This window comes from Amblyomma mixtum, chromosome 4, assembly GCF_055824585.1.
Source record: "Amblyomma mixtum isolate Tamu chromosome 4, ASM5582458v1, whole genome shotgun sequence".
Classification (NCBI taxonomy): domain Eukaryota; kingdom Metazoa; phylum Arthropoda; class Arachnida; order Ixodida; family Ixodidae; genus Amblyomma; species Amblyomma mixtum.
In genome coordinates this window covers 137,331,026-137,402,602 of record NC_143015.1, presented here as the reverse complement: position 1 = coordinate 137,402,602, position 71,577 = coordinate 137,331,026, and the positions used below count along the sequence as shown (strand labels likewise).

The 71,577-nt window shown below is 47.7% G+C and overlaps 2 protein-coding genes across 2 annotated transcripts; both read right to left on the bottom strand.

Moving 5' to 3' along the window:
• Positions 1-18,553: 18,553 nt before the first annotated feature.
• LOC149348390 (uncharacterized) lies at positions 18,554-26,785 on the bottom strand. Its single transcript, XM_089585810.1, has 5 exons — positions 26,462-26,785; positions 25,754-25,973; positions 24,419-24,723; positions 19,059-19,436; positions 18,554-18,682 (listed from the first exon to the last, which is right to left on the bottom strand). The coding sequence occupies exons 1-5, from the start codon at positions 26,783-26,785 to the stop codon at positions 18,554-18,556; spliced, it is 1,356 nt and encodes a 451-aa protein (XP_089441936.1).
• Positions 26,786-46,628: 19,843 nt separating this feature from the next.
• Positions 46,629-51,608, bottom strand: LOC149348389 (uncharacterized). Its single transcript, XM_089588088.1, has 5 exons — positions 51,285-51,608; positions 50,505-50,730; positions 49,171-49,475; positions 47,139-47,516; positions 46,629-46,757 (listed from the first exon to the last, which is right to left on the bottom strand). Exons 1-5 carry the CDS (start codon positions 51,606-51,608, stop codon positions 46,629-46,631), a joined length of 1,362 nt encoding a protein of 453 aa, XP_089444214.1.
• Between the last annotated feature and the right edge of the window lie 19,969 nt (positions 51,609-71,577).

Here is a 71,577-nt window from a genome sequence, read left to right as displayed (position 1 = left end):
GGGGTTTAACGTCCCAAAGCGACTAAGGCTATGAGAGACGCCGTAGTGAAGGGCTCCGGAAATTTCGACCACCTGGGGTTCTTTAACGTGCACTGACATCGCACAGTACACGGGCCTCTAGAATTTCTCCTGCAAAGATATTCAGCCGCCGCGGCCGGGAAGAGCATGACCTGTCGACTCGCATCAAGTGCGTCACTACCACTGCCGCGCTAGAGGTTGGAGACGTTCAGAGTTTAAGGCTGCAGCTGACACGGTTCTCTGCTTGGCCTTCTGTGAGAGACCGGAAAGCCGATAAAGGAATGCGACACAGTGCTAGCAGGCCTCGCCTCCTACAAGCTTCGTACGCTCTCCAAATGCGTGCCGAACATGGAAGATTCATCGTTACCTTTATCAACGGGCGTGGGTCGAGTCTTCTTCCGAACGCGGCGGGCGGCGACGCAAGGCTTCTCCTGCGCAGCTGCTATGCGGGCACGCGAAAGCAAGAGCGAAACTCTCGCGCAGGAACACCCTGGCTGTTCGCCATCTTCTTCATGCATCTGACCAGTAATCGCCCGAGATGCTGGCAGTGGAGAAAAAAGAAGAATCTTAAGATAGGAATTTTGAGGCAAGGTGATAAAAAAGAATGCAGACGAGGAAAAAATGACAGATAACAAGGGAGGGACAAGTAAAAAAAGATGACACATGCAGGCTCGTAAATAAATAACAAATAAACAAAGAAAGGAGCCATCGTTACCGTGGCGTGGATGATTCCAGCATAACTTATACAAGAGCCTTACCTTGAACCCAACTTGGGCTTCTCAGGTATCCAGGTTTAGACAAGAGACCCGCCTTGAAAAACGTAATATCATTCTCCCCAACAGGTTTGTGAATAAATTCGCTTGTTCTTTCATTCGTGCGACTAGTGCCTGAGCCCTGGGTGTTGGCATGAGAGGCGCACTTTTGAGCCGTAAGGGCAGGAGTAACGCATTGGGAGGCGGCCATTTCCGGATATCTGCTGTTTACGCAACTAGTGCTCTCATTAGAAGCCCCTGAAAACCAGTAGGTGTGTCGCCGTCGATGTCGGCTGTACTGTACGAATTCGTAATAGTACTTAAACGTGTGTTTTAACTTTTTATCTGGGCTTTGCCAACCTCACCGTAGAATCTCGATGTACCGCCCACACGACACACAGAATCCCGCTTCAAAATGTAGGATTGGAAAACCTCAGATTTGTTATCAAATCTTCATCATCATCATCTTAATCATCATCAGCCTGACTACGCCCACTGCAGGGCAAAGGCCTGTCTCACGTCCATCCAATTAACCCTGTCTTTCGCCAGTTGCGGCCGCCGTATCCCCGCAAGCTTCTTAATCTCATCCACCCACCTAACTCTCTGCCGCCGCCTGCGACGCTTGCCTTCTCTTGGAATATTTTAAATAATATTTTGAAATTTTTAATAATCAAGTAATGATTATTACAAACTTCGTAGGCAATCTCACAGCGCTGCCTAACAGGTCTGACACATAAATTATTCGCGGCATCCGGTGCATTAGAACGAACACTCCGCATAGCTTTCCGAGCATTCAAGGTCTGAACTTCCTGCTGGAATTTCTGAAAGGAAGTTCGGGCTCGAAGAAAGGCGCCGCGCAATACGGAGAAGGAATACCGCCCGTAAGCCTCATTTTTGCACGCAGCGTTCTTCGGGAGGTTGTCCGTTTTTGCACGCACGCCTGCTGTTTTGTCTGAGCCATTTATTCATTTTCTTCTTAGGCACCATTACTTTTGCTCAGTCATTCTTAATCCGGCAGCTGCCTCGTTTTTCCCTTACGAGTGGAGGGGGCGAGAGGAGAGGGGGACGATTGGCAGTTGGCAGGTGAAGACAGGAGACTTTCCCCGGACACCACCTGCCACATTCGAGAGTGGTAGGTGTCGCCACTGTTCCAGACAGTTTCGCCATCATAACCCTCCTTACTATCACATTAAAAAGGGCGCACAGTATAGCTGGAACATTGCATAGCAACTAAAGAGAGTAAAAGAGCTATAAAGGAGGTATTTTGTGAAGTGACAGCATATTACCTTAATCCGCTCGCTTAATGCTGCAAAAAAAGCGCGATGAAATCTGTAATGAGGGCTGTAAAGAGGGCTGTAGCTTTAATCTATAGGCGAGAGTAGTCATATCTCCCTATCTTCTTTCCGTTCTATTCCCTTTGATTCCTACTTCTTCTGCCTTTCCTTTCTTCTTTCTCTTCCCTGTCCTTCTCTCTTGGCTTGGCTCTTCTTGCATTTTTCTCTTCCTGTCTTGGCTTGCCGCACGCCAGTTGAGTTCATCATGCCCTTAAATAGGGTAAATAGGTCGCTCTTAAGCGGCTTGCATCTGTGGATGTATACGTGAAGGCCTAACGGCATGAATTGCGAATAAATTGTATGCAACCGTCCCGCTAAAATCAACTTTAGCGGCAGGTTACTCTCATGATCAGTACCCTGGTTTTCGCATAGTAATCTAAATGTCAACTCGGGAGCTAAAGAACATTACCACACGCATTCAATTCGGTGATATGCTTATAACAAAAGTGTCACACAGTTGTTCCGGAAGAATTAAGGCTGTTACCATCTCTTCACCTTCCTCACCCCCCCCCCCCATTCCCAGGCCTTGGTTCTACATTCCCGGTGTCTTCCGATGTGGTTTTCTCTCTTTTCTGCACAAAACTTTAGTCAAGCGAGAAAATGCGTCGAGCTAAGCTAGCGAATGCCGTGCTACGCCACTAAACTGCGGGCCGAAAAACTAATGTTTAAAAATGGCTGAGGCTTAACTTGGTTAAGCCTGGAGAATGCGAAGCATCATCGTGTCGCGTAATTTGGAGGCGCACAACCACAGCGACGGCGCGAGGTGGGCCCCCGTTTCTCCACTGTCGTGACGTCATCGTGTCACTTGGTGTGACGTCATGTATCACGTGATTTGGAGGCGCACAACCACAGCGACGGCGTGAGGTGGGCCCCCGTTTCTCCACTGCCGTGACGTCATCGTGCCACGTGGTGTGGCATCATCGTGTCACGTGATTTGGAGGCGCACAACCACAGCGACTTCGCGAGGTGGGCCCCCGTTTCTCCACTGTCGTGACGTCATCGTGTCACGTGATGTGACGTCATGTATCACGTGATTTGGAAGCGCACAACCACAGCGACGGCGCGAGGTGGGCCCCCGTTTCTCCACTGTCGTGACGTCATCGTGTCACGTGGCGTGACGTCACGCATCACGTGATTTGGAGGCGCACAACCACAGCGACGTCGCGAGGTGGTCCCCGTTTCTCTTCTGTCGTGACGTCATCGTGTCACGTGGTGTGACGTCATGTATCACGTGATCTGGAGGCGCACAACCACGGTGAAGGGCTGAAGTGGTAGCTAAAGTAGTATGCTTCGCATAAAAACTAACTTTGCATTTCATAACGGCCTTGCTTTAATGAGTAGTTAGCGTCACTGCTTCCGAGGCGTGTGTGCAGGACAAGTTTATAGCTGTTCAGTTTATAACAAGGGGAAGCGATGAGTTTTTATTTGTATCGCATTCCGATGACCGATGACAGCCTTCTGCTGGAGTTACACCTGTGATCTATTATCGATATCATGTTCAGGTGGGTAAGAATTGAGACAAAACCTGCCAGTGAAAATGGGCCAGCCTTAAAACATCAGGGAAAGGAGATTTATGAAGATTGCTAACAAGGCCTTTGCAGAAAAGAAAAAAAATCACTGTAACGCGCTCAAGCAGAATACGCAGCAGCCAATGCGTGATATTGATAAATATTTCACAGTCATATTTCTATAAATTGGACTGGCAGAATAAGCACACTGCTGCCACAGTCTGTAGCAGTAGTTGCGAAGAATTAATCAATAGAGATAAAAAGAGCATATTTTTTCGAGCTTAAAAAACAGTAACTAACCGCGACATTCTTAATCGATCATTGCGTACATTGGAAAGCAGTTAACTCGTTCAGGCGGCAGGAAATTGTGTGAGGTATGTAGCACGTAAGCTGACGGAAGACGTGAAGCATATTCCGCGTCTATGGAGCCTACGGGTGCAGTCTCGAAGCGGTTCTTGAGTATGAAGTCCGAATAAAATTAAACAAAAATAAAAAGCTGAATGGTTGGGTGGAGAAAGTAGATGTTCAGAGACATATTCTGGTGTAGGCAGACTACTGGATGCAGCGTGTGCAATAACTATTGGAACGTCATGGCGGCTGGCAATCAATGGGCCAATGGTTCAGGGTTTGAACAGATGGCTTGGCACAGGGATGCTTCTTGCCCACGTGACGTCCGCACGTTGTTTACAAGGTCGAGTGTTCCGCTGAGAAGATGTCGAGCATGTCTGGTACCTGCGCGTAAAGGGTGAGTGAAATTAGTTGGCCTGATTACATTCTAGCAAATGTATTCGAAGACGATAGCACATATAAGCGGTAGTATGACTGTGTGAGTGCGTTCTCTTTGTTGGCGTTGCTAGATGACGAATAGTCTGGAGTACACGATCGCATGTGCCACAGTTCTGCAATGGTATTGCGACAAGCATGCGTCAGCCCTCTACATGCTACAGTAGGAAAAACCATAGCCTTTCCAGCACTACTGGCCGACTATACAACCAAAAACAATCTTGGAGGCATCACAGGGGGCTGGTTTTATCATATTCCCCTTCCCCGCGGAGGTGTATTTTATTAGGCTCATTTGGATGACATGAATCATTATCCATTCCACAGAGGACCCACCATTCTACCAAGTACAAAACGCAGCTCGACATGGAGAAGCCGATAATCGGCGTCAGTGTATTGCAGTGACGACCGGGAAATCTGTGTCATCCAGTGACACTCGTTGACGCAGCGATTGTTCTCCTCTTAGCATAAAAGGGATAAACGTGAACGTTGAAAGGAAGAGGGTACTGGATCACGAAGCAAAAGCTGGATAGAAAAGAAGAGAGAGGTGGAGTTCAGGGTGGATATGGTTCTAGACAAAAAAAAAAAGAAGAGCATGGTACTAGTTTGAAAAAACGAGCAGAACACCGGGTAGAACCAACAGTTCTGGAACTGACTCGCAGTAAGAAAGAACGGGGTATATGAGTGGTTGTGCCTTTTAGGATAGCGGATGATATTGATGATATTCGTCATATCTTATTAAACTTCAAACAGCGCAAGTCGGTTGGAGTAGATGGTGTGTCTGTGGACGTCCTTCGCAGAAATTTCGAGGCCCTGAAGAATGTTCTTTCACCAATTATAAATAACATTATAGCTACACAAGTAATACCGCCTGGCCTCAACGAAGCGCTTGTAGTTCCGCTTTTCAAAAGCGGACACGTGAATGTTGTCACAAACTACAGACAATTTCGATGCTTTCGTGCATTGCTCTCATACTTGAAAAGCATATTTTTCACGCAATGCAGAGCTTCATTGATGCGCACAACATACTGTCGCCTAATCAATACGGATTTACATGCGGGCGTGGCACTAGGTTAGCATTAGTTGAATTAACCGATTTCCTTAATAGTACTCTCGAAAGTAGTGCATTCGCTTGTGCATTATTTCTAGATATATCAAAATTTTGACTCCGTAAACCATGAAATATTACTTCATAATCTTCATAGCTATGGCTTCCGAGGGCCCTTCCTAACTTTCGTTGAGAATTATTTGCACGGTCGAATCCAAGTTGTAGTTTTCGGAAATATTAAAAGCAAACCTAGACATTTGACCGCTGGAGTTCCCCAGGGGTCAATTTTAGCTCCCCTTTTATTCAACTTGTACGTTAATGATCTTAGTCAAGCAATTTTTCACTGTCGGGTGTTTCAATACGCAGATGACACGCTTTTAGTATCCCGTCATACTAATTACCATCAACCCGTGGCTGAATCACAAACTGACACCGTAAATGTTATCAGTTGGTACCGTAACAACTTAATTTCTATAAACCAAAATAAAACCAAATTGGTCTGTTTTCAGGAACAGCTGAAATCTGTTTCTGCCATCACTCCAGTGTTTCTTCAATCTCCTCTGTGTAACAATTGCTCATGATCTCCTATTCCATACCTCTAAAGTGTCAATTATCTCGGTGTGCATTTCGATTCTAACATGTCTTGGAACACTCATTTGGCTAACGTTTGTGAAATGCTGAGCAAAATAGCCTGCCTGCTATATTCGATTAAAGCACTATGCCCAATTTACAAGAGGAAAACAATAGCACATGCATTGGCGTACAGTGTGCTGCGATATGGACTCTGTTCTTTTTATTTCTGCTCAGTGTTTTCGCGCAACAAAGTGAATTCTTTACTAAAATCTATAATTCGGGCTGTGATGTATGGTGTGCACATTACTAATAATTCCAATCTTTTTTCACGCTCGCACATGCCTTCGTTCAGGCTGTTATTCAAAGAAACTGTAATCCTTATGTATATATGGAACAATGAGTTCTGCCTCCCGTATATCAACGCCAGAGCATTACGTCCACGCGACCGCTTTACCTTGCCCAGAGTACGGACAAGATATGGTAAACGTGTCCGTGCCTTTTATGTGGCTGATGTGCTGAACGACCTGCCAGATAATCTTTTATCTTTCAGCACTCGGAAAGAAGTGAGATCTGCTATCTTTGAATTGTATGTGTAATTTTGTTTCTTTTCTTTCTTTTTCCTTTTTTCCCCGTCCTTTCTCACTGCTTTTACTTAGTTTTATTCTAAATTTGTGCGGTATTGATTAACTGTGCCGTTCTCTGGCTTGCCCCATTCTGCCGAGCACTGCCCCACAAGCCCATTGTTGGCTTGGGCAGGCTCGTATTTGTACTATGTAATTTTTCAAATAAATAATTTTTTATTTTTATAAGAATAAGGTCATGGCCACAGCCAATGACTAGTAAAGCGAGAAGACTGGTCAAGAATTCAGATGAATAGCGCGAATTGCAGTGAAAAGTGAGTTTGCAAACACTGACCGCCGTTGCATTGACCGCCATATTTCTAATTAAAAATGAAGAGGTTGGCACCCCTCTCAACATGTATCCATGAGCAGCAGGCTATATAGCCAGTAAGCTACCAAATAAGCTTGGAGTCTAATTGAGGATTATGCAACGAGCTACGAAAAGAAAAATAATATAACGTTAAGAGCTGACCAAAGAGCATAATGGCTTGCGAAAAAAAACGCGAGTTGATAACAGACTAGTTGAAATTAGGCGCAGGAAATGAGCATGGTAAAGCATGAAGTGCGGAGAATCTATAACCAATGGTCTTTTAAAGTAACCAATCCTGAAGAAAGGTAAAAATTATAGCCAGTGGCAGGGAGTAAGGTAGAAGATGAGAAAGTTTTTCGGGATAGGCTGGCGGCAGCTGGTGGCGGACAAGGTTTACCTGGAGATCAGTCGGAGAGGCCTTCGTTATTCAGTGGATGCGAATGGGCTCCGGATGATAATGGTGTCCAGTCAGAGGACAAATACTCACCTGGGCGACATCAACCTTTTCACATTCCTTTGAGGAAGAAGCCTGGGGGACTCGCGAAGCCCGGCGCACGTTGAGCGCCCGCAGCTCTTGCACGACTGAGTCCTCGTCCTCGTGGGACTTGCTCAGCGACGAGGGACCAGCGGCCGAAGTTGGAGCCTCGATTGTAGACGAGGCGGCGAAGCCTGTTGTTTTCGTCGGGGATTCTCTGGAGTTGGTCTCAGGCTTGTCTGCTTCGGCAGAGTTGCCGGCCGAGTGATCAGCCGAGAAGATGTCCAGCTTGGGTGGAAAATGTGCGAGGGCAACAATTAATCTTGGTAAAAGGCAAGAAACTTTAGAAGCGTAACATCTCCCCCTCAACATATCGGAGCGAACAAGGGACAAAGATAGTTCTAAAGAGCTTCAAGCCCCAAGTTCTTGCCAGCGACCACCCCAGCATTCACTTAGGCCAAGTGCAGCTGATTATATACTCGCTTCGGTGGTTCAGTGGCCATAATGCTCAACTGGTGATCCAAGGAGCGAAATCAAATATAGGTCATGGCAGTCGTATTTTGATAAAGAGAAAATCGAACAACGTCTGTGTGCAGTGCGTTGTCAGTTTGCATTAATGAACTCCAGGGGCTGAAATTATTGACAAGCTTCATAATGAAAAATGTAGACCCAAGCAAGGATTCTCTCTAGAGCATGTAACGTTCAGATTTACATATACCATACCATACCATACCATACCATACCATACCATACCATACCATACCATACCATACCATACCATACCATACCATACCATACCATACCATACCATACACCATACCATACCATACACCATATTCTCCTTATGTGTATTGCATAGAGCGCATTCTGAAGAAAGAGCTTCGAAAGTAGGAGATGCGAAAGGAGTGTTGAGCAGCGCTTTGAAAATTTAAATAAGGCACAGCCAATCAAGGACGACCATTGTGAGACTATCGACTATCGATCCTTCCTACATATAAATATCGACAACGGTAACCGTACTACCCCTAAACTGCATATTGTTTGGTTTGGTTTGTATAAAGCTCAACGTCTCAAAGCCACTCAGACTATGACGGAGCCCTCCGTAGTGGAGGGCTCTAGACAATTTCGACCACCTGGGATTCTTTGACGTGCAATGGCATGACACTGTACACGGGTATCTATTAGCAAGTTTGCCTCCATCGAAACTGGACCACCGCGGCCGTGACCGAACCTGCGCCTTTCGGGTGAGGAGCAGATCACCATAACCATTGAGGCGCCGCGGTGGCCAACTGTATATTGTAACATGTGTTGCATATAACACATGTCCGCGTTGACTGTCCAAACTGGTAGTCAAACATGAAGGTTGGAGAGTAAATGCGGCCGGTACTTATCGCTTCATGAATACAGATGCACATACTAATGTTACAACACGTGTGGGCAATGAAGCATGCTGTTGTTTTAAGTTTATCCACCACCCAGACACAACCACCGGGACCTGGAATCGCACCCGATAACTCCTGAACTCCTGCTCAGTAGCAGAACTGTTCAGACAGTGAACTGCCGTGAAGAGTACCAAAATGAATTCACGGAGACTGCTGTGTTCTTGAGCCTTCAAACGCACCACTAAGAATGATCACAGTGCCCAGGACTCGAACGTAGGGCTGCGCAAAGATCATAACATTTTGAATAGCGAATCTACCCAAGCTGCACATGTAATCGGCCCAGTATTGCAAATGAATGGTTTCACTCCGGTCCGTTGCAGGACGGGCCTTAGCCAATACGTTTCCAATATTGGGTCCGATTACTTGTTCTGCTTGGGTAATATGCTCCTATTCGTATATTGAAGACATCGTGAAGTGTATGGCAAGAATTATTCGAAACGAATCAAATATATTGTCAGCTTTTTCAATACGTTTAGATTAAAAGACATGAGGTGCGAGTAAGGCCCGCCGTATTTTTCTTCGACGACTTCCAAACACAGGGCCCACACCGACGTTGCATACCATTCAGCCACGATTATTATGAGCGGAGTAAAAGGTTCAGCGCCCCAACATGGTCCATTCGTGTGGGAGGTGTTCATAATGCTCATACATGACCTCTAAGACTGGGCGATGCGGCATGGCCATGCAAGTTCTGAAAACGCTGGATTCATGCCCGAGCTCAGAGGCCATGACTCATACGTAGCTGTCACCAGTCTCATGGAATTAGGTGTCACAAAAATTTATTCTTTTTAGTAATCAATAGCAGCAGGTAGTTTTCTATTATCTCGAACTAGGAGGTCATAGAGCGAATATACTGATTTCATTTGCGACCTTTAGCGGGTATTAGTGTTGCGTCTTTAAACAGCTCTAGCTATAACTCCGTAAGTTGTAGCGCGGTACCGCAGCTCAACCGCTTCTCTTGCGTGTTTTGGACTTTTGTTCATTTGGTAGAATATTCGCACGAGTAGCAAATATTAGAACACATGTTCGATTCGTATTTGATTAGGTATTACCACTATTTCATTCGGCTCTTCGCTGCATTATTCCTATTAGATATGGCTTGACTAATGTACTATTAACAACACCCCTACTCCTATAGCGCCTAAAAAAAGATTGGAGGTAGAGGGAACGTGCGCCCCGCCGCGGTGGATCAGTTGTTACAGCGTTCGGCTGCTGGCCCGAAAGGCGCGGGAAAGACGGCGCGGCGGCTGAATTTCGTGTACTGTGCGATGTCAGTGCACGTTAAAGAACCCCAGGGGGCGGAAATTTCCGGAGCCCTTCACTACGGCGTGCCTCATAGCATGATTCGCTTCGGGACGTTAAACCCTTGTAAACCAAACCAAACCAAACCGGAACATGCGTACCTGGTGTATGCTGGGTTTGCGGCGTTCGGGTTTCAAGGCGAACTGGGACACCCGCGACGCCCGGCGCATGGCTATGGCAGCTCGGAGCTCCTGCACTTCCGGGTCTTCCGCACCGGAAGGAGAGACAATCTGCGCATGCGTAGCTACCGCGCCGCTCTCTGGTTGAAGCGCTGTTGATGAGCCTGTTTTTGCCTGCGATCCCGGTGGCGGGGAAGTCCCAGGCATTGTCACACGTAGAGCGGTCGGTTTACTGTGCTTGCGCTTTGTCTTCCGCTTGGTGGGACCTGCGGGTAAAGGGGGGTACATGAAAATGCTGCTTTATTTTGAAATGCCTAATGATATCCGGTAAATCTCATTTGATGTCTGGGGACATAATTATTCACGATTCATATAACGCGTTATCTACAATGCCGTCCGACCATGCTTTTAAAGCGACAGCATTAAAGGTCTCGTTTAGAGGAGAAACCGCCGTAATTAGTGTCGGTCGCGACATCACAACCACAAGGCGTCGGGTTGGTGATCCGAACGCCCCACTACAACGATCACAAAGTAGAACAGTGATAACACCACTGCACAATTCCTCATTGGGCTACCGGCTCATGACGTCATTCCGACTATCATTACGTAGTGCCTCCAAAGAAAGAAAAGTAATTGCTCCGGAAAGAAAATCGGTCGAGCCGGGAATCGAGCCGCTGCCTCTTCTGTCATGAGCCACGCGCACCACTGCTTGACCACTAACGAACATTCGGTCGACTTGGTTGAAGAGAGGACTTGTGCGACTTGTAGCAAATAAAAAATAAAATAAATGTAAAAATAAAAATAGGCGGATAAAATAGCAAAAACAAGGAGTAACAGAAAATAAACAGCACTCCAGGCAACTGAAGAGACTCTCCGATGAAGTGCCCCTCGAATTTTGGTTTCTTATCCCACGCTGTCATCAAGTGACTATTGAAAAGGCAAAATTACTGCCTTCACCTGTTATAAGAAAATATGCAATCGAAACGTGTGAATTGTAAAAGACGTTTGCGGCGGTAGCTGTTTAAGAGCCTAGCTCGAGGCTGACAAGCCTCGCCTTTCTCATAGTATATTCCAATCGCAATTCTCTCACCAGGCGGAGCGTGCTACGCTAGTGGGCCAGAGAATCGGCCCTGTCGGGTTAATGTCCTCTGTGCCTACATGACCTGTGAGGGGTTTAAACCAGGAGTTCCCATAGGACGAAGGAAGTGGTGTGTTTCTTAGTCGCACAGGATATAGAAAAGTTCGAGAGTTCGTCCTTCACTCACTCGCTGCCGCGTCAGTGCCATGAGGATCACCGGGGTCCGGCTTCTTGCTCTTGGGCTTGGGCTGATCGCGGCCAGCTTGTGCGTTGTCGGGCGACTCCTTGCGCTTCTTGCCACCGCCACCGGGCCGTTTTGGCTTCTCTTCTGCCTTGTTAGCCGGAAGGCCTTGGTGGGGCGGGGACTGATTGCTCAGGGGAACCTGGAGTGCGGTAACAGGAGACACATTTTATTTGAGAGCAAGTGTACCAGCAGTACAAGTGATTAGGTGAATCGGTGATCGTTTGGCATGAGGTTGCAGCTAAACAGCGTGTGGTCCTTCTTTGCTTACTGTCTTCCCTGCCTACTGCCATACTGGAACATGACGCTGGAAAGCAACCGATTAGCGCTGCGAAGTGTCATTCCGCCAGCTAGCTGAAAAGACAGGCCATGGTCTCACTTTTGCCCCACCGGAAGGACAGTGGACGGATCATGCGAATCTTCACTCCTAACCGGTAATTTCTTCCCTGCGCGTCAGTCCTTTGCACCTAGTCGAAAAAGAAAGCAACGACACATGTTTCAGGCAACATGATTTACTTATTGTTGTTCATGCTGTTCTTGGAAGGACTGTAGTGGTATTAGCGACGCAAAGGAAGCCGTATTGGCGACAAGGAGCGTTAGAGAGTTATTGAAGAGGTCCTCAGTAATGCACTAAAATGTTTCAGTAATTTTTTAGTAGCGAATTAATTTAGGTTGACTCCTTCGGTGCATTTTAGCAGACACTTAGGACTTCTGTACGTCAACTGCAACACAAGAAAATAAACTGAAGTCAAACCACATTCAGCATCTAAAAGACCAAAGATAGGCTTTGAGAAGAAGTGTTTCTATTGGTAGATGGAAATTTGCTCACAATATCTGTCATCCGGAAATAAGAGTAAAATGTCGTCCAGTCATTGTTTTGATAGCTTCGCGGCGTTCATGTAGTGAATTTCTTTTGTGCTGAATGTTGAGCTTATGGTATTTAATATAATGTGTCTGCTTTTCAATGCCCACTGTGGCCGGCTATACCCATATGAATGCTTTACTGGATGGCTTTGTTCACTTGGTCATTTCTTCAAAAAATGGGTGCGCGCTTGGAAAGGAATAACAGTGCCGCTATTAAGACGAAATGCCGACAATTAAAAGCAGAGATAAAGCAATCGTACAATTTTAGTCGTCTGCTATCCTGTCTTGGCCTTTGTTTTATTAACGATGCAAGCAGTGTGACGTCACAGCTATCACCTGGATCGGCGTTTTGACGCGAATGTTGATTGGAAGAGAAAAGGACTGAAGACCATTTTATTCAGGTGCTTTCTGTGACTGCCGTTTTCCCCAGGAAAATAAAAAGAAAATATTCGGGAAGGGCAACTGGCAGCGCATGAAAGCATAATAAAATCTCAGCACACTCATTGCACCCGCCCCCAACCTCTTTAGTATCGAAATCACGAAATGATACAGCTGCTTCTGCTTTGTGCCACTGGCCAACACGTGACCCTACTTGAATAGCTCTTCTCGCACGACGGTCGACAGAATTTTCTCATTGGATAGTGTTTCTGCAGTACAGATCAGCACTCTAGACCACCAGTTACTCACAGTGCCGTCGTTAAGCTTTCGACTATGGAGTTGCACGAGAAAAACTGCTATGACAATTGACGTCTACGCCTTAAATTCTTCGGAAGCCTTCCTCTAGAGCCGCCGCGGTGGCTCAGTGGCTATGGTGCTCGGCTGCTGACCCGAAAGACGCGGGTTCGATCCCGGCCGCGGCGGCTAGAATTTCTTTGGAGGAGAAATTCTAGAGGCCCGTGTACTGTGCGATGTCAGTGCACGTTAAAGAACCCCAGGTGGTCGAAATTACCGGAGCCCTTCACTACGGCGTCTCTCATAGCCTTAGTCGCTTTGGGACGTTAAACCCCACAAAACCAAACCAAACCTTCCTCAAGCAATCAGTTCGAAATAGAGTTGGAAAAGTGTTGTACTTGGTGAAAGGGAAGGTATTGTTTAGGCCACTCAATGTATGTTTAAACCGTGATCCTGTGGAGATAGTGGATTCTGTCAAGATCCTTGGTGTCTTCAAAACACTTGACTTGAAATGATCATGTTGATTATATCAGATCCAAAATATCTTCAGCTGTCGGAGTTATGCCGCGCCTGCGCACCATTCTTCCTGTCAAAATTAGGCTGTTGGTGCATAACTGGTTAGTTCTATCTCTCTTACAATACTTTATTATCGTGTGGGGTACCACTGGTATCACGAACATGAACAAGTTGCACCTTCTCCGAAAGAGAGCTATGAGATGCATTGCTGGTGTTCCTTATTGTTTGCCTACGAGTGACCTCTTTTTAAAATATGAAATCCTGCAGTCTTCGCTTTACACGAATACAGAATTTTAATGAGCCTCAAAAGTGCTTTGCAGAGCAATGAAATTTATGTCGGTAATTTGGCAGAACTTGCAAAAAACACCCATATTCCACAAACCAAAAATAAAGAAATGTGGCTAGCTCCTACACCTAGAGCATATTACTCAGAGCACTCTATCTCGTATACGCTGCCAGTGCTATTAAATAATTTAAACAAAGAAATGTTTGACTCTTTCCAGCATTCAAATACTGTTATTAAGAAATTTTTCATGAACAAGTTTGTGTGATGACGCTGCATGTATATTTGTGTTGGTACTTTTTCCTTTTTTTTCCAAGGTGTGTTATCTTCTTTTGTGCTATAATGTATAGCGCAGAATTTATTGCCGCTTGTCTTATGCAATGCCAACGTGTAAAAAAGGGGGCAGGACCTCTGTCAAGTTTCCGAGCTTTTAGTGCTATCTCCTTCTCTAATATAGAGAAAATAAAAGGCTGATTGATTGATTGAAATGCAGTTGCGGCTGGACACGAGCATGCGAGGTTGTTCGTAATTGCAAGTAGCTCCATTTCGTCAACTTGCCTGTCCAGCATCGCTGGGTGGCGTGGTGATCCAGGACGGTAGCCGCTGAAGAACATCGGACTCGCCACCAGGGGCCCCGAGGACGTCATAAGTATCAGCGAGAGGACGCACTGGGGTCGCTTCGCCGGACGTGGGCAACGTGGGGACGCGCGACGCCGTGCCCTGCATGGCGTAAGCGCTGTGTTCTTGCTTGTATTTGCGCATCAGCAGCCAGATGAACACGAACATCAGCACCGCGCCGACGGCCACGATGACCATGGCCACCGTGTCGTCGAAGAGACCCGTCGGGGTCATGCTGATAGCGGCGACCAGTCCAAGGCAGGGGACGGTGAAGGGCAACCATGGAGGGGTCGCCCAGCTCCACGCTTGCAGCGTCTGTGGAAAAAGCCCTTCCTTGGGTCCTCTGCTGCCTATATTTTGAGCCTGCTTTTGTGCTGAATGCACTGCAGAAAGAAACAGAGGGAGGCAGAAGAAATGGCAGGCAGGATGGTTAATCAGACAATCCCTGGTTGGCAACCCCATGCACAGGAAAAGGGATGAAGGAAGTGAATTTGAAAAGAGAAGGGGATTTGGGTTCTGTGCGTTGTGAGCCCTTATTGTCGTTCGTGATCCATAAAACCAAAGGATGCTTGCACTGCGCCTGGCGCTCAAGCCTGTGGCTCGTATTTGAAGACCTAATAGAAGTGTTGTAGAATCCTACGGGACTGCTCACAATAATCTCTATGAAGCACCGTTCTTCGAATCAAATCTGTCGTAGTTCGTCGTAGCAGTAGGTCTTTGAAGGAAAATTATGTGAACTGCCAAGAGCCTAATTGGCTCCTGTTCACTGTTCCCTGAAATGAGGTCTTACCGTGTTTGTGAGGAGCGGTGCGGAAGAGGTCAGACGGCGAGGAAGCCCTGTTGAAGGCGTCGTGTGGAGACAGGGCGTCCGTAGCTCGGCAGTCTCTTAATCTTCTTCTTCTTCTTCCGTCTATCCACGCACGACGTGGTTATTAGCTTGTAAGCCCGAGGCGTGAAATCAATAAACTACGACAGGGAAATAGAATTCTGTCAGAAAGAGAACAGTACCGGAAAGAACGAAAAACTAGAGGGTGAAAAAAAAAAAACTGCTGGCTATAAGACTTAAACTTTAATGGTTGATTCGAAGTATTGGATGAATATTGAAATGAACGATGCGTCATGCACAACGGCGTGCACTCACACGCGGGAGGTAGCTCTATGCACTACGATGTAGCGCCATCTAGGAAGAGCCTTGTCAAGTAGGTGATTAAGCTCTTTAAACGACTAATTTCTCTCTAAGGCATCTCATAATGCAACCTAAAAGGTAAGGCAGGTCTTTAGGGGAGCGGTAACTGATTTGCATGCTGGCAGTTACTGGATACGGGTGGGAAAAAATAAGGAGAGTGAAAAAATAAATGATTTTTAGGCAATGGTTTAAACAATGATTTGGCTCGAAAGCATCTCAGAATACATCCTAAAAGTGGACGCACCTCCAGTGGTAAATGAACTTGCGTGTTGTTGTTGCTTCGTTGAAAGAATAGAGACAAAAGCGCATTACTAAAAACCGGAAACGAGCCTCTAAAAGGATTTGGACCGCTGTCTCAACGCGTTTGCAAACTAACTGCTAGTGCAATTCTTCACACCAGCTGCTGAAACAGCGAATTTTGGTTTTGCTCCTACCCTTTCTAACAAATATTCTTGTGTTTTCACGCATGCGCAGAACCGAAGATAGTGCGCCGTCGAATGGCGACAAGTTGTGTCGTGCACATAGCAAAAAGCGTTGTTGGCGCTCGTCGTACTGTACAGAGAATTACTCATTTACATATTAGCAGCCATACTTTTGGGCCTATTTAGTGTTGAATAATAACTACGCTGGCTGAGTTGCTTAGTTCGAAAACTGGCGCGAAGCTTCTACGCCCTTGTTGGCAGCGCCCTCAGCAGTTTGCTTTTCACGGACTGGCCACTTTCCTGAAAAAGGCTAGAACTTTTTCATCATTGGAATAAAGAAGGATGACTGCAAGAGAGAGAGAGAGAGAGAGAGGGAGAGAGAGATGAAAGTTTTAATTATCATGGATTAATTCGCAGAAGCTGGGTGGCCGCGGCCCCTAGTCCAGGGCTCCGCTGTGGCAGCTGATTTGCGGACTAGCTGGATGATCTGGGCTTGCTGGTCCAGGTTGTCGCTGATCAGTGCCTACTCCCACTGCTCGTGTTTCGGGCGTGGCACTGTTCACAACCTAGTGCTGTAAATTTTTTTTCACTGCTCAGATATTTTGCTAACGGATACCATGGCTTTTTTTGTTGCAGAAGCTGCTTCGGATGGTGAAGAAAATCACTATTCGCGCTTAAAGCGTTTTTTTTTTAAAGAAAGGAGCTGAAATTCCATGAGCGTGGAAGTGTGCGTCGTTTGTGAATTTTTAATTAGTTGAGCCGTTCATGTTTTTTTTTCATATAATGGATTGAAAATGTACAGATTTTTAAGTATTTCCGAAAAGTAGCACGACGAGTATGCGTGCATTCCAAAAAAAAAATTAGAGGCGTGACTCCTTTTGCTGTCTGTCGTGATCGTTCCACGGCACCAACTCCAAAGTAAGCATCACTAACCCTGATGTCGCTTGAGAACATTTTTTTTTGGTCATTGTGAACAAAGTAACGATTTCGAGAGAGGCATAGAGGGAAAGAGCTAAAAGAGAAAATTTATGAAGATGAACTTTTTGTTCAAAAACTTAGCCAAGGCACAGTAAATGCTCCCACACGGCTCTTGTGGGGTGGTGGATGGGGGGTATTCGATATCCTCAGAACATGTTTTAAAAAGGAGCGGATGACTTCGCTAACCTTCTAGTTATAATTTAGGAAGCTTCTGTTCGCACTTACTAATTTACCCTCATATAACCTGCGATGTGTCAGATTCCTGTTTAGAGAAGAACTTGCACTGGGGCCAATAATAACTTCAATGGTACGAGCAGAAACAAATAATTTATTTGTAATTTCTTTCCATTAATTCAGTTTCATAAAAGAAATGGTGTTATTGGAAGCATTTATATTCATCCGTTTATAAAGACGGATAAAATAGGGCGTTAGAGAAGAGCAATTGGTTATCACGAAAACATGGCCGAGCTGCAAACTTGCAAACACGCAGCTTATTCAGACTTCACACAGAGCTCCTCAAATGTGCGGAAAGTGTTCATCACATGTACAGTGATGGCACTCCTGGCATAAGTGAAGCGAAATAAAAAAGAACCTATCTACATTCTACACTTAACAACAAGCGCCTGTGTTGTCTGCCTAGTCGTTCGTCGTGAGCGCGCTAAACTTTTTTCGTGATCTACATTCCGCTTTGCGAGTCTACTGGAAGGCAGCATAACAACGGTCGCACGAGTTTCGCTCCTCACTTGAGCTCACAGAACAAAGGGAGCTAAGACCAGAGTGGGGAATAGTTCTGCGCAGGCTTATGGTTGTCAGAATAAAGACTGCCACTGAATAGCATGTCTCCTCTGCGTAGACATTCGTGAAGTCTCCACGTACGCTAATATTATATCAGCAGTTGGAAGGGAGTGTCGGATACGAGAAAAACACGAGCGGAGGCAGCTCGTCTCTGATAGACAAAATGGAGAGAACCGCGACTTTGAGCTCTCAAAACCCTGTAACTAACTGGTGCCAGAAGAGACGCTGGCAACACCAGGCAATGTGGGTGCGCTGTAACCTTGTCGTACATCCAGCTCAAAGAAATGTCAACGGCTATCAAAAATACCGTTGAGCAGAAGGCGAGAAACTATCAGGGCCCCATCGATCACTGACATTTGACAGGGAAGATGGCAGCAGAAAACACGAGAAACTATCAGCGGCTCATCGATCGCTTGACAGGGAAGATGGAGTGCGTAGAGTAAACTGATGCGACATGCTTTGCTGCCATTATTTTAGGCGCAGTTTGTGGAAGATTTTGCGTGCGCATGAGAAATGTTTAAGTTGTCCCGTGTTGATTCTAGTTTTGGGCAAATGTTTTTCACAACACGGTAGCCGGGGGGGTCTGAAAAGGCGATGTCGAATGGCGTCGCCAGGGAGGTCACTCCGGCGACGGCTGCTCAGAGAAGATCTTGACCTTTGGCTCGGCCTTCTTTCCACGCAGCGGCGGTTCCTCGTCAGCGCTTTCCGACACATGCTCCTCCGAGAAGATGTCAAGACTAGTCGGCGGCTGTGGGCAAGAAAAAATATGGTAGGATTTGTAGCGTAGTTGAACCGAGAAGACGTGCGAAAGCATGTGTTGAGCCTGATTTGTTCATGGTTTTGCTATGTTGGGTGCACGTCTGGTGACGATATTAGACTCAGGTTATGCTTTGATCGAGGTTAAGCAGTTCTGATCATCTGATTTGATGCTCGTTAGAGACGACAGTACGGACACACCGGGAAACGACTGCTTGAGCTATATGATTGCAGGACAATTCCCTGAAAGGGTGCTGGCGACGTAGGACCGCTTCAGATATCGAGCTGCCAAAGCCAGCTCGTGCCAGCAACGTGTGGAAAAAGGATAAAAAGATGAGACCGGAAGGGAAGACCGTAACCAGGTATACCTTGGGGGCGTGCCGTCCAGACTTGGTGGAGTGCACAGACATGCACGACGCTCGGCGCTTGATGACTATCTCTCGGAGCTCTTTGAGGGTCGGCTCGTCCACGTCGTGGGTCGCTGAGGAAGGGCCCGCGTCATCCGCTGCTCCCTGCGCGGAGGTAGGTGAACGGGCGGCTTCCGGGGAGCCTACAGCAGTTGTGGAGTCTGAGCTCCCCCCAGCTCCGGGCGAGCCCGCCGCCGTCATGTGGGGCGACTCCGCCACCACCACGCTCTTTCCTGTCTTGTGCTTGCGTTTGGCGGGTGCTTTGTCTGGCAGACTCATGGCGTCCGCGATGCTTGCCTCCGAATGTTCCTCCGAGAAGATGTCCAGCTCGACAGGCACCTGAAGTCATAGGAGGAGCGGCACAGGCGAAATGAACACCGAAGAAAGCTTTATTGCATTTAGCTTCTCAATAAATGTCGACTCTTTGGCTCTAGCTGGCTATGTTGACGTCCATCCGGAAGGAAAAAGCGTGTTTATTGCGGAGAGTTTTGAATTATAATTTTCGTGCCTCTCCATTCAGACTTGTAGCGTCAAGAAAAAAAAGGGTCCTTGATCGCAGATAGGCAGTGAATGCAATGTTGCCTACCCTCAGCACCAGCTTTTCTCAAGCACTAATATGAAGAGGAAAGGAAACCTCATTCCTGTGACAAAAGGGTTGATGGCAGTTACCTTCGTTTGGGACACTGTCTTCATTACTACCAGTGACGGTCAGACTTCGCGGAAGGCAGCGGACCAGGTTCGAAACCATGAATAAGAGGATGACAGGGGGGGGGGGGGGGGGGGGGCTTTCTTGCTCGTTCAAGTTCGTGCTTCGAAGCAGCCATATGGCTACAAAGGAAAGCTATACAGCTTCCAAGGAAATTTCGTTGTGAAAGAAAAATTCTTCCTGGTCTCGGGTTTGAAGCCAGGACCAGCGGTTCTCCGGAGCAGTCACTCGACCAACTGAGCTAATCGGAACGGCTAGCAAGTGGTAGTGCGAGAGCGAGTTGATCAATAGCTTGCATTCCTAAGGTGGAGTAAATTTTTAACAAGGGAGTAATTACTAATAATTACTAATTAGTATTAAAGAATTACTATTTAATAAACCAGCTGAAACCCCGGACCAGGATCAATTTTTACAACGAAGTTTGTCAGGAAGCTGAATAGCATTCATTTGTAGCCGTACGTTTGTGCTGGGTGGATGCCAATGAGTAATTACGCCCTTATTAAAAATTTACTGAACCTTCCGAGGATTACCCTAAATATTTCACTAACACCGTTCGCACTTCGAGTTATTGATGAGTTCGCTCTCGCCGTACCCTAAGCTTGCCGCCCGGTCAGCTAAGTTGGTAGGTGAAGCAGGGGTCCCGTGTTCGAACTCCGGACCAGGGGCGCTATGCCGGAAGGCCGAAGTTTGGCGCTCGCCCGAGTTTCATCCGAGTTTGCGATGACGGCAGTCAGTGAACGAAGATAGCGCGGAACGTGCGCAGGCAGCGGACAATAAGATGTAGAGATAAAGCCACGTAAAGGCGATACAAGCGCACCCTGCGCGCCTGTTTCACACTTCAAACAATAAACTTCGCAATACCAGGCCGCAGCGCTACCTGAAGTTATAAGCACCATATCAGCAATCGCGAAATCGTGACTTCCCTGCTATCTATCTGCACACTCGCCGCTAGCTGTTTGACACGCCTTTTCGGGCGCGTCAAAGGCGTGTCTTCTCTTTGAGCTCTATCTGTCTCTCCATTTCCGAAGACGAACAGTGCGCACTAGGTGCACTCTTGTATCAACCCTTTCTCTTCTCTCGAATACGTTAAAAGGCAACAGATAGTATTATGAACATTTTGTTCATTTCCAAATTATTTTAAAATCTGAATCCAATGAAGCGTTGTTGAAAAGCATAGCTTTAGGAAATTAGCAAAGATTTGACACTTTCTGCCGCTAGAGGCGATAGTGAGGCCATTGCTTGCAGCGTGGCTTGCATACGAACTAGAGTGGCAGCCCACCGTGTCGAAAACGAGAGAGCTCCTGCGCTGACACGCCGCCGGTAGCGCTGCCTTCGACTGGAAAGACTGGGCAACTACTACACGCTGAATCTGTCTTATTTTTCGGCCATTGCGATAATATATTTTATTGTGTCGTTTATCAAAATATAACAGTCATGCATCTTCTGGCTTGCACAATAAACAAAAGCAAAAAACTGAACTTCACTGCACCCCCGCGTCACTGCTGCTCTCTGCAGTGACCTCAGGTGGAGCTCTCCGCTGCTACGGCCGCTGCTGCACCCCGCTATGGCCAACCATTGCTTTTAGTACGCTCTTGGCGAATCTCAGCGGTAGAAATTGGCCGTGCGAGCGGCTGACATGCGGCGTGAGAAAAAAAAAATTGCTGTTTGGCTGTATTCAATGATTCATTACGTATGCCTCTTGTGTGTGGCGCCTCTTTAGTGCACTGCGGATGCGAAAAGCGTGCTACCCAGCGACACAACTCATCCTATGTCATCAGACGCTGACTAAAAGCTGTGAAGGGGGTGGCGCGCGTATCTGCGTAGTATTTGTTAACGTCGCGCACTTCAAGGTTTTGCGGACTGGTTTGGTCACTAACGTCGATCGCCTTTGCACACCGCAGGGACATCGCATTAATATCATTCGGGCAGGTGAGGGATCCTGTTTGTAATAATGGAATCGGACTTATAACAGAGAAAGGTGTTACGGTTGTGAAGTACGCAGTGCTTGCGTGCTAGAAATTACAAACACTTTATTGCACTGGGTCTGGAACAGCGATCGTTTGTCGATCCCAGATGTGTTTGACACATTGATGCTGAGCTTTATCACCGATGAAAGGACGGCCAAGCCAAACACCTGTGATGCGATGTTGTTGGAGTAGGACGTACTCTAAGCACCGGTTCGTCGTCGTGCTCCGTGTTTGACGCCTTGCAAGCAGGTGTGACGCGCCTTCAGCGTTGTGGTGTGTCTTACGTGGTTGCAACAGGCTATAGTGTTGTGCAATCTTGGAATGCTAGCGGAGAAATCGGCGGCTTTCGCCACGTTGCGTGTCCTTCGCAGAGGTGCTTAGATTTATCAGCGATGACGTCCGTTTTGCCTGTTATATTTCGATGGTCAACATCGTCGATGTCTGTCAGCAATCACCACAGCCGCGCAGCATACCTGCAGCCGGCAGGGATGTTGGGAGTGGCCCACCCATAGCGCGTACGCCTATAATTTATGTACGGCACGCCGGGGGCGTGACCAATGGTTTTTATTGAAAGGTGAACTCGGAGCTAAACTCGTGAACGGTGAAGTGCCCCGAATTCATCTCGGGACTGTCATGGCGGCAGCAGCAGCAGCCTGGGTAATCGCTTCCTCTGACGGCAAATGTCAGTACGGCCGGCTGGACCCGTTTACTGCCTTGGCCGACGACGAATTCTAGCGACATTTTCGCCTCTCCAAAAAATCGGTACGATGGTTGTGTAAATAGTTAGGCGACGACCCACGCCTGTGGAGAGTGCGTACCGGGCTTCATTCGCTTTCGGTCGAAGAGCAAGTCCTCTGCGCCCTCCGGTTCTTCGCGACCGGGAGCTTCCAGGGAAGCGTCGGCGCAGGCCGCTTTATTGGACGCCAATAAAGCACTGTGAGCAGCTGTGTGAGGGACATCTCCGACGCGCTTATCGACGCGGCTTTGAAGAAGCGGTGGCTCGCATTGCCCACGACTGCGGCCGAGCGTACGTATGTTGAGGAGCGTTTCCTTCTGAGCGGCGGCATCACAGACGTCGTGGGATGCGTCCACGGGACCTACATTGGCGTAAAGGCCCCTTCGAAGTCCAGCCCTGACATGGTGAAGTCCAACTATTTCACGAGGAAGGCACATTATGCAATGAACATTGCAATCAGTAAAAAAAATAATTGTTCTCGCCAAGTCCTTTGGGCTACTCTACAGCACAGTGCCGAAGTCGGTCCCAGACTCTTTTGGCGAAGACTGGATCAGCCGCTAACCGGTTCCACAGAACAATTCATAACATGCCAGGTACCTTAAGAGAGGCCCACAAAAAAAAAGTGGGCTCCTCGGCAACGGCGAAATCGAAAGTTGCAGATGGCCAGTTGTTAATCGGTCCACTGCAGAGCACTCACCACTGTGCTAATTAATTAAATCCGACGAATGAATGTCATCTTTCGCACACACCTCTCACTTGCATCTAAAAAGTATAGTCACAATGCTGCAGAATCGGGAAGATAACCGTCACTGCTGACCAAAAGCCGGTGCGAGCTCATTGACAACGAATTTCGGACAACTCACATTAACGGGGTATGCATGAAATGAACAGATGCATGCAGTTCATTTCAGAACACGGCATAATATTCAAGCGATTCTGAACAAACCGAGTTTTCTCATTCAAGTCACGCGAAATTCATCTTGCGATGAAAAAAAATGCGTGATAAAAAAGTTTCACCATGGGGGATTTGAACCCACGCGCTCCCATTGCCTGACGACTCTCCGGAGCGACGCGTTAGACCACACGGCCACAGAATAGCGCGGAGTGATACACCTCTATTTTTTTTTGCGGACTACTTCCGTAGCGTTGCACATGTACCTCGTCGCCATTGGCGGTCAGCTGATGAGGGCGTTGGTAGCGTTCCCTCGCGGTACAAAGCAACATTTAATAATGCATAAATCACTCGAAAGCGCTTTAAATCCAAATCTTGCACACTATAAAATGCTTATAGAGGTGTATTAAGTGCATTATAAAATTCAACAAACCTCGTTTGTCAATTGCACACGCAGTGCACTTGGTGGAGCGACACACAAATGAAAAGTGCACCGGCGGTTGGCTCACGTGACCCGTTCTTTGTAGACCGCCCAAGAAGCCGATGAGGTGGCGCCGATGTGATGATAAAGCACGGAATATATCCAGATAACCCAATCAAGTTGGAGGCGTGACGAGGGTGGGATTTTGTCTTGCTACCATTAGTTCACTCATCTGAGGGCGTCGCCAGAGCTCGGGAAGATTCCGAGTTTCAGCAAACTCGGGCCTTCCAGCATAGCGCCCCAGGAAGAATTTTTCTTCACCTGTGTAGTGTCTGTGGAAGCTGCACAACTTTCCTTTGTAGTCGTATGGCTGCGCTTCGATGCATGCGAATGAGTAATTACTCCTTTATTACAAATTTGCTCCACATTCCTGACCGAAACAGCGCAGGTAATCCACTCAATACTGGAAACTTACTGGCAAAGGCCGGTTCTAAAAAGGGCCAAATTGAAACCGTCTATTTGCATTATTGGGCCGATAATCTGCGTTGTTTGGTAATTATCAGACTAATAACTTTCCCAAAAAAGAGGCCAAGACGCACCTTGGGCGCAGTTGGAATGTGGCGTTGCGAGTGCATAGATACGTGCGATGCGCGTCGCTTGATGACTATATCTCGGAGTTCCTTCACGAGGTCCGGGTCCACCGATTCGTGAGTCTCCGCGGCCGCCGCCGCCGTCTCGGTGTCGGTTGGAGGCGACGTAGGCTGCTCCGGCAGCGAACGCTCTTGCGATGGGGCCGTGCGGGCTGGTGTGACAGCCTTTGAGGTGGTGTCCGTGGGACCATCTCGAGCAGCTTCCGAGTCGTGGCGCTTGGAATGCTTGCTCTTGGACTTGCGCTTTGATAGGCCTACATCAGAGCGATATATACCTATGACGTCACTACATTTACGACCAATCCACGTTTGCCCCACGCCGCCGGGTTCACAGCTGAACAGGAGGTTCGACACTGTCGCGTTAATGCTTTCTTTTTTTCCGTTTTCTATCAGGCCTCTCAGAAGAAGATGAAAAAAATATAAATGAAAGAAAGAGGGTTCCCAGACCAGCGGAGATTCACCGTACTTAAATAAAATGTAAGGTAAACAAAAAAATGCGTCTTTTAACGCTGTCAGTGAAATTGGTTACGAACACGTTATGAGTATGAGTGAATAAACTCACTGGGCTCGTTATTTCAGCGACAAGCAATCTGCGAGTCTGCCAGTCAGCTACGTGTCAATAGAAATGTAGTTACCCGCAGATCGAAATAATATCTCTAAAGTCCGTTTCCGCATGTAATCGAGATTTGCGTTAAGTCGCTGTCTTCGCAAAGCCTCTTCAACATTGATATGTATTGATAAGATAAAGTGGAATAGGTGGCTGGGAAAGTCGGTAACTATTGTGACTGCAAAAGCGCGAACTCAGACAAAGGAAAGGGGGAGGGGGGGCTTTCGGTGGCATTATAGTCCTTAGTAGCGTTGAGTGGGTCTGATCGCAGTATCAGTGCCAGCCCCACAAGAGCTCTTTCACAATAAACGTTAAAAGAGAAAGTGAAGTGTGTTATGCGCAAGCCAGCGATAAATGTGTATACGGCATAAGTTGAATTACCGCTCGCTCGTGTACTTCCTGGTCTTTTTGAATTATTCCGCCTTGTATCATTCATATTATTTCTTCATTATTGAACTGGATCTTTCTCTTCGGATTGCCATCCCTGCGAAGTAGCGCCCCAGCGCTTCAGTGGCTATGCTCTTCTTCTTTAGAATATAAGGTGCACGTTCAGTGCAGTTAATTCGTAATCTTCATCTTTGCAGCGCTTTGTAGCCTGCAGTGTACCTTTGAGACGTTATTAAGGAATTAAACATTGGACACGTAAAAGGAAAAAGCGCAGACAAACACTAGCGCACCAGAGTCGATGACTGAAGGTGACATCGGGTCGGCCTTCTTGGTCTTGCGTCTCCGGTGCTCGCTCTTGGACTGCTCCTTCGTATGCTCTGCCGAGAAGCCGCCGCTGGGGGAGCTTATCTTGGGCTTCCCGCCTTTGCTGCGGTGCTTGGATTCGTCTGCTTGCTTTGGCGGCGAGAGCGGCTTCTCCGTAGGCGGTCTCGCCTTATCTGCCTTGGCATCCTACGAATGAAAAGCCCAGGGTGGGCCGCTGGCGCTGACACGGCAGATTTGGCACGGCTTGTATGAAGCATCACTGCAGAGTTTCGGCATAAAGTCACCGTATAGAACTAAATGCTCAAAAGAATGCTTTTCAACATCTTGGTACCCACAGCATGTTAGAGCCTCTGACGTTGTCTATCTCTATATATACATAAAGGTTGCGAGATCATGATATAGGTTGCGAGAGCATGAAGTATTTGACTGCTTACAGGAGTATATAGCGAAGTATACGCTTCGTTAAAGGAAACATATTTATTAGACTCGACGTTTCAATCGGAAGACCGATCTATATATGGACACCACTTGTGAGACAAGAAAGGACTGTTTAGTGATTTGGATTGTTATGCGGCTAGTGTTTGATTGGCTAAGGATCTGTCTTCTCAGACGAACGCCACTCATGAGCGAAGAAAAGGCTTTCGCCTTGATACCTCTCAGGCTTAGCTACTCACGGTGGCCTGGGTGACAGGAGGAGGTTCATTCGCTGGCTGAGGTGGCGCGGCTGGAACACTTGGCAGTGTAGGTTCATCGGCTGGCGGCACGACGACAGGAGCGCTTGTGGCATGATGCGAGTCACCCTTTCGAAATGGCCCCATTATGGGAGCCGTAGAATCGGGACTCAGGGTTGGTGGCGTGGCGGCGCGAGGGGTGGCACCCTCCCTGCGATGGTCTCGGTTGTACTTGCGCATCAGTAGCCAGATGAGCACGCCGGTCAGGATGCCGCCGACGAAGACCAGGACCATGGCCAGAGTGTCGCCGAACGCGGCGCTTGACATCTCGGCGCAGGTATTGGCAGCGGCGAAGTAGACGACAAAGACACGACGACGACTCGAGATCGTCGAGGAGAAACACCATGGGAGGAAGGTGGTTCAGGCTCACGCTTCCTGCTGCCTTCTTCGATCGCTGACACTCGCTCGCTGGAGTCTGCATCATGGGTAGACGTTTAGAGAAGCAAAAAAGTTTCTCGCCGAGGTATCTGAACTGTGGCCTTGCATGGTCACCCACCATTAGGGACTCATAGTTGCTACTGTCATTACAGTGCACTTGAGTAAGTCCCCAACCAGTGGCGCAGCTTGCACGACGTGGAAGTATTAGTAAAGTCACGTTAGCGCTATTCTGTAGCTTCAGATCAAACTTTAAAGCTGGATTGGTGAGCTAGTTGGTTCATGATCGTATAATTGAGCAGCAGAAAGTGAACAAGGACGTTGAAGAAACACACAGACGAGGTCGATGCTTTATGTTTATTCAACGACCTTGTACACTTTCTGCTGCTCAGTTATACGCTCAGATCAAAGGCGTGTTATTTCGGAGGTATTCGGATTTCAATCGTTTAGTCTCAGGGGTGCATCGATTACCTGGATTGCTCTGGTTTCTTTACGCGCTTTCTTGGGCTGAAGTAGCAGAGCCTCCAGGTTGCGACCCGTGACACTGTGCGGTGTGGACACCACCTGACAAAGCGCTTCTGCGGCCGTATTTTATAAGCTGTTCATTTTCAATCCTCCATTTCACGTTGATTTCCCCTCTGTCATTCGTCATTCTTTATACCCGCGTCCTTCAAGCGTCCGTGGGAAGCGATGGGACCATTGGACAGATGCGACGGCAACTCAACATTGGCTTCCATTGGCCGCGATATAAGGCCAATAGTGAGGTGCTTCGCGGCGCTGTGTCAACAGCAGGCGACCGGAACGGACCACTGGCTAATAATGGCTGCAATATGCAGTCTAGGTTAAGGCCCGGTGGCCGACGGCCCCTGATGTCGAGATCGGCGCAGTGGACCCTTTAGAATGGTTTATTGGTTTATTGGGGTTTTAACGTCCCAAAGTAACTCAGGCTATGAGGGACGCCGTAGTGAAGGGCTCCGGAAATTTCGACCACCTGGAGTTCTTTAACGCGGACTGACATCGACCTTCTTTAGAATGGTTTATAAGGGGGCACCTCCATGCAGGTGGCAAAGGTCGGAATTTCGAGGGACGGTCTCTTATTTTTTTGCACAAAGGAACAAGCAATTGATTTGGTTTTTTTTATTGGGGTTTAACGTCCCAAAGCAGCTAAGGCTGTGAGTGGCGCCGTAGTGAAGGGCTCCGGAAATTTCGACCACCTGGGGTTCTTTAACGTTCACTGACATCGCAGAGTACACGGACCTCTACAATTTTCCCTCCATTGAAATTCGGCCTCAGCGGCCGGGTTCGAACCCGCGTCTTTCGGGTCAGCAGCCGAGCGCCGTAACCACCGAACCACCGCGGCGGGGCGTATAAGCAACTGAGGTGACGTGTACGCTTGCATGCTTGTTCGTCGACCGCATTATCCGCAATGAATATCTATCCGCAATAACTCCCTAATAAAAGTCTCTGAGGATACAACAGTGTATGGATTTGCGTCGACCAATGTGTGAAACGCTGCATGTTTAATGAGCACAGGTTGTACAGCGCCTTAGGAGAAACTGTGGCGTTTTGAAGGAAGAGTCCTCATTATGTATAATACACTCAGTACCCAGTTTAGAGTTCAACATAACACACAACACGCTTGTAAAGAAGGAAAGTAAAAAAGGGTGGCCTCATACCAAAAAATACTGGACAAACGCGTATTTGAACGGGAAACGAGTGTATGAACGCAATTTGTTCGCAGTTTTTTTCCATATATGGTAAGATTTCTCTATAACAATCAATATATTTCCAAATATCCCGTTAACAGGCTTGCAGTTTTTTGCTATTATTGTCTTTGCAATCGTCAAAAGCGTTTGCCTTTGATTTTCAGTAGAAGTCGTAACTGCTCTTACGGGCTATGGAAAAACTTTTAAAGAAAGATTTCGCTGACAACTTAAGAACAAACCTTTGCCTTCGTTATTTTCATCAGAGTACCTTACATCTTTCCAGTATTCAAACTTTTTCTCCAAGAATATTGTACATGGCTACGGCTCTGTGTGACTAGCCGATGTGGTGCATACGGTTATCATTCATTGACGAGGCTGGCGTCTCCATTCGTAATCAGGATACTGGAAGACTTAATTATAACGTCGGTGGCTATCAAGAGTGGTAGCTAAACGACAGCTAGCTAGTAACGCGCCGATGTCAACGTACCAGGCACTTCGCGAACCAGTTTCCTTAATATCACTGAGTGGCAAAGCCGCATCCAGTGTAAGCTCCTAAGAGCATGCTGTAGTGGGAATTTAGTTGAGATAGTGCCGGACGCGTAGTGTAGACAAGTAGCCTAATAAGAGTCAAACCAGAAGTACCTGGCTCCTAAGAATCTGTGCCGCGCGTTTTCCTGCGTGAATAACTACACATGGAATTGCTATAAAGCACCAACCTCAATGCCGCGTTCTGAAGAATCGCCAGTTTGGTACTATGGAATATTTGAACTTAATTACGCATGGAAGTGGCAGTTACGGAAGCTTACAACAGGTTACTGATGAGTGTGCTCTTAAAAATCATTTAGTTTTTCTCCAGTAACAGTTGCAGTATGTGGCAGTAGGCAAATTAAGAGAAAAAATGGTTTGGTTTGGTTTATGGGGTTTAACGTCCCAAAGCGACTAAGGCTATGAGAGACGCCGTAGTGGAGGGCTCCGGAAATTTCAACCACCTTGGGTTCTTTAACGTGCACTGACATCGCACAGCACAAGGGAATCTAGAATTTCTCCTGCAAAAAAATTCAACCGCCGCGGCCGGGAAGAGCATGACCTGTCGACTCGCATCAAGTGCGTCACTACCACTGCCGCGCTAGAGGTTGGAGACGTTCAGAGTTCAAGGCTGCAGCTGACACGGTTCTCTCTCTGCTTGGCCTTCTGTGAGAGACCGGAAAGCCGATAAAGCGATGCGACATTGTGCGAGCAGGCCTCGCCTCCTACAAGCTTCGTACGCTCTCCAAATGCGTGCCGAACATGGAAGAATCCTCGTTACCTTTATCAACGGGCCTTTGTAGTCTTCTTCCGAACGAGGCGGGCGGCGACGCAAGGCTTCTCCTGCGCAGCTGCTATGCGGGCACGCGAAAGCAAGAGCGAAACTCTCGCGCAAGAACGCCCTGGCTGTTCGCCATCTTCTTCATGCCTCTGACCAGTAATCGCCCGAGAGATTGGCAGTGGAGAAAAAAGAAGAATCTTAAGATAGGAAATTTTGAGGCAAGGTGATAAAAAAGAATGCAAACGAGGAAAAAATGACAGATAACAAGGGAGGGACAAGTAAAAAAAGACGACACATGCAGGCTCGTAAATAAATAACAAATAAACAAAGAAAGGAGCCATCGTTACCGTGGCGTGGATGAGTCCAGGATAACTTATACAAGAGCCTTACCTTGAATCCAACTTGGGCTTCTCAGGTATCCAGGTGGAGACAAGAGACCCGCCTTGAAAAACGTAATATCATTCTCCCCAACACGTTTGTGAATAAATTCGCTTGTTCTTTCATTCGTGCGACTAGGGCCTGAACCCTGGGTGTTGCCATGAGAGGCGCACTTCTGAGCCGTAAGGGCAGGAGTAACGCATTGGGAGGCGGCCATTTCCGGATATCTGCTGTTTACGCAACTAGCGCTCTCATTAGAAGCCCCTGAAAACCAGTAGGTGTGTCGCCGTCGACGTCGGCTGTACTGCACGAATTCGAAATAGTACTTAAACGTGTGTTTTAACTTTTTATCTGGACTTTGCCAACCTCACCGTAGAATCTCGATGTACCGCCCACACAACACACAGAATCCCGCTTCAAAATGTAGGATTGGAAAACCTTAGATTTGTTATCAAGTCTTCATCATCATCATCTTAATCATAAGCCTGACTACGCCCACTGCAGGGCAAAGGCCTGTCTCACGTCCATCCAATTAACCCTGTTTTTCGCCAGTTGCGGCCGCCGTATCCCCGCAAGCTTCTTAATCTCATCCACCCACCTAACTTTCTGCCGCCGCCTGCGACGCTTGCCTTCTCTTGGAATATTTTAAATAGTGTTTTGAAATTTTTAATAATCAAATAATGATTATTACAAACTTCGTAGGCAATCTCACAGCGCTGCCTAACAGGTCTGACACATAAATTATTCGCGGCATCCGGTGCATTAGAACGAACACTCCGCATAGCTTTCCGAGCATTCAAGGTCTGAACTTCCTGCTGGAATTTCTCAAAGGAAGTTCGGGCTCGAAGAAAGGCGGCGCGCAATACGGAGAAGGAATACCGCCCGTAAGCCTCATTTTTGCACGCAGCGTTCTTCGGGAGGTTGTCCGTTTTTGCACGCACGCCTGCTGTTTTGTCTGAGCCATTTAGTTACTTTCTTCTTAGGCTCTGTCACTTTTGCTCATTCGTTCTTAATCAGGCAGCTGCCTCGTTTTTCCCTTACGAGTGGAGGGGGCGAGAGGAGACGGGGACGATTGGCAGTTGGCAGGTGAAAGGAGACTTTCCCCGGACACCACCTGCCACATTCGAGAGTGGTAGGTCTCGCCACTGTTCCAGACAGTTTCGCCATCATAACCCTCCTTACTATCACATTAAAAAGGGCGCACAGTATAGCTGGAACACTGCATAGCAACTAAAGAGAGTAAAAGAGCTATAAAGGAGGTATTTTGTGAAGTGACAGCATATTACCTTAATCCGCTCGCTTACTGCTGCAAAAAAAGCGCGATGAAATCTGTAATGAGGGCTGTAAAGAGGGCTGTAGCTTTAATTTATAGGCGAGAGTAGTCATATCTCCCTATCTTCTTTCCGTTCTATTCCCTTTGATTCCTACTTCTTCTGCCTTTCCTTTCTTCTTTCTCTTCCTTGTCCTTCTCTCTTGGCTTGGCTCTTCTTGCATTTCTCTCTTCCTGTCTTGGCTTGCCGCAAGCCAGTTGAGTTCATCATGCCCTTAAATAGGGTATATAGGTCGCTCTTAAGCGGCTTGCATCTGTGGATGTATACGCGAAGGGGTAAAGGTGTGAATTGCGAATAAATTGTATGCAACCATCCCGCTAAAATCAACTTTAGCGGCAGGTTACTCTCATGATCAGTACCCTGGTTTTCGCATAGTAATCTAAATGTCAACTCGGGAGCTAAAGAACATTACCACACGCATTCAATTTGGTGATATGCTTATAACAAAAGTGTCACACAGTTGTTCCGGAAGAATTAAGGCTGTTAACATATATTCACCTCCCCCCCCCATTCCCAGGCCTTGGTTCTACATTCCCGGTGTCTTCCGATGTGGTTTTCTCTCTTTTCTGCACAAAACATTAGTCAAGCGAGAAAATTCGTCGAGCTATGCTAGCGAATGCAGTGCTACACCACTAAACTGCGGGCCGAAAAACTAATGTTCAAAAATGGCTGAGGCTTAACTTGGTTAGGCCTCGAGAATGCGAAGCATCATCGTGTCGCGTAATTTGGAGGCGCACAACCACAGCGACGGCGCGAGGTGGGCCCCCGTTTCTCCACTGTTGTGACGTCATCGTGTCACTTGGTGTGACGTCATGTATCACGTGATTTAGAGGCGCACAACCACAGCGACGGCGTGAGGTGCGCCCCCCTTTCTCCACTGCCGTGACGTCATCGTGTCACGTGGTGTGGCATCATCGTGTCACGTGATTTGGAGGCGCACAACCACAGCGACGGCGCGAGGTGGGCCTCCGTTTCTCCACTGTTGTGACGTCATCGTGTCACGTGGTGTGACGTCATGTATCACGTGATTTGGAGGCGCACAACCACAGCGACGGCGCGAGGTGGGCCGCCGTTTCTCCACTGTCGTGACGTCATCGTGTCATGTGGGTGACGTCATGTATCACGTGATTTGGAGACGCACAACCACAGCGACGTCGCGAGGTGGGCCCCCGTTTCTCCACTGTCGTGACGTCATCGTGTCACGTGGTGTGACGTCATGTATCACGTGATCTGGAGGCGCATAACCACGGTGAAGGGCTGAAGTGGTAGCTAAAGTAGTATGCTTCGCATAAAAACTAACTTTGCATTTCATGACGGCCTTGCTTTAATGAGTAGTTAGCGTCACTGCTTCCGAGGCGTGCGTGCAGGACAAGTTTATAGCTGTTCAGTTTATAACAAGGGGAAGCGATGAGTTTTTATTTGTATCGCATTCCGATGACCGATGACAGCTTTCTGCGGGAGTTACACCTGTGATATACCATCGATATCATGTTCAGGTGGGTAAGAATTGAGACAAAACCTGCCAGTGAAAATGGGCCAGCCTTAAAACACCAGGGAAAGGAGATTTATGAAGATTGCTAACAAGGCCTTTGCAGAAAAGAAAAAAATCACAGTAACGCGCTCAAGCAGAATACGCAGCAGCCAATGCGCGATATTGATAAAATATTTCACAGTCATATTTCCATAAATTGGACTGGCAGAATAAGCACACTGCTGTCACAGTCTGTAGCAGTAGTTGCGAAGAATTATATCAATAGAGATAAAAAGAGCATTTTTTTCGAGCTTAAAAAACAGTAACTAACCTCGACATTCTTAATCGATCAATGCGTACATTGGTAAGCAGTTAACTCGTTCAGGCTGCAGGGAATTGTGTAAGGTATGTAGCACGTAAGCTGACGGAAGACGTGAAGCATATTCCGCGTCTATGGAGCCTACGGGTGCAGTCTCGAAGCGGTTCTTGAGTATGAAGTCCGAATAAAATTAAACAAAAATAAAAAGCTGAATGGTTGGGTGGAGAAAGTAGATGTTCAGAAACATATTCTGGTGTAGGCAGACTACTGGATGCAGCGTGTGCAATAACTATTGGAACGTCATGGCGGCTGGCAATCAATGGGCCAATGGTTCAGGGTTTGAACAGAAGGCTTGGCATAGGGATGCTTCGTGTCCATGTGACGTCCGCACGTTGTTTACAAGGTCGAGTGTTCCGCTGAGAAGATGTCGAGCATGTCTGGTACCTGCGCGTAAAGGGTGAGTGAAATTAGTTGGCTTGATTACATTCTAGCAAATGTATTCGAAGCCGATAGCACATATAAGCGGTAGTATGACTGTGTGAGTGTGTTCTCTTTGTTGGCATTGCTAGATGACGAATAGTCTGGAGTGCACGATGACATGCGGCAGAGTTCTGCAATGGTATTGCGAAAAGCATGCGTCAGCTCTCTATATGCTATAGTAGGGATAACCATAGCCTTTCGAGCAGTACTGCACGACTATACAACCAAAAACAGCACTACTGAACGACTATACAGACAAACAATCTTGGAGGCATCAGAGGGGGCTGGTTTTATCATATTCCCCTTCCCCGCGGAGGTGTCTTTTCTTAGGCTCATTTTGACGACATGAATTATTATACATTCCACAGAGGATCCGCCATTCTACTAAGTACCGACGCAGCTCGACGTAGAGAAGCCGATAATCGGCGTCAGTGTATTGCAGTGACGACCGGGAAATCTGTGTCATCCAGTGACACTCGTTGATGCAGCGATTGTTCTCCTCTTAGCAAGTATAACGTAGGAGCCTTGTGCGGTAGCTACCATAAAAGGGATAAATGTGAACATTGAAAGGAAGAGGGTACGGGATCACCAAGCAAGAGCTGGATAGAAGAGGAGACAGATAGAGTTCACGGTGGATATGGTTCTAGAAAAAAAAAGTGCATGGTGGCGGTTTGAAAAAACGAGCAGAACACCGGGTAGAACCAACAGTTCTGGAACTGACTCGCAGTAAGAAAGAACGGAGTATATAAGTGGTTGTGCCTGTTAGGATAGCGGATAAGATTAAGGTCGTGGCCGCAGCAAGTGACTATTAAAGCGAGAAGACTGGTCAAGAGTTCAGGTGAATAGCGCAACTTGCAGTGAAAAGAGAGTGTTCAGACACTGACCACCGTTGCATTGACCGGCATATTTCTATTTAATAATGAAGAGGTTGGTACCCGTCTCAACACGTATCGATGAGCAGCAGGCTATATAGCCAGTAGAGATGAGGATCCATAGTGCACACAATTGAGCTTGTGTTGTGTCCCTTCAATTGTGTTCGCTATGGATCCTCATGTTGACTACCCACTAGCCCGAACGCTGAACCTTCTAAGTTATAGCCAGTAGGCTACCAAATAAGCTTGGAGTCTAATTATGCAAGGATTATGCAACGAGCTACGAAAAGAAAAATAATAGGTCTAACGTTAAGAGATGACAAAAGAGCAGAATGGGTTGCGAAACGAACGCGAGTTGGTAATAGACTAGCTGAAATTAGGCTCAGGAAATGAGCATGGTAAAAGCATGAAGTGCGGAGAACCTATAACCAATGGTCTGTTAAAGTAAAAGAGCGGATCCTGAAGACAGGTAAAAATAATAGCCAGTGGCAGAGAGTAAAGTAGAAGATGGGAAAGCTTTTCAGGACAGTCTGGCCGCAGCTGGTGGAGGACAAGGTTTACCTGGAGATCACTCGGAGAGGCCTTCGTTATGCAGTGGATGCGAATGGGCTCCGGATGATAATGGCGTCCAGTCAGAGGACAAATACTCACCTTGGTGAGATCGACCTTCTGATATTCCTTTGAGGAAGAAGCCTGGGGCACTCGCGAGGCCCGGCGCAAGTTGAGCGCCCGCATCTCTTGCACGACTGAGTCCTCGTCCTCGTGGGACTTGCTCTGCGACGAGGGACCAGCGGGCGAAATTGGCGTCTCGGTTGTGGACGAGGCGGCGAAGCCTGTTGTTTTCGCCGGGGATTCCCTGGAGTTGGCCTCAGGCTTGTCTGCTTCGGCAGAGTTGCCGGCCGAGTGATCAGCCGAGAAGATGTCCAGCTTGGGTGGAAAATGTGCGAGGGCAACGATTAAGCTTGATAAAAGGCAGGAAAGTTTAGAAGCGTGACCTCCACCCCTCACCCCATCGGAGCGAACATGGGACAAGGATAGTTCTAAAGTGTTTCACGCCCCAAGTTCTTGCCAGCGACCACCCCAGGGTTCACTGAGGCCAAGTGCAGCCGATTATATACTCGCTTCGGTGGTTCAGTGGCTATAATGCTCTACTGGTGATCCAACGCGTGGAACCACATCTTGGTCATGGTGGTCGCATTTTGATAAACACAAAATCTAGCAATATCTGTGCGCTGTTCATTGTCATTTTACGTTAAGCAACACCAGGGGCCGAAATTAATCACAAGCTTCAGAATGAAAAATGTGGACCCAAGCAAGGTTTCTCTCTAGAGCACGGAACGCTCAGCTGTATATACAACACCATACCATACCATACCATACCATACCATACCATACCATACCATACCATACCATACCATACCATACCATACCATACCATACCATACCATACCATACCATAATGGTACCATACCATACCATACCATACCATACCATACCATACCATAGCATACCATACCATACCACGAATATCCTCCTTATCTGGATTGCATAGAGCGCATTCTGAAGAAAAAACTGCGAAAGTAGGAGATGCGAAGGCAGCGTTGAGCAGCGCTTTGAAAGCTTAAATAAGGCACAGCCAATCAAGGATGAGAGGTACCTCAGACTATCGGTCCGTCCTACATATAATTAGCTACAACGATAACTGTACTACCCATAAACTGCGTATTTTTGGTTTGGTTTTTATAATGTTCATCGTCTGAAAGTCACTCAGGCTATGTCGGACGCCGTAGTGGAGGGCTCTAGATAATTTCGACCACCTGGGATTCTTTGACGTGCAATGGCATGGCACTGCAGACGGGTGCAAGTTTGCCGCCATCGAAATTGGACCACTGTGGCCGTGATCGAACCTGCGCCTTTCGGGTGAGGAGCAGAGCACCATGACCACTGAGCCACCGCGGCGGCCATAATGTATATTGTAACATGTGTTTCATATAACCAATGTCCGCATTGACTGCCCAAACCGGCACTCAAACAAGAAGGTTGGAGCGTAAACGCGGCCGGTACTTATCGCTTGACGAATTCAGATTCACGTATCATTGTTACAACACGTATAGGAAATGAAGCACGCTGTTGTTTTAAGTTTATCCACCACCCAGAAACAACCACCGGGACCTGGAATCGCACCCGATAACTCCTGAACTCCTGCTCAGTAGCAGAACTGTACAGACAATGAGCTGCCGTGAAGAGCACCAAAATGAATTCACGGAGACTGCTGTGTTGTTGAGCCTTCAAACGCACCACTAAGAACGATCAAAGTGTCCAGGACTCGAACGTAGGGCTGCGCAAAGATCATAAAATTTTGAATCGCGAATCTACCAAAGCTGCACATGTAATCGGCCCAGTATTGCAAACGAATGGTTTCACTCCAGTCCGTTGCAGGACGGGCCATTGCCAATACGTTTCCAATATTGGGCCGATTACTTGTTCTGCTTGGGTAATACGCTCCTATTCGTATCTTGAAAAAATCGTGTAGTGTATGGCAAGAATTATTCGAAACGAATCAAATATATTGTCAACTTTTCCAATACGTTTAAATTAAAATACATGAGGTGCGATTAAGGCCCGCCGTATATTTCTTCGACAACTTCCAAACACAGGGCCCACACCGACGTTGCATACCATCCGGCCACGAATAGTACGAGCAGAATGAGAGGTTCAGCGCCTCAACACGGTCCATTCGTTAGGCGGTGCTCATAATGCTCATACATGACCTCTAAGACTGTACGATGCAGGCATGGCCATGCAAGTTCAGCTAACACTGGATTTTCCCGAGCTCAGAGGTCATGACTCATACGTAGCTTCCACCAGTCTCCCGGCCTTAGGTGTCGCTATAATTTATTCTCTTTTGTAATCAATAGTAGATGGTAGTTTTCCAATATCTCTAACTGGGTGGTCATAGAGCGAATATACTAATTTCATTTGCGACCTTTAGCGGATATTATTGTTACATCTTTAAACGAGTAGCAAATATTGGAACACATGTTCGATTCGTATTTGATTAGGTACTATCACTATTTGATTCGGCTCCTAGCTGCATTATTCGTATTAGATTCGGCTTGACTAATTTACTATTAAGCACACCCCTACTCCAATTGCGCCTAAAAAAGATTGGAGGTAGACGGAACGTGCGCCTCGCCGCGGTGGCTCAGTGGTTAGGGCTCTCGGCTGCTGACCCGTAAGAAGCGGATTCGATCTCGGGCGCGGCGGCCGAATTTCGATGGAGGCGAAATTCTAGAGGCCCGTGTACTGTGCGTTGTCAGTGCACGTTAAAGAACCCCAGGGGGTGGAAATTTCCGGAGCCCTTCACTACGGCGTCCCTGATAGCCTGAGTGGCTTCGGGACGTTAAACCCCAATAAACCAAACCAAACCGGAACGTGCGTACCTGGTGTATGCTGGGTTTGCGGCGTTCGGGTTTCAAGGCGAACTGGGACACCCGCGACGCCCGGCGCATGGCTATGGCAGCTCGGAGCTCCTGCACTTCCGGGTCTTCCGCACCGGAAGGAGAGACAATCTGCGCATGCGTAGCTACCGCGCCGCTCTCTGGTTGAAGTGCTGTTGATGAGCCTGTTTTTGCCTGCGATTCCGGTGGCGGAGAAGTCCCAGGCATTGACACACGTAGAGCGGTCGGTTTACTGTGCTTGCGCTTTGTCTTCCGCTTGGTGGGACCTGCGGGTAGAGGGGGGTAAATGAAAATACTGCTTTATTTGGAAGTGCCTAATGATATCCGGTAGACCTCATTTGAAGTCTGGGGACAGAATTATTCACGATTCATATAACGAATTATCTACAGTGCCGTCCGACCATGCTTTTAAAGCGACAGCATTAAAGGACCCGTTTAGAGGAGAAGCCGCCGTAATTAGTGTTGGTCGCGACGTCACAACCACAAGACGTCGGGCTGGTGATTCGAACGCCCCACTACAACGATCACACAGTAGAACACTGATGACGCCGGTGCACAATTCCTCATTGGGCTACAGGGTCGTGATGTCATTCCGACTATCATTACGTAGTGCCTCCCAAGAAAGAAAAGGAATTGCGCTGGAAAGAAAATCGGTCGAGCCGGGAATCGAACCGCTGCCTCTTGGGTCATGAGCCGAGCGCACTACCCCTCGACCACTGAGGAACATTCGTTCGACTGGTACATAAGAGAGGACTTGTGTGACTTGTGGCAAATAAAAAATAAAATAAAAGTAAAAATAGAAATGAGGCACATAAAATAGCAAAAACAAGAAGTAACAGAAAATAAACAGCACTCCAGGTCGCTGAAGGGACTCTCCGTTCAAGTGCCCGTCGAATTTTGATTTCTCATCCCACGCTGTCTCATCAAGTGACTATTGAAGAGGCAAAATTACTGCCTTCACCTGTTATAAGAAAATATGCAATCGGCGGTCATCATTTGCGTTATGCAACAAATTTGGCCGTGTAATCCCAATCTATCATCTTTGTGCTTAAAGTGCCGAACAGCCGTCTCTATCTCCGCCCTTTTACGAAACGTGTGAATTGTAAAAGACGTTTGCGGCGGTAGCTGTCTAATAGTCTTCCGCGAGGCTGACAAGGCTCGCCTTTCTCATAGTGTATTCCAACCGCAATTGTCTCACCGGACGGAGTGTGCTACGCTAGTGGCCGAGAGAATCGGCACTGTCGGGATAATGTCCTCTTTGCCTGCATGACCTGTGAGGGCTTTAAACCAGGAGCTTCCATAGGACGATGGAAATGATGAGTTCCTTAGTCTCACAGGATATAGAAAAGTTCGAGAGTTCGTTCTTCACTCACTCGCGGCCGCGTCAGTGCCGTGAGGATCTCCGTGGTCCGGCTTCTTGCTCTTGGGCTTGGGCTGATCGCGGCCAGCTTGTGCGTTGTCGGGCGACTCCTTGCGCTTCTTGCCACTGCCACCGGGCCGTTTTGGCTTCTCTTCTGCCTTGTCAGCCGGCAGGCCTTCTTGGTGGGGCGGGGACTGATTGCTCAGGGGAACCTGGAGTGCGGTAACAGGAGACGCATTTTATGTGAGAGCAAGCGAACCAAAGTGCAAATGGTTAGGCGAATGGGTGATCGTTTGGCATGAGGTTTCAGCTGAACAGCGTGTGGTCCTTGTTTGCTTACTGTCTTCCCTGCCTACTGCCATACTGGAACATGACGCTGGAAAGCAACCGATTAGCGCTGCGAAGTGGCAGTCCGCCAGCTAGCTGAAAAGACAGGCCAAGGTCTCACTTTTGTCCCACCGGAAGGACAGTGGACGGATCATGCGAATCTTCACTCCTAACCGGTAATATCTTCCCTGCGCGTCAGTCCTTTGCACCTAGTCGAAAAAGAAAGCAACGACATATGTTTCAGGCAACATGATTAACTTATTGTTGTTCATGCTGTTTTTGGAAGGACTGTAGTGGTATTAGCGACGCAAAGGAAGCCGTATTGGCGACAAGGAGCGTTAGAGAGTTATTGCAGATGGCTCAGTAATGCACGAAAATGTTTCAGTAATTTTTTAGTAGCGAATTAATTTCTCCTAGCGCCTTTAGGTTGACTCCTTCAGTGCATTTCAGCAGACACGTAGGACTTCTGTAGGTCAACTGCACCACAAGAAAATAAACTGAAGTCAACCAATACTCAGCATCTAAAAGACCAAAGCACCGAAGTTTAGGCCAGTTGGTATTGATCCATCTTGAAAATGTAGCAGCACGAAAAAACGGGGACAAAATAGACACAGGTACGACAGGACATATTCTGCTATATGTTCTGCTATATGTCCTGTCAGAATATGTCCTGTCGTACCTGTGTCTATTTTGTGCCCGTTTTTTCGTGCTGCTACGTTTTCAAAAAAATAAAAGACCAAAGATCGGCAGAAGAACTGAGGATTGGGCGAGTTGGTGGTGATCCATTGTAGAAAAACCAGCGCTTACGAACACAGACAGAGGGCAAGGGAAACAGACTGGCAGCGCTGTCAGTCTGTTTCCCTTGTCGTCTGTCCGTGTTCGTAAGCGCTGGTTTTTCTACAAAGATCGGCTTTGAGAGCAAGTGTTTCTATTGGTAGATCGAAAATAGCTCACAATATCTATCAGCCGGAAATAAGTGTAAAACATCGTCCAGTCATTGTTTTGATAGCTTCGCGGCGTTAATGTAGTGAAATTCTTTTGTGCTGAATGTTGAACTTATGGTATTCGATATAATCTTTTCAATGCCCACTGTGACCGGCTATACCCATATGAATACTTTATTGGATGGCTTTGTTCACTTACGCATTTCTTCAAGAAATGGGTGCGCGTTTGGAAAGGAATAACACTGCAGCTATTAAGAGGCAAGGCCGACAATTAAAAGCAGAGATAAAGCAATCGTAAAATTTTTGTCCTCTGCTATCCTGTCTTGGCCTTTGTTTCATTAACGATGCAAGCAGTGTAACGTCACAGCTGTCACCCGGATCGGCTTTTTGACGTGAAGGTTGATTGGAACAGGAAAGAACTGAAGAAGCCATTTTATTCAGGTCCTTTATGTGACTGCCGCTTTCCCCAGCAAAATAAAAAGAAAATATTCGGGAAGGGCTACTGGCAGCGCATGAAAGCATAATAAAATCTCAACACACTCATTGCACCCGCCCCATCTCCTCCTCAGTATCGAAATCTCGAAAGGACACAGCTGCTTCTGCTTTGTGCCACTTGCCAACACGTGACCCTACCTGTATAGCTCTTCTCGCACGACGGTCGACAGAATTTTCACATTGGATAGAGTTTATGCAGGACAGATCAGCACTCTAGGCCACCAGTTTCTCACTGCGACGTCATTAAGCTTTCGACGTGAAAAACTGCCATGACAATTGACGTCTACGCCTTAAATTCTTCGAAAGCCTTCCTCAAGCAATGAGTAGGAAATGGAGTTGGAAAAGTGTTGTACTTGGCGAGAGAGCAGGTATTGTTTAGACCCCTCAATGTATGTGTAAACAGTGATCTATTGGAGATAGTGGATTCTGTCAAAATCCTTGGTGTCATGTTTTCAAAACACTTGACTTGGAATGATCATGTTGATTATATAAGATCCAAAATATCTTCAGCTGTCGGAGTTATGTCGCGCCTGCGCACCATTCTTCCTGTCAAAATTTGGCTGTTGGTGTATAACTCTCTAGTTCTATCTCTCTTGCAATACTGTATTATCGTTTGGGGTAGCACTGGTATCACGAACATGACCAATTAAGTTGCATCTTCACCAAAAAAGAGCTATGAGATGCATTGCTGCTATTCCTTATTGTTTCCCTACGAGTGACCTCTTTTTAAAATATGAAATCCTGCAGTCTTTGCTTTACACGAATACAGACTTTTAATGAACTTCAAAAGTGCTTTCCAGAGCAATGAAAATTATGTTGGTAATTTGGCAGAGCTTCCAAAAAACACCCACATTCCACAAACCAGAAATAAAGAAATGTGGCTAGTTCCTACACCTAGAGCATATTACTCAGAACAATCTATCTCGTATACGCTGCCAGTGCTATTAAATAAATTAAACAAAGAAATGTCTGACTCTTTGCAACATTCATATACTGTTAAGAAACTTTTTCTGAACAAGTTTGTGTGCTCAAATCAAAGTATTGCTGGAATGTGTTATCTTCTTTTGTGCTCTAATGAATAACGCTGAATTTATTGCCGCTTGTCTGATGCAATGCCAGCGTCAAAAAAAGGGGCAGGACCTCTGTCAAGCTTCCGAGCTTTTAGACCCGTCTCCTTCTCTAATATAGAGAAAGTAAAAGGCTTATTGATTGAAATGCAGTTGCGGCTAGACACGAGCATGCGAGGTTGTTCTAATTGCACGTAGCTCCATTTCGTCAACTTGCCTGTCCAGCATCGCTGGGTGGCGTGGTGATCCAGGACGGTAGCCGCTGAAGAACATCGGACTCGCCACCAGGGGCCCCGACGACGTCATAAGTATCAGCGAGAGGGCGCACTGGGGTCGCTTCGCCGGAGGTGGGCAACGTGGGGACGCGCGAGGCCGTGCCCTGCATGGCGTAAGCGCTGTGTTCTTGCTTGTATTTGCGCATCAGCAGCCAGATGAACACGAACATCAGCACCGCGCCGACGGCCACGATGACCATGGCCACCGTGTCGTCGAACAGGCCCGTCGTGGTCATGCTGATAGCGGCGACCAGTCGACGGCAGAGGACGGTGAAGGGCAACCATGGAGGGGTCGCCCTGCTCCACGCTTGCAGCGTGTGGAAAAAGCCCTTCCTTCGGTCCCCTGCTGGCTATTTTTTGAGCCTGCTTTTGTGCTGAATGCCCTGCAGAAAGAAACAGAGGGAGACAGAAGAAATGGTAGGCAGGATGGTTAATCAGACAATCCCTGTTTGCCAACCCCATGCACAGGAAAAGGGATGAAGGAAGTGAAATTGAAAAGAGGAGGGAATTTGGGTTCAGTGGGTTGTGCGCCCTTACTGTCGTTCGTGGTCCACAAAAACAAAGGATGCTTGCACTGCGCCTGGCGCTCAAGCCTGTGGCTCATATTTGAAGACCTGAGAGAGGTGTTATAGAATCCTCTGTGTAGTTACGGGACTGCTTACAATGACCTCTATGAAGCACAGTTCTTTGAATCAAATCTGTCGTAGTTCGTCGTAGAAGTAGGTCTTTGGAGGAAAATTATGTGAACTGCCAAGAGCCTAATTTGGCTCCTGTCCACTGTTCCCTGAAATGAGGTCTTACCGTGTTTGTGGGGCGCGGTGCGGAAGAGGTCAGACGGCGAGGAAGCCCCGTTGAAGGCGCCGTGTGGAGACAGGGCGTCCGTAGCTCGGCAGTCTCTTAATCTTCTTCTACTTCTTCCGTCTGTCCACGCACGACGTGGTTATTTACTTGGAAGCCCGCGGCGTGAAATCAATAAACTGCGACAGGGAAATCGAATTCTGTCAGGAAGGGAACAGAACAGGAAAGAACGAAAAACTAGAGGGTGAAAAAAACTGCTGGCTTGGAGAATTCAACTTTAATGGTTGATGAAGTATTGGATGAATATTGAAATGAACGATGCTTCATGCACAACGGGGTGCACTCACACGCGGGAGGTAGCTCTATGCACTACGATGTAGCGCCATCTAGGAAGAGCCCTGTGAATTAGGTGATTAAGCTCTTTAAACGACTAATTTCTCTCCAAGGCATCTCGTAATGCAACCTGAAAGATAAGGCACGTCTTTAGGGGAGCGGTAACTGATTTGCATGCTGTCAATTACTGGATACGGGTGGCAACAAATAAGGAGACTGAAAATAATGGTGTTTAGACAATGGTTTAAACAATGATTTGGCTCGAAAGCATCTCAAAATACATCCTAAAAGTGGACGCACCTCCAGTGGTAAACGAACTTGCGTGCTGTTGTTGCTTCGTTGAAAGAATAGACATGAAAGCGCATTAGTAAAAACTGGAAACGAGCCTCTAAAAGGATTTGGACCGCTGTCTCACGCGTACGCAAACTAACTGGTAGTGCAATTCTTCACACCAGCCGCTGAAAAAGCGAATTTTGGTTTTGCTCCTACCCTTTCTAACAAATATTCTTGTGTTGTCACGCATGCGCAGAACCGAAGATAGTGCGCCGGCGAATGGCGACAAGTTGTGTCGTGCACATAGCAAAAAGCGTTGTTGGCGCTCGTCGTACTGTACAGAGAATTACTCATTTACATATTAGCAGCCATACTTTTGGGCCTATTTAGTGTTGAATAATAACTACGCTGGCTGAGTTGCTTAGTTCGAAAACTGGCGCGAAGCTTCTACGCCCTTGTTGGCAGCGCCCTCATCAGTTTGCTTTTCACGGACTGGCCACTTTCCTGAAAATGGCTAGAACTTTTTCATCATTGGAATAAAGAAGGATGACTGCAAGAGAGAGAGAGAGAGAGAGAGAGAGAGAGAGAGAGATGAAAGTTTTAATTATCTTGGATTAATTTGCAGAAGCTGGGTGGCCGCGGCCCCTAGTCCAGGGCTCCGCTGTGGCAGCTGATTTGCGGACTAGCTGGATGATCTGGGCTTGCTGGTCCAGGTTGTCGCTGATCAGTGCATACTCCCACTGCTCGTGTTTCGGGCTTGGCACTGTTCACAACCTAGTGCTGTAAATTTTTTTTCACTGCTCAGATATTTTGCTAACGGATACCATGGCTTTTTTTGTTGCAGAAGCTGCTTCGGATGGTAAAGAAAATCACTATTCGCTCTTAAAGCGTCTTTTTTTAAAGAAAGGAGCTGAAATTCCATGAGCGTGGAAGTGTGCGTCGTTTGTGAATTTTTAATTAGTTGAGCCGTTCATGTTTTTTTTCATATAATGGATTGAAAATGTACAGATTTTTAAGTATTTCCGAAAAGTAGCACGACGAGTAATGCGTGCATTCCAAAAAAAAAAATTACAGGCGTGACTCCTTTTGCTGTCTGTCGTGATCGTTCCACGGCACCAACTCCAAAGTAAGCATCACTAACCCTAATGTCGCTTGAGAACATTTTTTTTGGTCATTGTGAACAAAGTAATGATTTCGAGAGAGGCATAGAGGGAAAGAGCTAAAAGAGAAAATTTATGAAGATGAACGTTTTGTTCAAAAACTTAGCCAAGGCACAGTAAATGCTCCCACACGGCTCTTGTGGGGTGGTGGATGGGGGGTATTCGATATCCTCAGAACATGTTTTAAAAAGGAGCGGATGACTTCGCTAACCTTCTAGTTATAATTTAGGAAGCTTCTGTTCGCACTTACTAATTTACCCTCATATAACCTGCGATGTGTCAGATTCCTGTTTAGAGAAGAACTTGCACTGGGGCCAATAATAACTTCAATGGTACGAGCAGAAACAAATAATTTATTTGTAATTTCTTTCCATTAATTCAGTTTCATAAAAGAAATGGTGTTATTGGAAGCATTTAAATTCATCCGTTTATAAAGACGGATAAAATAGGGCGTTAGAGAAGAGCAATTGGTTATCACGAAAACATGGCGGAGCTGCAAACTTGCAAACACACAGCTTGTTCAGACTTCACACAGAGCTCCTCAAATGTCCGGAAAGTGTTCATCACATGTACACTGATGGCACTCCTGGCATAAATGAAGCGAAATAAAAAAGAACCTATCTACATTCTACACTTAACAACAAGCGCCTGTGTTGTCTGCCTAGTCGCTCGTCGTGAGCGCGCTAAATTTTTTCGTGATCTACATACCGCTTTGCGAGTCTACTGGAAGGCAGCATAACAACGGTCGCACGAGTTTCGCTCCTCACTTGAGCTCACAGAACAAAAATGAGCTAAGACGAGAGTGGGGAATAGTTCTGCGCAGGCTTATGGTTGTCAGAATAAAGACTGCCACTGAATAGCATGTCTCCTCTGCGTAGACAATCGTGAAGTCTCCACGTACGCTAATATTATATCAGCAGTTGGAAGGGAGTGTCGGATATGAGAAAAGCACAAGTGGAGGCAGCTCGTCTCTGATAGACATCATGGAGGGAACCACGACTTCGAGCTCTCAAAACCCTGTGACTAACTGGTGTAAGCCGAGACGCTGGCAACACCGGGCACTGTGGGTGCGCTGTAACTTTGCTGTACATCCAGCTCAAAGAAATGTCAACGGCTATCAAAAATACCCTTGAGCAGATAACACGAGAAACTATCAGGGCCTCATCGATCGCTTGACAGGGAAGATGGCGTGCGTAGAGGAAACTGATGGGCCATGCTTTGCTGCGATTATTTTAGACGCAGTTTGTGGAAGATTTCGCGTGCGCATGAGAAATGTTTAAGTTGTCCCGTGTTGAATCTAGTTTTACGCAAAAAGTTTTTCACAACACGGGAGCCGCGGTGGCCTGAAAAGGCGATGTCGAATGGCGTCGCCAGGCAGGTCACTCCGGCGACGGCTGCTCAGAGAAGATCTTGACCTTTGGCTCGGCCTTCTTTCCACGCAGCGGCGGTTCCTCGTCAGCGCTTTCCGACACATGCTCCTCCGAGAAGATGTCAAGACTAGTCGGCGGCTGTGGGCAAGAAAAAAAAAAGGAGTAGGATGTTAACGTAGTTGAACCGAGAAGACGTGCGAAAGCATGTGTTGAGCCTGGTTTGTTCATGGTTATGCTATGTTGGGTGTCGGCACGTCTGGGGACGATATTAGACTCAGGTTAAGCTTTGATCGAGGTTAAGCAGTTCTGATCATCTGATTTGATGGTCGTTAAAGACGACAGTACCGACACACCGGGAAACGACTGCTTGCGCTATAGGGTCACAGGACAATTCCCTGAAAGGGTGCTGGTGACGTAGGACCGCTTCAGATATCGAGCTGCCAAGGCCAGGTCGTGCCAGCAACGTGTGGAAAAGGATAAAAAGATGAGATTGGAAGGGAAGACCGTAACCAGGTATACCTTGGGGGCGTGCCGTCCAGACTTGGTGGAGTGCACAGACATGCACGACGCTCGGCGCTTGATGACTATCTCTCGGAGCTCTTTGAGGGTCGGCTCGTCCACGTCGTGGGTCGCCGAGGAAGGGCCCGCGTCATCTGCTGCTCCCTGCGCGGAGGTAGGTGAACGGGTCGCTTCCGGGGAGCCTACAGCAGTTGTGGAGTCTGAGCTCCCCCCAGCTCCAGGAGAGCCCGCCGCCGTCATGTGAGGCGACTCCGCCACCACCACGCTCTTTCCTGTCTTGTGCTTGCGTTTGGCGGGTGGCTTGTCTGGCAGACTCATGGCGTCCGCGATGCTTGCCTCCGAATGTTCCTCCGAGAAGATGTCCAGCTCGACAGGCACCTGAAGTCATAGGAGGAGCGGAACAGCCAAAATGAACAATGAGGGAAACTTCATTCCATTTGGCTTCTCAATAAATATCGACTCTGTGGCTCTAGCTGGCTATGTTGACGTTTATCGGTCAGGAAAAAGCGCGTTTATTGCGTAGAGTATTGAATTAAAATTTTCGATCCTCTGCATTCCGACTTGTAGCCTCAAGAAAAAAAAGGTGCTTGATCGCAGGTAGGCAGTGAATGCAATGTTGCCTAACGTCAACACCAGCTTTTCTCAAGCATTAATAATCATCATCATCATCATCAGCCTGACTACACCCAGTGGAGGGCAAAGGCCTCTCCCATGTCTCTCCAATTAACCCTGTCCTAGAGGAAAGGAATCCTCACCCCTGTGACAAAAGGGTTGATGGCAGTTGCCTTCGTTTGGGACACTGTGGTCATTGCTACCAGCGACGGTCAGACTTCGCGGATGGCAGCGGACGAGGTTGGAAACCATGAATAAGAGGATGACGGAGGGGGGGGGGGGAGAGCGTTCTTGCTCGTTCAAGTTCGTGCTTCGAAGCAGCCATATGGCTACAAAGGAAAGCTATAGAGCTTCGAAGGAAATTTCGTTGTGAAAGAAACATTCGTCCTGGTCTGGGGTTTGAAGCCAGGACCAGCGCTTCTCCGGAGCAGTCACTCTACCAACTGAGTTAATCGGAACGGCTAGCATGTGGTAGTGCGAGAGCGAGTTGATCAATAACTTGAGTCCCTAAGGTCAGTAAATTTTTAATAAGGAAGTAATTATTATTAAATATTAGTTAGCATTAAACAATTATTATTTAATAAGCAAGTTGGAACCTCGGACCAGGATGAATTTTTATTCAACAACGAAGTTTCTATGGAAGCTGAATAGTATTTTTTTGTAGCCGTATGGCTGTGCTGGGTGGATGACAGTGAGTAATTACAGCCAGTTTAAAAATTTGCTGCACCTTCACAGGATTCCCCTTAATAGTTCACTAACAGCATTCCCACTTCGAGTTATTGATGAATTCGCTCTCACCGTACCCTAAGCTTGCAGCCACGGTCATCTAAGTTGGTAAGTAAAGCAGTGGTCCCGGGTTTGAACTCCGGACCAGGAAGAATTTTTCTTTACCTATGTATAGTGTGTGGAAGCTGTACAACTTTCCTTAGTAGCCGTATGGCTGCGCTTGTATGCATGCGAATAAGTAATTACTCCCTTATTACAAATTTACTCCACAGTGGGCGGTTCCCCTGACCCAAGCAGCGCAAATAATCCACTCAATATTAGACACCTTTAGCATACTGTGCACCGTGTTAGCGTTACCGGTACCGGAGTACCGGGCGCCTGCGCGCAGCCAATGTGCATGCGCAAATTGACTTGACGGCGCCAGATGGCGTCACATACCCGGCAGCTGTGCTCGCGCCCGCAACGTCGGAGCCAATCAGCGCGTACTCACCGCCGGTGGGCGGGCTTCCGGTACTCCGGTAACGGTAGCGGTAACACGGTATACGGTATGCTAAAGGTGTCTATTAGAAACTTACTGGACAGTCCTACAAAGGGCTAGATTGAAACCATTCATTTGGAATATTGAGCCGATTAGCTGCGTTGTTTGGTAATTATAAGACTAATAACTTTCAAAAGAAAGGAATCCAGGACGCACCTTGGGCGCAGTTGGAATGTGGCGTTGCGAGTGCATAGATACGTGCGATGCGCGTCGCTTGATGACTATCTCTCGGAGTTCCTTCACGAGGTCCGGGTCCACCGATTCGTGAGTCTCCGCGGCCGCCGCCGCCGTCTCAGTGTCGGTTGGAGGCGACGTAGGCTGCTCCGGAAGCGAACGCTCTTGAGATGGGGCCGTGCGGGCTGGTGTGATAGCCTTCGAGGTGGTGTCCGTGGGACCATCCCGAGTAGCTTCCGAGTCGTGGCGCTTGGAATGCTTGCTCTTGGACTTGCGCTTTGATAGGCCTACATCAGAGCGATATATACCCATGACGTCACTACCTTTACGACCAATCCACGTTTGCCCCACGCCGCCGGGTTCACAGCTGAACAGGAGGTTCGACACTGTCGCGTTAATGCTTTCTTTTTTCTGTTTTCTATCAGGCCTCTCAGAAGAAGATGAAAAAAGATCAATGAAAGAAAGAGGGTTCCCAGACCAGCGGATTCACCGTGCTTAAATAAAATGTAAGGTAAACGAAAAAATGCGTCTTTTAACGCTGTCAGTGAAATTGGTTACGAACACGTTATGAGTATGAGTGAATAAACTCACTGGGCTCGTTATTTCAGCGAGAAGCAATCTGCGAGTCTGCCAGTCTGCCAGTCAGCTACGTGTCAATACAAATGTAGTTACCCGCAGATCGAAATAATATCTCTAAAGTCCGTTTCCGCATCTAATCGAGATTTGCGTTAAGTCGCTGTCTTCGCAAAGCGTCTTCAACATTGATATGTATTGATAAGATAAAGTGGAATAGGTGGCTGGGAAAGTCGGTAACTATTGTGACTGCAAAAGCACGAACTCAGACAAAGGAAAGGGGGAGGGGGGGGCTTTCGGTGGCATTATAGTCCTTAGTAGCGTTGAGTGGGTCTGATCGCAGTATCAGTGCCAGCCCCACAAGAGCCCTTTCACAATAAACGTTAAAAGAGAAAGTGAAGTGTGTTTTGCGCAAGCCAGCGATAAATGTGTATACGGCAAAAGTTGAATTAGCGCTCGTTAATGTACTTCCTGGTCTTTTTGTATTAGTCCACCTTGAATCATACTATTTCTTCATTATTGAACTGGATCTTTCTCTTCGGATTGTCATCCCTGCAAACTAGCGCCCCAGCGCTTCAGTGGCTACGCTCTTCTTCTTTAGAATATATGGCGGCAGTTCAGTGTAGTTAATTCCTAGTCTTCAGCTTTGCAGCGCTTTGTAGCCTGCACTGTACCTTTGTGGCGTTATTAAGGATTTAACATTGGACACATAAAAAGAAAACGCGCAACAAATACTAGCGCACCAGAGTCGATGACTGAAGGTGACATCTGGTCGGCCTTCTTGGTCTTGCGTCTCCGGTGCTCGCTCTTGGACTGCTCCTTCGTTTGCTCCGCCGAGAAGCCGCCGCTGGGGGAGTTTTTCTTGGGCTTGCCGCCACCACCCCTGCTGCGGTGCTTGGATTCGTCTGCTTGCTTTGGCGGCGAGAGCGGCTTCTCCGTAGGCGCTGTCGCCTTAACTGCCTTGGCGTCCTACAAATAGAAAGCCCAGGGTGGGCCGCTGGCGCTAACACGGCAGATTTGGCGCGGCTTCCATGAAGCATCACTGCAGAGTTTCGGCATAAAGTCACCGTATAGAACTAAATGCTCAAAAGAATGGTTTTCAACATCTTGATGTATGCTTAACAAGTGGATTCTGGCCTAAAGAGGAGCACGCTACTGAAAAAGGTCCGAGGACGAACACTTGTGGTCCGTGCTCTGTACTCACAGCATGTTAGAGCCTCTGACACGGTCTCTCTCTCTATATATATATATATAGGTTGCAAGAGCATGAAGTACTTGACTGCCTACAGGAGTATATAGCGAAGTATACGCTTCGTTAAAAGAAACATATTTATGAGACTCGACGTTTCGATCGGAAGACCGATTAATGGACACCACTTGTGAGACAAGAAAGGACTGTTTAGTGATTTGGATTGTTATGCGGCTAGTGTTGGGTTGGCTAAGGATCTGTCTTGTCAGACGAACGCCACTCATGAGCCAAGAAAAGGCTTTCGCCTTGATACCTCTCAGGCTTAGCTACTCACGGTGGCCTGGGTGACAGGAGGTGGTTCACTCGCTGGCTGAGGTGGCGCGGCTGGAACACTTGGCAGTGTAGGTTCATCGGCTGGCGGCACGACGACAGGAGCGGTTGTGGCATGATGCGAGTCACCCTTTCTAAATGGCCCCATTATGGGAGCCGTAGAATCGGGACTCAGGGTTGGTGGCGTGGCGGCGCGAGGCGTGGCACCCTCCCTGTGATGGTCTCGGTTGTACTTGCGCATCAGTAGCCAGATGAGCACGCCGGTCAGGATGCCGCCGACGAAGACGAGGACCATGGCCAGAGTGTCGCCGAACGCGGCGCTTGACATCTCTGCGCAGGTATCGGCAGTGGCGAAGTAGACGGCAAAGACACGACGACGACTCGAGATCGTCGAGGAGAAACACCATGGGAGGAAGGTGGTTCAGGCTCCCGCTTCCTGCCCCCTTGTTCGATCGCTGACACTCGCCAGCTGGTGTCTGCATCATGGGTAGACGCTTAGAGAAATAAAAAAGAGTTTCCCTCCGAGGTATCTGAACCGTGGCCTTGCATGGGAGCCCACCATTAGGGACTCATAGTTGCTGCTGTCATTACAGTGCACTTGAGTAATTCCCCAACCCGTGGCGCAGCTTGCACGACGTGGAAGTATTTGTAAATTCACATTAGCGCTGTTCCGTAGCTCCAGGTCAAACTTTAATAAGGTGAATTGGTGATCTAGTTGGTTCATGATCGCATAACTGAGCAGCAGAAAGTGAACAAGGACGTTGAAGAAACAGACAGACGAGGACGATGCTGCATGTTTCTTCAACGTCCTGCTTCACTTTCTGCTGCTCAGTTATACGCTCAGATCCAAGGCATGTTATTTCGGAGGTATTCGAATTTCAGTCGTTTAGTTTCAGGGGTGCATCGATAACCTGGATTGGTCTCGTTGTTTTACGCGCTGTCTTGGGCTGAAGTAGCAGAGCCCCCCTCCAAGTTCCGTGCCACTCTACAATGTGGACACCACCTGACAAAGCACTTCTGCGGCAGTGTTTTATAAGCTGTTCATTTACGATTCTTCATTTCGCGCTCATTTGGTCCCCGGTCATTCGTCATTCGATGTACCTGCGGCCTTCAAGCGTCCGTGGGAAGCGACGGGACCATTGGACGGTTGCGACCGGACCTCACCACTGGCTTCCATTGGCCGCGATATGAGGCCCATAGTGGGATACTTCGCGCCGCTGTGACAGCAGCAGGCGACCGGACCGGACCACTGGCTAACAATGGCTGCAATATGCAGCCTAGGCTAAGGCCCGGTGGCCAACGGCCCCTGATGTCGAGATCGGCGCAGTGGAATCTTCTTTAGAATGGTTTATTGTTTTATTGGGGTTTTAACTTCCCAAAGCAACTCAGGCTATGAGGGACGCCGAAGTGAAGGGCTCCGGAAATTTCGACCACCTGGGGTTCTTTAACGTGCACGGACATCGACCTTCTTTAGAGTGATTTATAACGTGGCACCTCCATGCAGGTGGCAAAGGTCGAAATTTCGAGGGACGATCTCTTATTTTTTCCCACAAAGGAACAAGCAATTGATTTGGTTTGGTTTATTGGGGTTTAACCTCCCAAAGCAGCTAAGGCTATGAGGGGCGCCGTAGTGAAGGCTCCTGAAATTTCGGCCACCTGGGGTTCTTTGACGTGCACTGACATCGCACAGTACACGCACCTCTAGAATTTCGCCTCCATCGAAATTTGACCGCCGCGGCCGGGTTCGAACCCGCGTCTTTCGGGTCAGCAGCTGAACGCCGTAACCACTCAGCCGCCACGGCGGGGCGTATAAGCAACTGAGGTGCCGTGTACGCTTGCATGCTTGTTGGTCGACCGCATTATCCGCAATGAAAATCTATCGTCAATAACTCTCTAATAAAAGTCTCTGAGGATAGAAGAGTGAGACTATGGATTAGCGTCGACAAATGTGTGAAACGCTGCATGTTTAATGAGCACAGGCTGTATGGTGCCTTTGGAGCAACTGTGGCGTTTTGAATGAAGAGTCCGCATAATGTCTCATGCACTCAGTACACAGTTTAGTGTTCAGCTTAACACACAGCATGCTTGTAAAGAAGGAGAGAGAAAAAAGGTGGTCTCGTACTAAACAGTTCTGGAAAAAAGCATATTTGAACTGAAAATGAGTGTATGAAGGCAATATTTTAACATTTTTTTCAGATATTGTAAGATTTCACTATAACAGCCATTATACCCGGTGATCTCTGGTCAGCAGGGTAGATGTTTTTGCTATTAACATTTTTTCAATCGTCCAAAGCGTTCCTCTTTGATTTTCAGTGGCAGTCTAAGTGCTGCGTGCGGGCGATGGAAAAACTTTTAAAGAAAGATTTTGCTGCACATCGATAGAGGGGACCATTACCTTCGATATTTCCTAAGAGTACCTTACAACTTTCCAGTGTTAAAAATTTTTGTCCAAGAATATTGGACGTGATTACGGCTCTGCTTCTGTGGCTAGCCGATGTCACGAATACGGTTATCATTAATTGACGAGGCTGGCGTCTCCATGGGTAATCAGGATACTGGAAGACTTAATTATAACGTCGGTGGCTATCCAGAGTGGTAGCTAAACGACAGCTAGCTAGTAACGCGCCGATGTCAACGTACCAGGCACTTCGCGAACCAGTTTCCTTAATATCACTGAGTGGCAAAGCCGCAGCCATTGTAAGCTCCTAAGAGCATGGGGTACTGGGAATTGAGTTGAGGCTGCGCCTGACGCGTAGTGTAGACAAGTAGCCTAATAAGAGTCAAACCAGAAGCACCTGCCTCCTCAGAATATGTGCCGCGCGTTTTCTTGCGCCAGTAACTACACATGGCATTACTATAAAGCACAAACCTCAATGCCGCATTCTGAAGATTCGCCAGTTTCGGTACTATGGAATATTTGAACTCAATTACGCGTGGGAGTGGCAGTTATGAAAGCTTACAACAAGTCACACTTGAATGTACTCTTAAAAATCACTTAGTTTTTCTCCAGTCGCACTTTCAGTACGTGGCTGTAGGCAAATGAAGAGAAAAGTGCATGGCCTGTCGACTCGTATCAAGTGCGTCACTACCACTGCCACGCAAAGAGATTGGACGCCTCCAGAGTTTTGAGCTACCCCTCACACAGCACTCTTCTTGGCCTTCTGTGAGAGACCGGAAAGCCGATAAAGCAATGCGACACAGTGCTAGCAGGCCTCGCCTCCTGGAAGCTTCGTACGCTCTCCGAATGCGTGCCGAACCTGAAAGAATCATCGTTACCTTTATCAACGGGCGTGGGTAGAGTCTTCTTCCGAACGAGGCTGGTAGCGACGCTATGCTTCTCCTGCGCAGCTGCTAAGCAGGCACGCGAAAGCAAGAGCGAGGCTCGCGAGCAAGAAAGCCGTGAATGCTCGCCATTTTCTTCATGCAGTTGACCAGTAATCGCCCGAGTGACCGGCAGTGGAGAAAAAAGAAGAATCTTAAGACAGGAAATTTTGAGGCAAGGTGATAAAAAAGAAAGCAAACGAGGAAAAAATGACAGAAAACAAGGGGAGGGGGGGGGGGGGACAAGTAAAAAATGACGACACATGCAGGCTCGTAAATAAATAAAAAATAAACAAAGAAATGAGCCGTCGTTACCGTGGCGTGGAGGAACCGAGGATAACTTAGACTAAGAGTGTTACTTTGGATCCAGCTTGGGCTGCTGAGGTATGCAGGTAGAGACAGGAGACCCGCCTTGAAAAACGTAACCCATTCTCCACTCTACCTTTCTGAATAAATTCAGTCATTCTTTCATTCGTGTGACTAGTCCCTGAACCCTTGCTGTTGCCATGAGAGGCACACTTTTGAGCCGTAAGGGGCAGGAGTAACGCATTGGGAGGCTGCCATTTCCGGGTATCTGCTATTTACGCAACTAGCGCTCTCCTTAGAAGCCCCTGAAAACCAGTAGGTGTTGTCGCCGTCCATGTCAGCTGTACTGCACGAATTGGAAATAGTATTAAGCGTGTGTTTTTACTTTTTATCTGGGCTTTGCCAACCTCAGCTTAGAATCTCGAAGTACCGCCAACACAACATACAGAATCACGCCTCAAAATGTAGCATTGGAAAACCTTGGATTTGTTATCAAGTCATCATCGTCATCATCTTAATCATCATCAGCCAGACTACGCCCACTGCAGGGCAAAGGCCTCTCTCATGTCTATCCAATTAACCCTGGCCTTCGCCAGTTGCGGCCACCGTATCCCCTCAAACTTCTTAATCTCATCCGCCCACCTAACTTTCTGCCGCCGCCTGCGACGCTTGCCTTCTCTTGGAATACTTTAAATAATGTTTTCAAATTTTTAATAATCAAATAATGATTATTACACACTTCGGAGGCAATCTCACAGCGTTGCCTAAAAGGACTGACACTTAAATTATTCGCTGCATCCTGCGCATTAGAACGAACACTCCGCATAGCTTTCCGAGCATTCAAGGTATGAACTTCCTGCTAGAATTTCTGAAAGGAAGTTCGGGCTCCAAGAAAAGCGCCGTGCAATGCGGAGAAGGAGAGAAATGCGGAGAAGGAATACCGCCTGTAAGCCTCATTTTTGCACACAGCGTTCTTCGGGAGGTTGTCCGTTTTTGCAGGCACGCCTGCTGCTTTGTCTGAGCCATTTAGTCATTTTCTTCTTAGGCACTGTTACTTTTGCTCAGTCATTCTTAATCCGACAGCTGCCTCCTTTCTCCCTTACGAGTGAAGAGGCTGGGAGGAGAGGGGGACGATTGGAAGGTGGCAGGTGAAGACAGGAGACTTTGCCCGTACACCACCTGCCACATTCCAGAGTGGTAGGTGTCGCCACTGTTCCATACAGTTTCGCCATCCTGACCCTCCTTACTATCACATTAAAAAGGGAACCTAGTATAGCTGGAACACTGCATAGCAACTGAAGAGAGTAATAGAGCTATAAAGACGGTATTTTGCGAAGTGAAAGCATATTACCTTAACCGTTCGTTTACTGCTGAAAAATAAGCGGAATGAAATCTGTAAAGAGGGCTGTAGCTTTAAACTATAGGCGAGGGTAGTCATATCTCCCCATATTCTTTCCCTTTTATTCCCTTTGATTCCTACTTCTTCTGCCCTTCCTTTCTTCTTTCTCTTCCCTGTCCTTCTGTTCTCTCTTGGCTTGGCTCTTCTTGCATCTTTTTCGTCTTCCTGTCCTGGCTTGCCACACATCAGTTGAGTTCATCATGCAATTAAGTAGGGTAAATGGGTCGCTCTTAAGCGGCTTGCATCTGTGGATGTATACGCGAAGGACTAACGGGTTGAATTGCGAATAAATTGTATGCAACCGTCCCGCTAAAATCAACTTTAGCGGCAGGTTACTCTCATGATCAGTACCCTGGTTTTCTCATAGTTGTCTAAATGTCAACTCAGGAGCTAAAGAACATTACCACACGCATTCAATTCGGTGATATGCTTATAACAGAAGTGTCACACAGTTATTCCGGAAGAATTAAGGCTGTTAACGTCTCTTCACCTTCTTCACCCCCCCCCCCCCCCCCCCCGATTCCCAGGCCTTGGTTCTACATTCCCGGTGTCTTCCGATGTGGTTTTCTCTCTTTTCTGCACAAAACTTGAGGCAAGCGAGAAAATGTGTCGAACGAAGCTAGCCAATGCTGTTGTCTGCAGTGCTACACCACTAAGCAACGGCTCGAAAAAGTAATGTTTAAGAAAATAACTTTGCATTTCATGACGTCCTTGCTTTAATGAGTAGTTAGCGTCACTGCTTCCGAGCTGTGCGTGCAGGACAAGTTTATAGCTTTTCAGTTTATATCGAGGGGAAGCGATGAGTTTTTATTTGTATTGCATTCCGATGACCGATGACAGCTTTCTGCGGGAGTTACACCTGTGATCTACCATCGACATCATGTTCAGATGGGTAAGAATTGAGACAAAAAACCTGCCAGTGAAAATGGGCCAGCCTTAGAACATCAGGGGAAGGAGATTTATCACGATTGTTAACAAGGCCTTTGCAGAAAAGAAAAAAATCACGGTAACGCGCTCAAGCATTATACGCAGCAGCCAATGCGGGGTATTCATCAAAAGTTTCACACTCATATTTCTATACAGTGGACTTGCAGAATAAGCACAGCCACAGTCTATAACAGTAGTTGCGAATAATTAATCAATAGAGATAAAAACAGCATTCTTTTCGAGCTTAATAAACAGTAACTAACCGCGACATTCCCAATCGATCATTGCGTACATTGGAAAGGAGTTAACACGTTAAAGTAGCAGGAAATTGTTGAAGGCATGTGGCACGTAGGCTGACGGAAGACGTGAAGCATAATCTGCTTCTACGGAGCCTACGGGTGCAGACGCGAAGCGGTATTTGAGTATGAAGTCCGAATAAATTTCAACAAAAATAAAAAAGCTGAAAGGTTGGGTACAGAAAGTACATGTCCAGACACGTATACTGGTGTAGGTACACTACTGGCCGCAGCGTGTGCAGTAACTATTGGATCGTCATGGCGGCTGGCGCTCAAATGGCCAATGGTTCAGGGTTTGAACAGAAGGCTTGGCATAGGGATGCTTCTTGCCCATATGACGTCCGCACGTTGTTTACAAGGTCGAGTGTTCTGCTGAGAAGATGTCGAGCATATCTGGTACCTGCGCGTAAAGGGTGAGTGAAATTAGTTGGCTTGATTACATTCTAGCCAATGTATTCGAAGCCGATAGCACATATAAGCAGTAGTATGACTGTGTGAGTGCGTTCTCTTTGTTGGCATTGCTAGATAACGAATAGTCTGGAGTGCCCGATGACATGTGCCAGAGTTCTGCAATGGTATTGCGACAAGCATGCGTCAGCCCTCTATATGCTATAGTAGAAAAAACCATAGCCTTTCGAGCAATACTGAACCACTATACAACCAGAAACAATCTTGGAGGCATCAGAGGGGGTGGTTTTATCATATTCGCGTTCCCCGCGGAGGTGTCTTTTATTAGGCTCATTTAGAAGTACCAACGCAGCTCGACGTAGAGAAGCCGATAATCGGCGTCAGTGTATTGCACTGACGACCGGGAAATCTGTCATCCAGCGACACTCGTTTACGCAGCGATTCTTCTCCTCTTAGGAAGTATAACGTCGGAGCCTTGTGCGGTAGCTATCATAAAAGGGATAAATGTGAACATTGAAAGGAAGAGGGTATGGGATCACCAAGCAAGAGCTCGAGAGAAAAGCAGTGAGATGGAGCTCATGGTGGATATGGTTCTAGAAAAAAAAAAGCGGAGGGTACTGGTTAGAAACAACGAGCAGAACAACGGGTAGAACCAACAGTTCTGGAACTGACTCGCAGTAAGAGAGAACGGGGTATATGAGTGGTTGTGCCTGTTAGGATAGCGAATAAGAATAAGGTCGTGCCCACAGCAAATGACTAGTAAAGCGAGAAGACTGGTTAAGAGTTCAGGTGATTAGAGCAACTTGCAGGGAAAAGGGTGTGTTCCGAGGCATTGACCACCATATTTCTATTTAAAAATGAAGAGGTTGGTACCCGTCTCAACACGTATCCATGAGCAGCAGGCTATATAGCCAGTAGACATGAGGATCCATAGCGCACATAATTGAAGGGACACAACACAGTCCCTAGGCCGAACTAGGCCGAACCCTGACCCTTGTAAGTTATAGCCAGTAGGCTACCAAATAAGCCTGGAGTAGAATTGAGGATTATGCAACGAGCTAAGAAAATAAAAATAATAGGTCTAACGTTAAGAGATGACAAAAGAGCAGAATGGGTTGCGAATAAAGGAGAGTTGATAACAGACTAGTTGAAATTAGGCGCAGGAAATGAGCATGGTAAAAGTATGAAGTGCGGAAAACCTATAACCAATGGTCTGTTAAAGTAACAGAGTGGATCCTGAAAACAGATAAGAATAATAACCAGTGGCAGAGAGTACAGTAGAAGATCAGAAAGTTTGTCGGAACAGTCTGGCCGTCAGTCAGGACAAGGTTTACCTGGAGATCAGTCGGAGAGGCCTTCGTTATGCAGTGGATGCGAATGGGCTCCGGATGATAATATTGTCCAGTAAGAGGACAAATACTCACCTGGGAGACATCAACCTTTTCACATTCCTTTGAGGAAGAAGCCTGGGGCACTCGCGAAGCGCGGCGCAAGTTGAGCGCCTGCAGCTCTTGCACAACTGAGTCCTCGTCCTCGTGGGACTTGCTCAGCGACGAGGGACCAGCGGCCGAAGTTGGAGCCTCGGTTGTGGACGAGGCGACGAAGCCTGTTGTTTTCGTCGGGGATTCTCTGGAGTTGGTCTCCGGCTTGCCTGCTTCGGCAGAGTTGCCGACCGAGTGATCAGCCGAGAAGATGTCCAGCTTGGATGGAAAATGTACGAAGGCAACGATTAGGCTTGGTTGTATGTCTACCACTAGGAAAAAAACTACCTTAGAATTTCCTTACCATATTCGTGATAGTGTGCTCGGAAGGGTAGATGAACACAAGTATTTGGGAATAATATTTACTAGCGACTTTAGATGGAATAGGCACGTAGAGGAAACATCCAATAAGGCTAATAAAGTGCTGTGGAGTCTGAGGCGCAACTTACATAGTACAACTCCTGAAATTAAAAACTTGGCTTATAGAACACTGGTCAGACCTATAATTGAATACGCTAAAATTGTCTGGGATCCTCACACGCAAAAAAACTGTAACAAACTAGAAAGGATTCAGAGGTTAGCCTCTCCATTCATATTTAATAAATATCGCCGAGTTCACTCCCCCTCAGAGCTGTGTCACCTTGCAGACCTTCCCAAGTTAGAATTGAGGACCAAATTCGACAGGCTCAAGTTTCTATTCCTTATTATCAGTAACGCAATTAAAATCAATAGGACCGATTATTTCGACATTCGTTCTAATGAATCATCTAGACATCGCCATAGCATGTATATTCCGCCTCCAGTAACTCGTAACGATGCATTTAAATATAGTTTCTTCCCCAGAGCAATAAAAGAATGGAACATGCTTCCCGATTCCGTAGTTCAATCTTCTTCGCTCAGTGCATTTTTGGTTAATTTAGACTCTTTTATTTATTCCGGGAGCGCGGTGTGCTAACATGACTGAGTTAAGTCCGTGTATTGTGTTTCGTGTCTTTATATAGTGTTTTACTGTGTAGATGCACTTGAGTGTGCGTGATTATGTTTTTTGTTGCTCTCTTCTACAATGTAATAGGGCACTGTGTATACTTCTTTCGTCCTCTTTAATGACTTGTTACGTGTACAATGCGCTTGATGACAGATTTGTTGGTACTTTTGCTGTCTTTTTTTTCCCTACCACTCCTGTAATGACCCTTCAAAGGGTTAACAGTATCAATAAACAAACAAACAAACAAACAAACAAAAGGCAAGAAACTTTAGAAGCGTAACCCCCACCCCTCACCACATCAGAGCGAACATGGGACAAAGATAGTTCTAAAGTGCTTCACGCCCAAAGTTCTTGCCAGCGACCACCCCAGCGTTCACTGAGGCCAAGTGCAGCTGATTATATACTCGCCTCGGTGGTTCGGTGGCTATAACGCTCAACTGGTTATCCAAGGAGCGAAATCAAATATAGGTCATGGCAGTGGTATTTTGATAGAGAAAATCGAACAACGTCTGTGTGGAGTGCATTGTCAGTTTACTAATATTAAGAAACTCCAGGGGCCGAAATTAATCACAAGCTTCATAATGAAAAATGTAGACCCAAGCAAGGATTGTCTCTAGAGCTCGTAACGTTCAGGTTTACATGCCCTACCATACCATACCATGCCATACCATGCCATGCCATACCATACCATACCATACCATACCATACCATACCATACCATACCATACCATACCATACCATACCACACCCTACCATACCATACCATACCAAACCATACCACGCAATACCATACCATACAATACCATAGCATGCTATACCATACCATACCCTACCATACCCTACCATACCCTACCATACCCTACCATATCATATACCATATCCTCCTTATCTGGATTGCATAGAGCGCATTCTGAAGAAAAAGCTGCGAAAGTAGGAGATGCGAAGGCAGTGTTGAGCAGCGCTTTGAAAGTTTAAATAAGGCACAGCCAATCAAAGACGAAAGAAACCTCAGACTGTCGATCCTTCCTACATATAAATAGCGACAACGGTAACTGTACTACCCATAAACTGCGTATTGCTTGGTTTGGTTTGTATACGGGTCAACGTCTGAAAGCCACTCAGGCTATGACGGACGCCGTAGTGGAGGGCTCTAGATAATTTCAACCACCTGGGATTCTTTGACGTTCAATGGCATGGCACTGTACACGGGTGTCTATTAGCAAGTTTGCCTCCATCGAAATTGCACCACCGCGGCCGTGATCGAACCTGCGCCTTTTGGGTGAGGAGCAGAGCACCATAACCACTGAGCCACCGCGGTGGCCATACTGTATATTTTAACATGTGTTGCACATAACACATGTCCGCTTTGACTGCGCAAACCGGCAGTCAACAAGAAGGTTGGAGAGTAAATGCGGCCGCTACTTATCGCTTGATGAATACGGATTCACCTACCAGTGTTACAATACGTGTAGGCAATGAAGCACGCTGTTGTTGTTAGTTTATCCACCACAAAGACACAACCACCGGGACCGGGAATCGCACCCGATAACTGCTGACCTCCTGCTCAGTAGCAGAACTGTACAGACAGTGAGCTGCCGTGAAGAGCACCAAAATAAATTCACGGAGACTGCTGTGTTGTTGAGCCTTCAAATGCACCACTAAGAATGATCACAGTGTCCAGGACTCAAACGTAGGGCTGCGCAAAGATCATAAAATTTTGAATAGCGAATCTGCTCAAGCTGCATATGTAATCGGCCCAGAATAGGAAATGAATGACTTCGCTGTGGGCCTTTTTAAGACCAGCCTTTGCTTCCACATTTCCAATATTGGTTCCGATTACCTGTGCAGCCGGGGTAATATCCTCCTATTAGTATATTGAAGATCTCGTACAGTGTACGGTAAAAATGATTCGAAACGATTTGAATATATTCTAAACTTATCGAATACGTTTATATTAAAAGACATCACGTACAAGTAAGGCCCGCCGTATCTTTCTTCGACGACTTCCAAACACGGGGCCCACACCGACGCTGCGTGCCATTCGGCCACGATTAGTACGAGCGGAGTAAAAGGTCCAGCGCCCCAACATGGTCTGTTCGTGTGGGCGGTGTTCATAATGCTCATACATGACCTCTAAGACTAGACGATGCGGCATGGCCATGCAAGTTCTGCAAACACTGGGTTTATGCCCGAGCTCAGAGGCCATGACTCATACGTAGCTTTCACCAGTCTCATGGCCTTAGGCGTCGCTATAATTTATTCTTTTTAGTAATCAATAGCAGAAGGTAGTTTTCCATTATCTCTAACTAGGAGATCATAGAGCGAATATACTGATTTCATTTGTGACCTTTAGCGGGTATTAGTGTTGCGTCTTTAAACAGCTTTAGCTATAACTCCGTAAGTTGTAGCACCGTACCGCAGCTCAACCCGTTCGCTTGCGTGTTTTGGACTTTTGTTCATTTGGTAGAATATTCGCATGAGTAGCAAATATTAGAACATATGTTCGATTCGTGTTTGATTAGGTATTATCACTATTTCATTCGGCTGTTAGCTGCATTATTCCGATTAGATTCGGCTTGACTAATGTACTATTAAGGACACCTCTACTACTATAGTGCCTAAAAAGATTGGAGGTAGAGGGAACGTGCGCCTCGCCCTGGTGGCTCAGTGGTTACGGTGCTCGGCTGCTGGCCCCAAAGACACGGGTTCGATCCCGGCCGCGGCGGTCGAATTTTGATGGGGACGAAATTCTAGAGGCCCGTGTAGTGTGCGATATCAGTGCACGTTAAAGAACCTCAGGGGGTGGAAATTTCCGGAGCCCTCCACTACGGCGTCCTTCATAGCCTGAGTCGCATCGGGAGGTTAAACTCTAATAAACCAAACCAAACCGGAATGTGCGTACCTGATGTACGCTGGGTTTGCGGCGTTCGGGTTTCAAGGCGAACTGGGACACCCGCGACGCCCGGCGCATGGCTATGGCAGCTCGGAGCTCCTGCACTTCCGGGTCTTCTGCACCGGAAGGAGAGACAATCTGCGCATGCGTAGCTACCGCGCCGCTCTCTGATTGAAGAGCTATTGATGAGCCTGTTTTTGCCTGCGATTCCGGTGGCGGAGAAGTCCCAGGCATTGTCACGCGTAGAGCGGTCGGTTTACTGTGCTTGCGCTTTGTCTTCCGCTTAGTGGGACCTGCGGGTAGAGGGGGGTACATGAAAATGCTGCTTTATTTGGAAGTGCCTGATGATATCCGGTAGACCCCATTTGAAGTATGGGGACATAATTATTCACGATTCATATAACGCATTATCTACACTGCCGTCCGACCATGCTTTTAAAGCGACAGCATTAAAGGTCCCGTTTAGAGGAGAAGCCGCCGTAATTGGTGTTGGTCGCGACGTCACAACCACAAGACGTCGGGCTGGCGATTCGAACACCCCACAACAACGATCACACAGTACAAAACTGATAACGACGCTGCACAATTCCTCATTGGCCTACAGGGTCGTGACGTCATTCCGACTATCATTACCTAGTGCCTGAGAAGAAAGAAAAGTAATTGCGCCGGAAAGAAAATCGGTCGTGCCGGGAATCGAGCCGCTGCCTCTTGAGTCATGAGCAGAGCGCACTACTGCTTGACCACTAACGAGCATTCGTTCGACTTAGTTAAAGAGAGGACTTGTGTGCCTTGTGGCAAATAAAAATAAAATATAAGTAAAAATAAAAATGAGGCAGATAAAATAGCAAAAATAAGAAGTAACAGAAAATAAACAGCACTCCAGGTCGCTGAAGGGACTCTCTGTTGAAGTGCCCCTCGAATTTTGGTTTGTCATTCCACGCTGTCACCAAGTGCCTATTGGAAAGGCAAGATAACTGGCTTCACGAGTTATAGAAAGAATATGCAATCGGCGGTCGTTATTTGCGTTATGCAACAAATATGGTTATGTAATACCAATCTATCATCTTTATGCTGGAAGTGCCGAGCAACTGTCTCTATCTCCACTCCTTTACGAAACGTTTGAAGTGTAAAAAACGTCTGCTGCGGTAGCTGTCTAAGAGCCTACCTCGAGGCTGACAAGCCTCGCCTTTGTCATAGTACATTCCAACCGCAATTGTCTCACCAGGCGGAGCGTGCTAAGCTAGTGGGCCACAGAATCGGCACTGTCGGGTTAATGTCCTCTGTGCCTGCATGACCTGTCAGGGCTTTAAAGGGCAACTCCGGCGATTTTTCAGGCATTTTAAGTTAATGGCTGTTTTGTGTTCCTAGGAACCTCCTGTAATGTGTACGATACAAGGTTTTCAAAAGCAACCGTAAAATAATTTTTTAACAGCAAAAACGCAAAACTCGAAACCGAAACCGCAAAACCGAAACCGGGGAGGTGCCTTCGTGCGGTATTGACTGTGACGTCACGAGCGGGTTCGCCGCGCTGTGAAGCCCCCGAAGATATCACAACTACCCTGAGCCGCGCTGTCGACATGACTGAAAGCGCGGAGGACAGCTTTTCCGAGACCAGCGAGTCTTTATAAGACGACTCATTCGACGATTTTGGACTGGACGAGTCGCCTTTTAGGTATGATCCACCGCCGAGCGAGCCAGCCGAATCACACCACAGGCCGCGTCACCTGCAGCACGGAGACGGTCTGAACTCGGAGAAGTGACTACTTGAGTCATTTCTCGTGCATGCATTTGTGACAGAGTCGCCAGAACGAAAGTTAATGAGATGCACCCGCCGACAGCTGTTCGTGTGGCCAGTGCCGGCCGACCCAGCCTGATGAAAGAATCTGCTGCCGGAACGTTGCCGCGGTGCACAACGTCCTTACAGGGGCATGCATCACCAACAGTCCTCTCTGCGAAGCTTTATCTCGACGGCGAGCTTTTCGAAGTGAGTTCACGCCAGCTACAGTTCTATAATCCAACATACCGCTTCTTGACGGCCGCGCTTCGTTCAGCTGGCCGCTGCGATAGACGGTTGTACTAGAATAACGTTGGCACAGAATATGCCTTCAAGCGCCAGTTGAACGAAGCCTTAGCGAGTCCAAAGCTCTCTTTGAAGTACACGCTGTCTTCATAGCAATTTGGCGCGAGCACAAGCGGGTATGCTTCCTCGGAGACCAGTTTACACGGAGGACAGCTCTCACCAACTTATCGCGAAGGTTCTTATCGCTAGGAAACCTACGCTAGATCACGCCCGTTGTCACAGATCAAGAATTTGTGCACCCCACAGCACAGCAGAAGTTGCCGTGACCCATCTCTCTGGCGTACACATCACATCAAGCACGTTGAGATGGCGCGAAATTGCACAGGTGGTCGAAATAATTCCGGAGAGCTCCACTACGGACCTCTTTCTTCCTTTCTTCTTTAACTCCTCCCTTACGTCGCGGTTCGGGTGTCCATTGCTGCGTCATTTACTTTCCTCAAAACTAATTTTCAGTTTTCCCCTGCACTGCCAGCGCCAGCGCGCGCCCAACCAGCTTGACACGCCGCCCCGCCAGTGACGTCACAGAACAGGTTGGCCTGTAGAAGTTGCTCGATCAGTGGGTGCCGCTCGCGTCGAGGAGCGCTTGTCTTCAAAATTCGCTTGCGGAAAAACTACGCCGGTTTCAGGTGCGAAATTTTACATGAGGCATCAGACTATCATAAAGAATACAGACTTCAAATTTCATTTCAATCGCTGCACATCGAAAAATCGCCGGAGTTGCCCTTTAAACCAGGAGTTCCCATAGGACGATGGAAGTGATGTGTTCCTTAGTCCCACAGGATAGAGAAAAGGTCGAGAGTTCGTTCTTCACTCACTCGCTGCCGCGTCAGTGCCATGAGGATCACCGGGGTCCGGCTTCTTGCTCTTGGGCTTGGGCTGATCGCGGCCGGCTTGTGCGTTGTCGGGCGACTCCTTGCGCTTCTTGCCACTGCCACCCGTGCGTTTTGGCTTCTCTTCTGCCTTGTTAGCCGGTAGGCCTTCTTGGTGGAGCGGGGACTGATTGCTCAGGGGAACCTGGAGTGCGGTAACAGGAGACGCATTTTATGTGAGAGCAAGCGAACCAACAGTGCAAATGGTTAGGCGAATGGGTGATCGTCTGGCGTGAGGTTGCAGCTGAACAGCGTGGTGTCCTCCTTTGCTTACTGTCTTCCCTGCCTACTGTCAGAGTGGAACATGATGCTGGAAACCAACAGATTAGCGTGACGAAGTGTCAGTCCTCAAGCTAGCCTAAAATACAGGCCATGGTCTCACTTTTGCCCCACCCGAAGGAATCTTCGCTCCTAATCGGGTGTCGATAAACTGCCATTGATTTTTTCCCTGCGCGTCAGTCTTTTGCACCCAGTCGAAAAAGAAAGCAACGAAACATTTTTGAGGCAACACGATTGACTTATTGTTCGTCATGCTGTTTTTGGAAGGACTGTAATGGTATTAGCGATGCAAAGGAAGCCGTATTGGCAAAAAGTAGCGTTAGAGAGTTATTAGAGATGGCCTTAGTAATGCACGAAAATGTTTCAGTAATTTTTCAGTAGCGAATTAATTTCTCTTAGCGCCTTTAGGTTGACTCCTTCAGTGCATTTTAGAAGACACTTAGGACTTCTGTACGTCAACTGCAACACACACACAAAAAATAAACTGAAGTCAACCACTAAAGGTCAGGCTCTTCTTCTTCTTCTTTGCACCAGGGGTGCCCCGTCAGAGACGGTCTCGTGATGAGTTGAGACGCAGGGGAAAGGCGAATACTTGAAAGATTTATATTAGAGACATATTAAGCATCAAAGGACAAAACAACAAAAAGGTGGAACTGGCTAATACTAGGGCAGGCCCCTACTCGGCGTAGCCGAAGATGCATAGCATCTCACCTTAGCTCAGAACCCCGCTTCCGGCTCCGGGGCCCAGTTTTAAAGCCCTAAAGGCCCGGCCCACATTCCGTAGCTTCCAATCATGTTGCGGTCTTAACATGATTGGTTCATCCAGGGCATGGCCAGCCCTCTAGCTTCCGTAAGGTAGAGCACTCTCTCCATCACAAAATAAAAACAATCACAAATAGACATTCCTGCCAGAACGTGCGCGAATCGGTTCCGCGGGGCGGGTGGACACCCGTACTTCCCGGCGCGTTCGCGAGCGGCCGCGTTCCAAGAAAGGAGACGCTCCGCTTTGAGTGCCCCCAGCCGCGTTCCAATGACCCCCGCGAACGCTACCGATCCCTTACACGCCCTTCCCAAGATTCTACAAAGGGCTCAAATGCCACTTTTAGAATTATAACAAAGGGATCGGTACGGGTCGCAAAACCACCCTGTGGGTGACATGCCGCAGCTACACCACGAACAAAACCAAAAACAAAAACAAATGCACACGGGCACCAACACAACATTACGCAAAATGCACACTTAAATACACACAGTGGCATGCCTGCCGTGCGCCGTAACACAGCGTCCAAGTTGGTGCGTTGCACCCAGTTCACCTGCATACACACCGTCGTCCTGCTCACGAATGAGCACACATAGACACAGACACTCGCGACTGGAGCGTTTACAGCACTCGCCTAATGTCCACGTGAGCGTCCTTGGTCGCACCGAGCGTCCTTGTGTGCATTCGAGCCGCTACGCGTCTCAACACAATTAACGCCTAACTGCCACTCGGCTCATTAGGCTGGTGCCGCAGCGGGGCAAGAATTCAAAAATCGCTGCCCTCCAGGATCGAAAACAACGTCGTGATCCTCGATAAGTCCAAATCTTTGACCATGCGACGCCCCTAAGGGAACGCTCTCTCCGGCGCACCAGTACGAACAGCGTACTGCGTAAGGAACATTAGCCTTGTCCAGTCCAACTATAACAGTGCGGCCGGCTTTGCTACATCTAATTTGACATACCGCAGCCCGGAGCGTACTGTTCCTCGAACCGACTTTCAATTTGAAAGCCACGCCCCTGCCTCCTGTTGCTTCGCCTCGCTTGGAGCCATTTGCCCCGTTCCTGCACGGGCATGGAATGAAATTTCCGCTGCCTGCATTATAGGCGCTTGCCGATTTCGTGGCATCATATAACTCCGAGGCTACATGCGCTCTTTCGCAGCCACTTAATCCTAATTTGCCTTGTGGCAAGTCGCCACAAATTTCCCTATCCTCAAATGAAAGGACTTTGCCATCAATAGTGCTACGTGGCACTTCATGCCACATGCCTGGCACAGTGTGCTGTTGCGGCAACGTTTGACCTCCTCCTATCCCTAGCTCGCCAGTCTGACGTCTGTCGTCGCTGGTTGTTTCACGCTGAACCGACTGCTCTTTTTCGCAGCTTGCCTGAGACCGAGTTTTTATTCCTGAGCTCGCGTCCGCGTCCCTGGTGTCATTTGGGGTAGAGCTAACCTGTTCAGCTGGATCGTCGGAGTGCGCGTTCACCGCCTCTAACACCGCGACGCTGCGTTCCGTCACGACACTTTCTTCAACTGCGATTCCAGCTTCGCGGAAATCTGGCTCACTTTTTACTTCTGCCTGGCTGTTTTCCTCACCTGTGCTTGACAGGCATATGCCTTTGCCTTCCAGCACTGGCGGCCTCTCCGCTCGGGACTCGGAGCAGTTCTCCCTGGCTAGTTGACTAGCTCTCCCAGACTCTTTGAGCTTAGCCAGCTCGAGCTCTAGCTGCTGGCGCCTTGCTTCTAACGCCTGCAAATGCGGAGGTTTTTCCTCGCATTGCGGCGCCTTTCCTCCATTCACTTTTGCAAGCTCAGCCTGATAATACGCTACGCGCGCCTTAGCCAATTCTACTCGATACATCACGTCGAGTGTGGGTCGGTATGAATAACTCTCCATACCGCCGTCTGTATCCCTAAACTGTCCTACTGGCTCGAACACAGGGACGTGAACAATGCGACCAAGGAAACTCACGGTTTCGATGCGTCGATCCGCATTGCCAGCTCCTTGGTGTCGGAGTCCACCGCCACTTTCCCCGGACGCTGCGATGAGCTGTCGCACGCCGCTGCTCCGCCGCCGGTGACCGTCGAGTTCTCGACGCGCTGCTTTCCTTGACCGGATGCAGTCCCGCGTCGCTGGACACCTGCCGTGGTCCTTGCGTCCTTGCCGCCGTCTCTCCGCAGGTCCTTGCTCGAACGCTGCTGTTGCCTGACCGTCGCCTTTCTCCCTGCGTTCAATCTTCTTCCTGCGCCGTCTTCCGATGGCCGCAGGAACCTCGTCGACTGCGCCAGTAAATTTCACAGGTTCTTTATCTTCCTCGCACCAGGGGTGCCCCGCCAGAGACGGTTGGTTTAACTCTCAATACTGAAGCTTGATCTTCGCACCAGGGGTGCACCGTCAGAGACGGTCTCTCGATGAGTCGAGACGCAGGGAAAAAAAAGGGAATAACTGAAGATTTATATACAGCTATTTACATTGCATATACAAGTTAGATACAACGGCAACAAGACAAACAACCAAAAGGTGGATCTGGCTAATACTAGGGGAGGCCCCTACTCGGCGTTGCCGAAGATGCGTTGCATCTCACCTTAGCGCAGAACCCCGCTTCCGGCTCCGGGGCCCAGTTTTAAAGCCCTAAAGTCCCGGCCCACATTCCGTAGCTTCCAATCATGTTGCGGTCTTAACATGGTTGGTTCATCCAGGGCATGGCCAGCCCTCCAGCTTCCGTAAGGTAGAGCACTCTCTCCACCACAAAATAAAAACAATCACAAATAGACATTCGTGCCAGAACGTGCGCGAATCGGTTCCGCGGGGCGGGTGGACACCCGTACTTCCCGGCGCGTTCGCGAGCGGCCGCGTTCCAAGAAAGGAGACGCTCCGCTTTGAGTGCCCCCAGCCGCGTTCCAATGACCCCCGCGAACGCTACCGATCCCTTACACAACCAATATTCAGCATCTAAAAGACCAAAGATTGGCTTTGAGAGCAAGTGTTTCTATTGGTAGATGGAAATTTGCTCACAATATCTGTCACCCGGAAATAAGTGTAAAACGTCGTCCAGTCATTGTTTTGATAGATTCGCGGCGTTGCTGTAGTGAATTACTTTCGTGCTGAATGTTGAACCTATGGTATTCAATATAATGTGTCTGCTTTTCAATGCCCACTGTGGCCGGCTGTACCCATACGAATGCTTTACTGGATGGCTTTGTTCACTTACGCATTTCTTCAAAAAATGGGTGCGCTTTTGGAAAGTAGTAACACTGCAGCTATTAAGAGGCAAGGCCACAATTAAGAGCAGAGATAAAGCAATCGTAATATTTTAGTCCTCTGCTATCCTGTCTTGGCCTTTGTTTCATTAACGATGCAAGCAGTGTAACGTCACAACTATCACCTGGATCGGCTTTTTGAAGCGAAGGTTGATGGAACAGAAAAGAACTGAAGACCATTTTATTCAGGTGCTTTATGTGACTGGCGTTTTCCCCAGGAAAATAAAAAGAAAATATTCGGGATGGGCTACTGGCAGCACATGAAAGCATAATAAACTCTGAACATACTGATTGCACCCGCCTCCCACCTCCTTAGTATCGAAATCACGAAATGACACAGCTGCTTCTGTTTTGTGCCACTTGCGAACACGTGGCCCTACCTGTAGAGCTCTTCTCGCACGGCCGCCGACAGAATTTTCACATTGGATAGCGTTTCTGCGGTACAGACCAGCACTCTAGACCACCAGTTTCTCACAGTGACGTCGTTAAGCTTTCGACTATGGAGTTGCACGTGAAAAACTGCTATGACAATTGACGTCTACGCCTTAAATTCTTCGAAAGCCTTCCTCAAGCAATGAGTTGGAAATGGAGTTGGAAAAGTGTTGTACTTGGCGAAAGGAAAGGTATTGTTTAGGCCACTCAATGTATGTTTAAACCATGATCCTGTGGAGATAGTGGATTCTGTGAAAATCCTTGGTGTCATGTTTTCAAAACACTTGACTTGGAATGATCATGTTGATTATATCAGATCCAAAATATCTTCAGCTGTCGGAGTTACGGCACGCCTGCGCACCATTCTTCCTGTCAAAATTAGGCTGTTGGTGTATAACGCTTTAGTTCTATCTCTCTTACAATACTGTATTATCGTTTGGGGTACCCATGGAGGAAGGAAAGAACTAAGGAGAGGCCCTGACGTCACTTTTTGTGAAGTAGCCCAGCAACCGGAAGTTTGCTCGGCTCTCCTCACTATCTTCTTTCTCCACCGAGCTTATGGGGCGGGGATCGCGCGCGGCTCGCAAGGGCTTCGTAAAAGAA

What these genes read in the sequence shown, in the direction of transcription:
- LOC149348390 (XM_089585810.1), bottom strand. Translation starts at nt 26,785, where the DNA reads ATGTCAAGCGCCGCGTTCGGCGACACTCTGGCCATGGTCCTGGTCTTC. An exon ending in CTCCTGTCACCCAGGCCACC is followed by an intron (nt 25,974 to 26,461) that starts GTGAGTAGCTAA and finishes TTTCATTCGTAG; the next exon opens with GATGCCAAGGCAGATAAGGC. An exon ending in CTGGACGGCACGCCCCCAAG is followed by an intron (nt 18,683 to 19,058) that starts GTATACCTGGTT and finishes TCTTGCCCACAG; the next exon opens with CCGCCGACTAGTCTTGACAT.
- LOC149348389 (XM_089588088.1), bottom strand. Translation starts at nt 51,608, where the DNA reads ATGTCAAGCGCCGCGTTCGGCGACACTCTGGCCATGGTCCTCGTCTTC. An exon ending in ACCTTCAGTCATCGACTCTG is followed by an intron (nt 49,476 to 50,504) that starts GTGCGCTAGTAT and finishes GCTCTGATGTAG; the next exon opens with GCCTATCAAAGCGCAAGTCC. An exon ending in CTGGACGGCACGCCCCCAAG is followed by an intron (nt 46,758 to 47,138) that starts GTATACCTGGTT and finishes TCTTGCCCACAG; the next exon opens with CCGCCGACTAGTCTTGACAT.